The sequence below is a fragment of the Drosophila gunungcola genome, unplaced genomic scaffold, assembly GCF_025200985.1.
Source record: "Drosophila gunungcola strain Sukarami unplaced genomic scaffold, Dgunungcola_SK_2 000024F, whole genome shotgun sequence".
Taxonomy (NCBI): Eukaryota; Metazoa; Arthropoda; class Insecta; order Diptera; family Drosophilidae; genus Drosophila; species Drosophila gunungcola.
In genome coordinates this window covers 49,900-111,194 of record NW_026453203.1, presented here as the reverse complement: position 1 = coordinate 111,194, position 61,295 = coordinate 49,900, and the positions used below count along the sequence as shown (strand labels likewise).

General features: G+C 41.6%; 2 protein-coding genes and 1 long non-coding RNA gene across 3 annotated transcripts; 1 reads left to right on the top strand and 2 right to left on the bottom strand.

Annotated features, from left to right (window-relative positions):
* Positions 1 to 18,426: 18,426 nt before the first annotated feature.
* On the top strand, positions 18,427 to 24,482 carry LOC128263862 (uncharacterized). Its single transcript, XR_008268545.1, has 3 exons — positions 18,427 to 19,432; positions 19,491 to 19,566; positions 24,146 to 24,482. It is a non-coding gene; the product is annotated as an uncharacterized LOC128263862 (long non-coding RNA).
* Positions 23,341 to 23,836, bottom strand: LOC128263861 (ARL14 effector protein-like). The gene is made up of 2 exons (XM_052999132.1): positions 23,623 to 23,836; positions 23,341 to 23,573 (listed from the first exon to the last, which is right to left on the bottom strand). The coding sequence occupies exons 1-2, from the start codon at positions 23,819 to 23,821 to the stop codon at positions 23,410 to 23,412; spliced, it is 363 nt and encodes a 120-aa protein (XP_052855092.1). The 5' UTR covers positions 23,822 to 23,836; the 3' UTR covers positions 23,341 to 23,409.
* A 657-nt stretch (positions 24,483 to 25,139) lies between the features above and the next one.
* Positions 25,140 to 26,974, bottom strand: LOC128263872 (putative nuclease HARBI1). The gene is made up of 4 exons (XM_052999144.1): positions 26,927 to 26,974; positions 26,234 to 26,633; positions 26,073 to 26,175; positions 25,140 to 26,011 (listed from the first exon to the last, which is right to left on the bottom strand). Exons 1-4 carry the CDS (start codon positions 26,972 to 26,974, stop codon positions 25,237 to 25,239), a joined length of 1,326 nt encoding a protein of 441 aa, XP_052855104.1. The 3' UTR covers positions 25,140 to 25,236.
* Positions 26,975 to 61,295: the final 34,321 nt, after the last annotated feature.

Sequence of the window (61,295 nt, the reverse complement as noted above, 5' to 3'; positions counted from 1 at the left end):
TAAAGCAGCAGCAGATCCTGGAGGGAATTGGTTCCGCGGCGGATGAGTTATTGCAGCTGGGCGATAAGGGTGCAATGCTCGACGATCCTTTCCTGAATTCCGCGGCAAGGTCGGCCGTCAACGTGGCTTTGGCACAGGCGGCGGAGACCCATCGGAAGGCCCAAGAAGGCGGGATTAAAAAGGCGTTGAGGGACGAGATCCGAGGGGGCTTCCTGGAAATGATGAAGCTGATGAACGAGGTATTAAGGCCTGCTGCTCAGCGGCCTCAGCTTCCCCTGGAGAGCATGCCGGATGAGCGAAGGCGTCCAGAGTCAAGGATCACCGCAGGAGTCCCTGGCCAAGCCCCGTAAGGTGCGGTACCGAAGCTCACACGGGTCGCCGGCATGGACGGTTCCAGGCCACCTCCGCCGAGGGTGCCACCCAAACCGCCGAGGAGGCCAATAGATTTCCAGGAGTTGGAGAGTAGCAGTCCCGGGTATCCTCCGGACCATAGAAGGTCGCGCCGAGACGATGGCCCGGCCCGAAGCTGGTGCGTTGAGGACCGCAGGGCCTCAGAGTTCCGCGAGGAGCCGCGCCTGTATGCCAATGTTGGGCCGGCAGCCGCCAACCAGCAATGGCGAATTGAGCGGTGGGGCGTTTTTCGACGGGGAGGATGAGCGAAACTCGGTGGAGGATTTCCTCTTTCGGTTGGAGTTCCTGCAGCGGCAGTGCCAATGCCCGTGGCAAGAGGTGCTCCGAAACTTCTCGGGAGTGGTACTGGGTGCACGTGCGTCACTGCAGGGTGGACAGGTGGTCCCAGCTTCGAGCCTCGCTGATGGATAGGTTCCGATGCCATCAGACGGAACACGATCGGATGCACCTACTTTTGCAGAGGGAGCAGCAGCCCGGAGAAGAGTTGGCGATTACATCCACGCGATGCAGCAGTTGGCGGATCGACTGAAAAGGCCACTGTCAGAGCGACAGCTAGTAAAGATTATTAAAAAGGGCTTGAGGGAGAGCATCGCAAGGTTTGTCTACGCGATGAATGTGCTTACGGTGGATGAACTCCGGGAAGAGTGCTACGAGGTGGAACGCAGTTTTGGACGACGTGGACGGGCCACGTATACGCAGCCTATGCGCTATTATCCGGCAGAGAAGGCTATGGCTAGCGAAGCGATTGGCCCAGATCCTGGTGAGGATCCTCCGTGGCACGAGGTGGACTAAGTGCGGGCGAAGCTCAAGAATCCGTTCCGAGCCGGCTGCTGGAATTGCGGAGCCGTGGATCACGGGTTCCGTGACTGCGCAGCAACAGAACGCAGACTGTTCTGCTACCGATGTGGGAAGCCAGACACCGTGTCTCCTAAATGTCCGGATTGTGCGGAAAACGGTCGTCTGGGCGATCCGAGGGCGGAGAGGATGCGTCCAGACAGGAGTCCCGCAGAGAAGAAGAGTTGGTAGTGTTAGATAAATGTTTACCTTCTAGGAATATTAATAAGTTTGCATTACGATACTTACCTTATGCGGAGAGGATGCGGCGGTACCTAGAGACCAGGAACAGGATCTTCTCAGAGCACCAGTTAGGCGGGATGCGTATGGTGACTCGCAAGGTGCAGAAGGCCAGGGATCGATTTCGCAAACGTCGGGCCTGTCGACGCGAAGTGGTGGCCGCCGTGAAGCGGAGTTTATCTCGTGATCCCAGACCATTCGCCGCGGTCCGAGTCCTGACCAAGTAGGTGACGGGGTTGTTGGACACTTGGTAAAGGTTGCAGAGAGCTGGTTGAGGCATTGGATGTGCCCGTCCAGAAGTACTTATCCGCAGTCTGTACGGCGTCTGGAGAGGATCGGTCAATTATAGGACGGATCAAGCTACCGGTGGAATACCGAGGACGGACGGAGCACATCCTCTTCTATTTGTTTGACGACCCGTATACTACAAAAACTCTGTACATTTCCGTGGTCCGCCCTATTTTGGAATACTGCGCTTGTGTATGGAGCTCTCTATATATTGATCAAGAAAAATTAATCGAATCAGTCCAAAAGCAATGTTTGTTATGTGCTCTCCGACAGCTGAATTGGGACCCGGTGAGGCGTTTGCAACCTTACTCATCAAGGTTAAAATTAATTGATTTAAAGTCTTTAAAAATCCGAAGAATGTGCAGCGGAGTCATTTTTTTTGCATAAGGGGAGGTAAACTTTTGCATCCTTCTTAGTTTTATTGACATCGTTGTACCTTCAAGATTTACTCGTCCTTTAGACCTATTCACTTGCCAATTTATAGATCCAACTTTGCCCTCGATGAGCCCTTTCGGGTGCTTTGTTCAAAATAAAAATTATGCTAATTTGACAGGTGGGGGGTTTGACGGGTGATCGTTGAGGAGGATAATAAATTATGCTAACTATGATCGTAAATTGATGTAGTAGTGTGTTGAGCGTGGCGTGAAAAGGATTGTTCGAATTAATTAAAAGTGATTAAAGGTGTAAAACAGGTGGTTGATAAAAAACTATTTCAATTAAGAAATGGGGTGAGCAGATGGCGAAAGCGATAAATCTTAGTTAAGTGGCTGACGATAAGGTTCGCGGGTGGAATAGGAACTTAAATAAATAAAATAGGGGAGTTGATCAAGCACTTATGGTGTGCTGAACTGGTGGTTGATAGCAAGCGCAATCGACCTTTTTAGGGGATCAGGTGTTGTTTCACACGTGGACGTGGTAACTTAATTATCAAAATCGGTTTACGCGTATACGTGTTCAAACAGCTGACAGGTGATCGTAAATTAGATTTAACGAATGTTGCGAGAAGAGAGTGAAAAGGGATGGTTACACTCGTGCACACTGCAGAAAATGTCACGGGTTGTTTCACACAACAAGCCCCGACCTCTTGAGTAGGGACAATTTTCTTGACACTGAAAAGAAACACCCCAACCCCTTAAATAGGGGACCCTTTGCTTGACACTGAATGTTGATCTTAAAACAAAAACCCTTTTGTCACTGAAAAGAAACACCCCACCTCTTGAATAGGGGACCCTTTGCCTGAGCACCACCCAATAACATTTTCACTCAAATTTCAGTTTTAAAATATATTTTTTATTTTTTGACTTAAAAATGTTATATAATTTTTGCTTTTACAATAAAAAATAAATTTGTTAACAAATATTTGTTAAAAAACTTAAGTTTCCTTATTTCGTATTTTGTTTATCATTTTTAAGTTAAGATTATAATATTTTCGGATTATATCCATGGCTTTCAACCTAAGGTTTGGTGCTGGTGGCATTGACACGTATCCGGTCCCTCACTAACATCATCGTCGACCCAGGGGCATAATAGCATATGAGTTTGATTTACGTTCACCAACGTTCTCAATTCAGCTAATGTTATTGTAAAGCACTTCCAAGGCAGACCGAAGTTCCTTGATCATGACCACTCCAAATTCTTTGAGGAATCATTTTATATCTTCACACACCATATTGTTTTTGTTTTTCATTATTGTTTATAAGTTGTAGTTTATATTTGTTTGGTGCTGCTGCTTATATTAACGAACGCAAAGGTATTAACGAACTCAAAGGACTTTGGAATTGAACTGAAGTCCCTTTCTAGATACTACTCACATTTATCCCCCTTTCATAGTGAGGATCATGCTTTCTTCCACCACCACCATCCCTTCCCACGCAATCAACTATTTTTCAACATTTCAGTTAGTGTTTTTAGTTTGTTTAATCCAAGTAGTCAAATATTTGTAGCTAGACACTGACCACTTCCACTTCCTCTTTATATTGAGGAAGTTGCTTTCTCAACCTTCGCTATCCCATGGAAACCTTTCAAATCGAAATTCTTTTCTTAAATTTAGAAGATGTTTTTATTCTCCAAGGAACATCTTTAAGCTTGAGTTTCTAATCTTAAATTTAAGAAGAAGTATTCATCAATAGATCCTATGGCAGCTATACGATTGTTCCTATGGGAGCTATATGCTATAGAAATTTAAACCGTAATTCTCAAATATTTAACCATTACTATATCTCGAAGAACTAATAGAAAAATTTAAAAACAGCAAAGTTATATTTTTTTTTGTATTTTCTTCCGATTGTTCCTATGGGAGCTATATGCTATAGTCGTCTGATTTTGATGAAATTTAAACCGTAATTCTGAAATATTTAACCATTACTATATCTCGAAGAACTAAAAAAAAAATTAAAAAACACCAAAGTTATAATTTTTTTTATTTATTTTTATGATTCTTCCTATGGGAGGGAGCTATATGCTATAGTCATACGATTTTGATGAAATTTAAACCGTAATTCAGAAATATTTAACCATTACTATATCTCGAAGAACTAACAAAAAAATTAAAAAACACCAAAGTTATAATTTTTTAAATTTATTTTTCCGATTGTTCCTATGGGAGCTATATGCTATAGTCGTCCGATCCGGCTCGTTCAGTCTTATATACTACCTGCAATAGAAAGACAACTTTTAGAAAAGTTTCATTCAGATAGCTTTAAAACTGAGAGACTAGTTTGCGTAGAAACGGACGGACAGACGGACAGACGGACATGGCTAGATCAACTCGCCTAGTGATGCTGATCAATAGGGCTTTATAGGGTCCGAGATGTCTCCTTCACTGCGTTGCAAAGTTCTGACTGAAATTATAATACCCTCTGCAAGGGTATAAAAATTAGTATGCAAGCCCAAAAATATTGTTAGTCCTGTCGTCGATTGATTCCGGTAAGAGTACAATGGAATCACCATGCTCGCACTGAGGAACACAATCTGAATTGAAAAGATTTTGGATGGTTTCAAGGGACGAATCTTTCACTATATGTATGTAAATGATGGAGAGGATCTAAGATCTGAAGAATTCCGTTACGTTTGCCTTCTGTACTTCAAAGTTTTATTTCCGGTAAAGTACATTTTCAGCTATTTGCGGAATATACTCTATGCTTGTGAAAGAGGATAATCATAAAACGGACATCAAAGAATTGCAAAGCAAAATGGAAGCTGTAACAAATAACTCGGATTTACAACATATATTTACCAAACACTCAGTCCAAATAACAAAGAAAATGGAAGGGTTTCAGGAAAGGCATAGCGGGTGGACTATGTGGACTAGGCATAGTTCGTTTAGAAATGAACTTCAATCAATATAAACCGCTATCTGCCACTTAATCTATTCCGACACCACCCAAGCTTTCTTTAAAGAGGGTTATAATTTATGTTCATAATAACAATGGCTCTTACTGTTTTAAATGGATATTGATTTCGGCATTAACAAACTTTTCAAATAACCTTAGTAGATGCTCAACATATGTATCGATATTACTGTAAGCATATAATAATTTTGGTTCTGCACACAAGATATGAAAATATTTCATGTATTTTTTGTATAAATACGACTGTATTTATGAACATAAATAAATAAATACAAAAATGTTGTTGAATCAGAAATAAATAAATTCAAAAATGTTGATGAAACATTTTGAAGAGTAAATACGACTGTATGTATGAACATAAATAAATAAATACAAAAATGCTGTTGAATCAAGAATAAATTCAAAAATGTTGATGAATACTGGTAAACATTTTTAAGTGTAATCAACGTATTACTTATACATACATACATCCATCTTTTAACATATACATATATGTACTCCTACATATATATATATTTATAGTCTCGGGCGAAATTATGCGAATTATGTCGACGGAATTAGGTCGTTACATCCTGTAATCTGCTCTTAGGCTTTTCCCATGCCTAACATTCCATTGACCGATGTGTTATATTACGATAAGCTCGGTAACGCTGAAAATACGATCGACAATGTAAGTAAACAAGTTACCCTCGCGCTGAGCTAGCAGGTGAATTGCTGTGATATACTGTCGCTCGCTCCCAATGCGAGAGCAGCATTATCACGTTTGCTAAGTCGGCTGGCCGACTACACTTGGTAGCTTATGCTCATTTCTTTATCTCTCTCTCTCTCTCTCTCTCTCTCTCTCTCTCTTAGCATAGTTTAAGTATACTTATTTTTGTAACCTAGTTTTAGTTGTACTTGGCACGTAAAGCAAGCAGAAATTTGAAATAAACTTCTACACCAGCTATAGCTGATCTTCTTATTTATTGTTGCTAAGCTACAAGGCTAGAGACTGGTACCCAGATACCCAACCTAATCTCCATTTCCTTGCTCCACAACTGGAGCGGCTTCGACAGTGGATACCCCGGCAATTCCCTTGAAGGAGCTGGCAAGTTGGTCCATACCCTGACTGGAGTCGGACAGCAGCCGTGACGAAAAGGTCCCCTGGCAGCACCTTATATGTAGACGCTTTCCTGGCGCCCAACACTTATTACCCACACCTAGAGAAGAAATTGTAAGTGATTTGTTCTGAAACAAAACTTTTAATCGCTCAAATTTTCAATAAAGGTCACATAAAAGCACAAATCGTCGTACGCATGCGTGGATCACATTTTTTTTTGTTTAAAGCAGCAGCGTGGAAACGTACAGTTTAGTGTCTTCGAGGCAGTTCGAAAAGCTCTTGCAATTCGCCGCTCTTTCCCCTTATCTTTAATTTGCTTCGTTCTCTTTTTTTATGTTAAAGAAACAGTGATTTTCATGAGCTGGGTTAATTCGTATAGAAAGGTTAGGAGCGAGTACGAAAGTGACGAAAGTGTTGAGTTGGAAGTTAATTAATATTAGGAAAAAAAAAGCCAACATGAACGCTAACGAGGTGAAAGCGCTTTTGGCCAATGCCTTAGCCGATCAAGAGGCAATCTTTCAGGCGCGTTTAAATGAAATGCAAAGGCAATTGAATGAATTACGTGTGGAGGCGCCACACGTTGAAACGTACCAACGGATTTCAGTAGACCCAGCGGTGAGGTGCGACATCCCGCTTGACATTATCAAATCTATCCCAGACTTTAGTGGCGTGCAAAATGAGTATGTGGCGTGGAGGCAATCAGCCACAGACGCATACGAACTCTTCGCACCTTTTAGTGGTAGCTGTGCACATTATCAGGCAGTCACGATTATTAAGAATAAAATTAAGGGTCCGGCAAGAGCATTGTTGGTGTCACACAACACCGTGCTCAATTTCGATGCTATTATAGCCAGATTGGACTGCACTTATGCAGATAAGACTTCCTTGCGTCTTCTGCGGCAGGGATTAGACATGGTAAGGCAAGGCGATTCGAGCCTAATGCAGTACTATGATGAGGTGGAAAGGAAGTTGACTCTCGTAACCAATAAAATCGTTATGTCCCACGAGCCTCAGGCAGCAGCATTGCTCAACCAAAAGGTCAGAGTCGATGCGCTGCACGCGTTTATATGAGGATTAAAAAAGTCTTTAAAATCGGTAGTATTTCCAGCTCAGCCAAAAGACTTGCCAACCGCTTTGGCATTGGCTAGAGAAGCAGAAGCCAGTATTGAGCGTAGCGTATTTTCGGCTTCGTACGCCAAAGCTTTAGAGGAAAAGGCTCAAGGGATTGAAAAAAGTCGTCCACAGGCTAGGCATGGCAAAAACTTCAGGGACGAACGGGGTCATGGCCATGAAAGAAACCCTAATTTTGTCAAGAAACAGCAGCAAGGCAGCGATGAACAAGAAAAAAATGTTGTGGTTACCAAAGTTCAAAGCCCAGAGCCAATGGACATAGACTTGTCCTCCAAATTTAGGCAGCGCACTGATTTCGGGAAACCTCAGTCCAATACTGTACAAACCTACAAGAGACGAAACTCCTCCGAGCGCATGACTGGTCAAAGGCGTCTGAGATTGAATAATATCAATCAACAAGCCCAAGAGCAGGACACCCAGAAGTACGGGGAGGTGGCTTCAGCGGCAGCTGCAGCTATTGTTGACGACTTTGAGTCGGATAGTGAACGTGACTCACTTAATTTTTTAGTGCACGCTCCCGGTTGCCTTTTGTCGAGAGGCAACTGGCTGGGAGGAAATTAAGAATACTGATTGACACTGGAGCGGCGAAAAACTATATTAAGCCTATAAGTGGCCTTAAAGGTATAGTTCAAGTCAACTCTCCATTTACCGTTAGTTCAATACACGGTTCTAACGCCATCCGGCAAAAGTGTCAGATGCATATTTTTGGAGTTAAAACTCCTTTCTTTTTATTAAATTCGTTAACAGCGTTTGATGGGATAATAGGCCTTGATCTGTTAACACAGGTGGGGGCAACGCTGGATATGAAGCAAGATTTAATAGTATATGGGGATGTAGCAGAAAAGTTACAGTATCAGAGCTGCGACAATGTCAATTTTACCCATGCCGATGACATAGTTGTGCCAGACACCGTGCGTAAGGAGTTCAGAAGCGTTATTCTTAACAGAATCAAAGTTTTTTCGAGCCCCAATGAGGCACAGAAGACAGCCAGCCAATTTATTCAAAATTATACCCTTACCCTATGGGAGTAGCGCACTTCGTGAATAACGAAATTAAGCAATTGCTGAAAGATGGCATCATTAGGCCATCAAGATCCCCATATAACAGCCCTGTATGGGTTGTAGACAAAAAGGAACTGATGCCAGTGGCAACAGGAATAAGCGGCTGGTAATTGATTTTCGCAAATTAAATGAGCGAACCATTGTTGATCGCTACCCAATGCCAAGTATCCCCATGATTGTTGCAAATCTGAGAAAGGCCAAGTTTTTCACCACCCTAGACTTAAGGTCAGGGTACCATCAAATTTACCTTGCGGAACAGGACCGTGAGAAGACATCCTTTTCAGTTAATGGCGGGAAGTATGAGTGTTGTCGTCTACCCTTCGGCTTAAAGAATGCGGGAAGCATCTTTCAGAGAGCAATAGATGACGTTTTAAGGGACCAGATAGGAAAAATCTGCTACGTCTATGTGGATGACGTTATCATTTTCTCTGAGGATGAGCTCGATCACGTTAAGCACATAGACACGGTATTAAAATGCCTGCTTGACGTTAACATGCGAGTATCACGCGAGAAGACAAAATTTTTTAAAGAAAGCGTCGAATTATTGGGCTTTATAGTAACTAGGGCAGGCACAAAGTCAGACCCCGAAAAGGTTAGGTGCATAAAAGAGTTCCCCGAACCAAAAAATCTCTTATAGAAGATTCGTCAAAGATTTCGCATCAATCGCAAGACCATTGACAGACTTGCTTAAAGGCGAAAACGGTACGGTTAGCAAACATGTCTCGAAAAACGTCAAAATTGAATTTAATGAAATACACCGTGACGCATTCGAGCGCTTGAGAAACATTTTAACGTCTGAGGATGTAATTTTTATGTACCCCGACCTTACCTTACCACTGACGCATCTGCAAATGGCATTGGTGCTGTTTTATCCCAAGGAGGTAGGCCGATCACTATGATTTCCCGAACTCTTAAACAAAGCGAGTCACACTACGCTACTAATAAAAGAGAACTTTTGGCAATCGTGTGGGCGTTGGGGAAATTGCAGAATTTTTTGTACGGCACCAAGGATATAAACATTTTCACCGACCATCAACTGCTTACCTTTGCGGTCTCAGATAGAAACAAGAACGCAAAAATTAAGCGATTGATGAGCATAATGCCAAAGTTTTCAATAAGCCAGGAAAGGAAAATTTCGTAGCTGATGCCTTGTCTCGGCAAAACCTGAATGCTTTACAAAATGAGGTTCAATCTGATGCCGCTACTGTACATAGCGAAGTGTCTCAGACCTATACCATCGAGACTACAGATAAGCCGCTCAATTGCTTCAGCAACCAAATAATTCTGGAGGAAGCGTAGTTTCCTTTGAAGCGCACGTTTGTACTCTTTCGCGAAAAGGTGCGACATCACATATATTTCACTCACGATGATGAAGCACTTCAAGAGGCAAAAAAGTTGGTTCAGCCAAACCTCGTAAACGCGATTCGTTGCAATCTGCACATTTTGGCTTATTTACAGCATGAGCTCGTAAAAACCTTTCCGGGAACAAAATTTTGGCACTGTAAGACAATGGTGACCGATATAACTGACAGGACCGAACAAAAAGAGATAGTTATAGCCGAACACAGTCGCGCTCATAGAGCGGCACAAGAAAATGTTAAGCAAATTCTCGGCGATTACTATTTCCCAAAAATGGCTAAGCTGGTCACAGAGGTAATAGTGAACTGTAATGTCTGCAATAGAGCCAAATACGACAGACATCCTAAGAAACAGGAGCTAGGTGTAACCCCAATATCATCTTATGCTGGTGAGATTCTCCACATCGATGTCTTTTCTACTGATAAAAAGCTATTTTAGACATGCATCGATAAGTTTTCTAAATTTGCTATTACTCAGCCAATAGTATCTCGGTCAATAACGGATATTAAGATCCCTATTGTTCAGCTTGTAAACGTCTTTCCCAAAACCAAAGTAATCTACTATGACAATGAAGCAGCGTTTAACTCTGAAACTATTAGGTCGCTCTTAAAAAATCAGTTTGGTATCGACGTTGTCAACGCACCTCCACTGCATAGTTCGTCAAGTGGGCAAGTGGAACGCCTCCACAGCCCTTTACTAGAGATCGCAAGGTGCCTAAAGTTGGAAATGAAGTTTGAAGATACAATTGAGAGTATTATGCAAGCGACTGTAGAATATAATAGGACTATTCGGTTACTGGAATAAAGCCTATAGACGCAATTCACGCTTCGAGTGAAGAGTTTAAAGAAAACATCAAGAACAGGTTAATAAACGCTCAGCAAGATCAACTAGAAAGAAATAACCCTTCCCGACAAAACAGGATATTCGAGATAGGGGAAAAGGTGTTCCTAAAAAACAACAAGAGATTAGGCAACAAGCTAACACCTTTATTTTCTGAAGAGAAAGTTCAGGCAGACCTGGGAACGTCTGTTCTTTTAAAGGGGAGGGTGGTCCACAGAGACAATTTAAGATAATCGCATATCTATTGAAAGTTAGGATAAATTAGTAAACTTGAACACAGAAACACTGAATGAAGCTTATGAAAGAATTTAAGGGAAAAGGAGGAATGGCATACTCGATGCAAATGACTCTTACGTGAAACGCTGTTGGCCAAGAATTGAATGCGGTTTCTAATGCTTACTCTCATAGAATCAAATGCTTATTTTTAGCCAAAGCGATTTAAAGTTATAATTTACAGAACATTTCACAGTAATTTTTTAGTCTGTCCGTTAAAGGGTGCAAATCTGCTGGCACATAAGAGCGCCGTGCTGCAACAAATAGGCGACACTGTAGCTGAATGCGTCAACGGAACTCTGGCCGTAAGAGACTGGCGAACCACTAATTGCATACTTAGCTATATCGCAAAACGTTTCCACTCGTCGACTGTATGCCGGAGTTTGACCGAATCCTACATGTATCCAAATAATATCACATCGATTACAATGGTGAAGAGAGAGCGATCCTGATACAAGAAAAACTGGCAAGACACAAAACCAATGAAGGACCGAGAAGATGTGCGAGCGATCTGCCTTTCACTATCTTTAAACGATCGGCAATAGCTATCAACACTGAGATATTTATGTCTTCGTGAAGTGTCTGCATAAATTTGAGGATCTGTTGTCTCTCCATTAACAATATCATTGCACATGACTCGGCATTACGTCTACGCAGCAAGGATGCCCACGAATGAAATAAAAGGTCCTCCAAGGCGTCGAATATAAATACTGACGAAAGTTGACGAGTCATCTAAGAATCAGTTGTGGCTATTGCAGTGGCTCCTGGTCTTCAAAGGCTCAAACCTCCGATACCCATGAATAAGGAGGCAACGAACTGCAACGGAGATCCAGATGGCCGACAATGGTTGGCATTGCCCTGGACGGTCAAACTTAAGGGTGGAATAAAAAACAAGTTACCCTCGCGCTGAGCTAGCAGGTGAATTGCTGTGATATACTGTCGCTCGCTCCCAATGCGAGAGCAGCATTGTCACGTATGCTAAGTCGGCTGGCCGACTACACTTGGTAGCTTATGCTCATTTCTTTATCTCTCTCTCTCTCTCTCTCTCTCTCTCTCTTAGCATAGTTTAAGTATACTTATTTTTGTAACCTAGTTTTAGTTGTGCTTGGCACGTAAAGCAAGCAGAAGCTTGAAATAAACTTCTACACCAGCTATAGCTGATCTTCTTATTTATTGTTGCTAAGCCACAAGGCTAGAGACTGGTACCCAGATACCCAACCTAATCTCCATTTCCTTGCTCCACAACTGGAGCGGCTTCGACAGTGGATACCCCGGCAATTCCCTTGAAGGAGCTGGCAAGTTGGTCCATACCCTGACTGGAGTCGGACAGCAGCCGTGACGAAAAGGTCCCCTGGCAGCACCTTATATGTAGAAGTTTTACTGGCGCCCAACACTTATTACCCACACCTAGAGAAGAAATTGTAAGTGATTTGTTCTGAAACAAAACTTTTAATCGCTCAAATTTTCAATAAAGGTCACATAAAAGCACAAATCGTCGTACGCATGCGTGGATCACATTTTTTTTTGTTTAAAGCAGCAGCGTGGAAACGTACAGTTTAGTGTCTTCGAGGCAGTTCGAAAAGCTCTTGCAATTCGCCGCTCTTTCCCCTTATCTTTAATTTGCTTCGTTCTCTTTTTTTATGTTAAAGAAACAGTGATTTTCATGAGCTGGGTTAATTCGTATAGAAAGGTTAGGAGCGAGTACGAAAGTGACGAAAGTGTTGAGTTGGAAGTTAATTAATATTAGGAAAAAAAAAGCCAACATGAACGCTAACGAGGTGAAAGCGCTTTTGGCCAATGCCTTAGCCGATCAAGAGGCAATCTTTCAGGCGCGTTTAAATGAAATGCAAAGGCAATTGAATGAATTACGTGTGGAGGCGCCACACGTTGAAACGTACCAACGGATTTCAGTAGACCCAGCGGTGAGGTGCGACATCCCGCTTGACATTATCAAATCTATCCCAGACTTTAGTGGCGTGCAAGATGAGTATGTGGCGTGGAGGCAATCAGCCACAGACGCATACGAACTCTTCGCACCTTTTAGTGGTAGCTGTGCACATTATCAGGCAGTCACGATTATTAGGAATAAAATTAAGGGTCCGGCAAGAGCATTGTTGGTGTCACACAACACCGTGCTCAATTTCGATGCTATTATAGCCAGATTGGACTGCACTTATGCAGATAAGACTTCCTTGCGTCTTCTGCGGCAGGGATTAGACATGGTAAGGCAAGGCGATTCGAGCCTAATGCAGTACTATGATGAGGTGGAAAGGAAGTTGACTCTCGTAACCAATAAAATCGTTATGTCCCACGAGCCTCAGGCAGCAGCATTGCTCAACCAAAAGGTCAGAGTCGATGCGCTGCACGCGTTTATATGAGGATTAAAAAAGTCTTTAAAATCGGTAGTATTTCCAGCTCAGCCAAAAGACTTGCCAACCGCTTTGGCATTGGCTAGAGAAGCAGAAGCCAGTATTGAGCGTAGGGTATTTTCGGCTTCGTACGCCAAAGCTTTAGAGGAAAAGGCTCAAGGGATTGAAAAAAGTCGTCCACAGGCTAGGCATGGCAAAAACTTCAGGGACGAACGGGGTCATGGCCATGAAAGAAACCCTAATTTTGTCAAGAAACAGCAGCAAGGCAGCGATGAACAAGAAAAAAATGTTGTGGTTACCCAAGTTCAAAGCCCAGAGCCAATGGACATAGACTTGTCCTCCAAATTTAGGCTGCGCACTGATTTCGGGAAACCTCAGTCTAATACTGTACAAACCTACAAGAGACGAAACTCCTCCGAGCGCATGACTGGTCAAAGGCGTCTGAGATTGAATAATATCAATCAACAAGCCCAAGAGCAGGACACCCAGAAGTACGGGGAGGTGGCTTCAGCGGCAGCTGCAGCTATTGTTGACGACTTTGAGTCGGATAGTGAACGTGACTCACTTAATTTTTTAGTGCACGCTCCCGGTTGCCTTTTGTCGAGAGGCAACTGGCTGGGAGGAAATTAAGAATACTGATTGACACTGGAGCGGCGAAAAACTATATTAAGCCTATAAGTGGCCTTAAAGGTATAGTTCAAGTCAACTCTCCATTTACCGTTAGTTCAATACACGGTTCTAACGCCATCCGGCAAAAGTGTCAGATGCATATTTTTGGAGTTAAAACTCCTTTCTTTTTATTAAATTCGTTAACAGCGTTTGATGGGATAATAGGCCTTGATCTGTTAACACAGGTGGGGGCAACGCTGGATATGAAGCAAGATTTAATAGTATATGGGGATGTAGCAGAAAAGTTACAGTATCAGAGCTGCGACAATGTCAATTTTACCCATGTCGATGACATAGTTGTGCGAGACACCGTGCGTAAGGAGTTCAGAAGCGTAATTCTTAACAGAATCAAAGTTTTTTCGAGCCCCAATGAGGCACAGAAGACAGCCAGCCAATTTATTCAAAATTATACCCTTACCCTATGGGAGTAGCGCACTTCGTGAATAACGAAATTAAGCAATTGCTGAAAGATGGCATCATTAGGCCATCAAGATCCCCATATAACAGCCCTGTATGGGTTGTAGACAAAAAAGGAACTGATGCCAGAGGCAACAGGAATAAGCGGCTGGTAATTGATTTTCGCAAATTAAATGAGCGAACCATTGTTGATCGCTACCCAATGTTGATCACCACCCTAGACTTAAGGTCAGGGTACCATCAAATTTACCTTGCGGAACAGGACCGTGAGAAGACATCCTTTTCAGTTAACGGCGGGACGTATGAGTGTTGTCGTCTACCCTTCGGCTTAAAGAATGCGGGAAGCATCTTTCAGAGAGCAATAGATGACGTTTTAAGGGACCAGATAGGAAAAATCTGCTACGTCTATGTGGATGACGTTATCATTTTCTCTGAGGATGAGCTCGATCACGTTAAGCACATAGACACGGTATTAAAATGCCTGCATGACGTTAACATGCGAGTATCACGCGAGAAGACAAAATTTTTTAAAGAAAGCGTCGAATATTTGGGCTTTATAGTAACTAGGGCAGGCACAAAGTCAGACCCCGAAAAGGTTAGTGCATAAAAGAGTTCCCCGAACCAAAAAATCTCTTCTTATAGAAGATTCGTCAAAGATTTCGCATCAATCGCAAGACCATTGACAGACTTGCTTAAAGGCGAAAACGGTACGGTTAGCAAACATGTCTCGAAAAACGTCAAAATTGAATTTAATGAAATACACCGTGACGCATTCGAGCGCTTGAGAAACATTTTAACGTCTGAGGATGTAATTCTTATGTACCCCGATTTTAAACGGCCTTTTGACCTTACCACTGACGCATCTGCAAATGGCATTGGTGCTGTTTTATCCCAAGGAGGTAGGCCGATCACTATGATTTCCCGAACTCTTAAACAAAGCGAGTCACACTACGCTACTAATAAAAGAGAACTTTTGGCAATCGTGTGGGCGTTGGGGAAATTGCAGAATTTTTTGTACGGCACCAAGGATATAAACATTTTCACCGACCATCAACTGCTTACCTTTGCGGTCTCAGATAGAAACAAGAACGCAAAAATTAAGCGATTGATGAGCATAATGCCAAAGTTTTCAATAAGCCAGGAAAGGAAAATTTCGTAGCTGATGCCTTGTCTCGGCAAAACCTGAATGCTTTACAAATGAGTTCATCTGATGCCGCTACTGTACATAGCGAAGTGTCTCAGACCTATACCATCGAGACTACAGATAAGCCGCTCAATTGCTTCAGCAACCAAATAATTCTGGAGGAAGCGTAGTTTCCTTTGAAGCGCACGTTTGTACTCTTTCGCGAAAAGGTGCAACATCACATATATTTCACTCACGATGATGAAGCACTTCAAGAGGCAAAAAAGTTGGTTCAGCCAAACCTCGTAAACGCGATTCGTTGCAATCTGCACATTTTGGCTTATTTACAGCATGAGGTCGTAAAAACCTTTCCGGGAACAAAATTTTGGCACTGTAAGACAATGGTGACCGATATAACTGACAGGACCGAACAAAAAGAGATAGTTATAGCCGAACACAGTCGCGCTCATAGAGCGGCACAAGAAAATGTTAAGCAAATTCTCGGCGATTACTATTTCCCAAAAATGGCTAAGCTGGTCACAGAGGTAATAGTGAACTGTAATGTCTGCAATAGAGCCAAATACGACAGACATCCTAAGAAACAGGAGCTAGGTGTAACCCCAATATCATCTTATGCTGGTGAGATTCTCCACATCGATGTCTTTGCTACTGATAAAAAGCTATTTTTGACATGCATCGATAAGTTTTCTAAATTTGCTATTACTCAGCCAATAGTATCTCGGTCAATAACGGATATTAAGATCCCTATTGTTCAGCTTGTAAACGTCTTTCCCAAAACCAAAGTAATCTACTGTGACAATGAAGCAGCGTTTAACTCTGAAACTATTAGGTCGCTCTTAAAAAATCAGTTTGGTATCGACGTTGTCAACGCACCTCCACTGCATAGTTCGTCAAGTGGGCAAGTGGAACGCCTCCACAGCACTTTACTAGAGATCGCAAGGTGCCTAAAGTTGGAAAAGAAGTTTGAAGATACAATTGAGAGTATTATGCAAGCGACTGTAGAATATAATAGGACTATTCGGTTACTGGAATAAAGCCTATAGACGCAATTCACGCTTCGAGTGAAGAGTTTAAAGAAAACATCAAGAACAGGTTAATAAACGCTCAGCAAGCTCAACTAGAAAGAAATAACCCTTCCCGACAAAACAGGATATTCGAGATAGGGGAAAAGGTGTTCCTAAAAAACAACAAGAGATTAGGCAACAAGCTAACACCTTTATTTTCTGAAGAGAAAGTTCAGGCAGACCTGGGAACGTCTGTTCTTATAAAGGGGAGGGTGGTCCACAGAGACAATTTAAGATAATCGCATATCTATTGAAAGTTAGGATAAATTAGTAAACTTGAACACAGAAACACTGAATGAAGCTTATGAAAGAATTTAAGGGAAAAGGAGGAATGGCATACTCGATGCAAATGACTCTTACGTGAAACGCTGTTGGCCAAGAATTGAATGCGGTTTCTAATGCTTACTCTCACAGAATCAAATGCTTATTTTTAGCCAAAGCGATTTAAAGTTATAATTTTCAGAACATTTCACAGTAATTTTTTAGTCTGTCCGTTAAAGGGTGCAAATCTGCTGGCGCATAAGAGCGCCGTGCTGCAACAAATAGGCGACACTGTAGCTGAATGCGTCAACGGAACTCTGGCCGTAAGAGACTGGCGAACCACTAATTGCATACTTAGCTATATCGCAAAACGTTTCCACTCGTCGACTGTATGCCGGAGTTTGACCGAATCCTACATGTATCCAAATAATATCACATCGATTACAATGGTGAAGAGAGAGCGATCCTGATACAAGAAAAACTGGCAAGACACAAAACCAATGAAGGACCGAGAAGATGTGCGAGCGATCTGCCTTTCAATATCTTTAAACGATCGGCAATAGCTATCAACACCGAGATATTTATGTCTTCGTGAAGTGTCTGCATAAATTTGAGGATCTGTTGTCTCTCCATTAACAATATCATTGCACATGACTCGGCATTACGTCTACGCAGCAAGGATGCCCACGAATGAAATAAAAGGTCCTCCAAGGCGTCGAATATAAATACTGACGAAAGTTGACGAGTCATCTAAGAATCAGTTGTGGCTATTGCAGTGGCTCCTGGTCTTCAAAGGCTCAAACCTCCATTACCCATGAATAAGGAGGCAACGAACTGCAACGGAGATCCAGATGGCCGACAATGGTTGGCATTGCCCTGGACGGTCAAACTTAAGGGGGGAATAAAAAACAAGTTACCCTCGCGCTGAGCTAGCAGGTGAATTGCTGTGATATACAGCATTATCACGTATGCTAAGTCGGCTGGCCGACTACACTTGGTAGCTTATGCTCATTTCTTTATCTCTCTCTCTCTCTCTGTCTCTCTCTCTCTCTCTCTCTCTCTCTCTCTTAGCATAGTTTAAGTATACTTATTTTTGTAACCTAGTTTTAGTTGTACTTGGCACGTAAAGCAAGCAGAAGCTTTAAATAAACTTCTACACCAGCTATAGCTGATCTTCTTATTTATTGTTGCTAAGCCACAAGGCTAGTAACTGGTACCCAGATACCCAACCTAATCTCCATTTCCTTGCTCCACAACTGGAGCGGCTTCGACAGTGGATACCCCGGCAATTCCCTTGCAGGAGCTGGCAAGTTGGTCCATACCCTGACTGGAGTCGGACAGCAGCCGTGACGAAAAGGTCCCCTGGCAGCACCTTATATGTAGAAGCTTTACTTGTACACTTGCGATTTCAATTCCACGAAATAAAAAAAACACTGGAAACTATAATAAAGTTTTTCGCGTTGGTTTTAGAAACTTTATTTTTTTATTTATATTTTGACCGACGGAAAACTTTAAGGTGTCGAAATATTTTCGGTGTAGGATGTAGAAATTAAGTTGTATGTATGAATGGATATATGTGCATTTGTATATATAATATTTTAACTGAGGGAGAAACACAGTGCAACAAAAAAAATAATTTGAAGAAGTTATGGGCCAACTTTGGCGGAACACTTGAAAATAATATCGGGATTAATTTTCACTATATTTTGGAACATATTTTGCACATATTAAACTTTTCGATGAATTCCTCTCACTGCGTAGAACTTATTTTGCGATGTATTGAATGCAACTTTGACGTACGGCCAAATGTACTTATGTATTTCTTGTAACTTGATATGCACAAAGGGAAATTGGACTTAGATGGCCGCACGATCAAAGAGAAATGGAAAAGACGATGATTTTTTTTTAATTGCCTTTGTCGGATTAAGTCGAATTTGAATTTGAAATGACCAGTCTATATGTTGTATGGTTAGTGCTGAAACCCAATAAGAATAAATATAGCTGTACGTTCGCGTTAATATCATCTGAAAACACTAGGAAAAAAAAAGAAAAGTCAAACAACAACCACATTCACCAATTAATCTAACATAATTCTTTTTGATCAGCTGTCGCCGTCGGAGAAAGATCTTTCGCCGTTGGATTGACGACCATGTAAATGAAATATAATAATAAATTTAAATTAAATGGAGATGCTCCCATGACTATTTGGTTAAAAGTGTTTAGTGAATTCGACTATGCCCTTTAGGCATATCGGCAAAGAGTGAACGGATACAGAACAACGCTAAAGCCTCTCTCTCGCTCTCGCTTCCATTTCTTCTGATGAGCAGTTTTGTTTTTTTTTTTATTTTGGCCTACGCATTATTCTACTAGTGTTACTCTCTCTTTCTAACGCATGCAGTCACGCATCGAGAGGCGATAAGAGCTTTGCGATCTTTGTGTTTACCTTTTTGTATTCTTTGCCCTACTTATTACGCTGCCTGCTGAGCTTTGACCTAGTTAAATTTTTGTAATGTGCTGGTGTCTCATTATAAAAAGTATGGCTAAACTTTATTTAGTTCTATCACTATGAAAGCGATTTAAACTTAATGGTATTTCAAACTATTGAAACATATTACATTTATGGTATGTATTTAATATTTTTTAAACATTCTATGCAAAAAATGTAACCATCTTATTCCAGCCAACTTATCTCACTGGAAGGGTGGGGATACTGCCGCTTACAGACATCTGAGCTGGACCAACAGGTTGTGTGGAAGGTTATACTTTTCGATTTCCATTTTAATCTCTTTTTCTTTCCCTGTTCTGTCCTGTCGAAACTAACTAATAGGTAAACGTAGCACGTGATTCTATTCCATCAGCACGTATGTTGCACGAATGTTTCGATTGATATTGTGAGAATCGGTGGCCAGACGGTAGACAATTAAAGCAAAGCGACATTCCTTTTCGCCACTGTTCAGTGTTCAAACTGTGAAATTGCGAGCATATCTATAAGTGTGCAATAAGTGTGCGCTTTGATTTGGCAGGCTTGTCCGTGGTACTGCCAGGCTCGAATTTGGCTTTGTTCAAAATCCTCGCAGCATCCAGAAATTTAAACAAGCCTTAAACGGTTGGTAATGCTTAGCCTCTGGTGTCCTCTATCCACTTCCTTTTCGGGTCGGCGTCGATTTGGCTAAAACAAGATGAATTACTCCAATCCCATCTAACCCACGAATAATTTCACTGGCGCCATTATTTGGTTTGCGTAGATTAGACTCCTCGCCGTTGGGGACAGCAGCCAGTCCCATGAAAGTTTTCAGCAGGAGTTCACGGTTTGCCTTGGGCGGTCTTATCGTATTTTCGGCAATGAGTTTTCCGGTAAAGAAACTGCAGCAGGCGGCGTGGAGAAGGAAAATGTTCCGTTTTTAGAATGGCGCTGAAAGAACTTACTTTGTTGTTGCAGCAATATGGCCATGTAGCTATCCACTTTAGGTCTAGCGCTTGGCTGAAGGTCGCTCTTTAACGACGCGAATACGGTTCTTTTCAAACCCTCAATGTTTTTATACAAGTACATTTCGTCTATATAATCTAGCCTCCATGGGAACAATCGGAATAATATAAAAGAAAACACAAAAATTGTAACTTCTCTAATCAAAAAAAATTTTTTTTTATTCTTTTGGACATAGTAACTCAGAATTTTTAATTTAATTATATATTTATATAAATTTGCTTCCTTTCTTGTTTCAACTAAGATAAACAGAATAAAAAAAGCTTTTAATATATAATATTTTCAGAATAAAAAAAAATAGAAACAAGAAAGGTATTTAGACTTCGGCAAGCCAAAGTTCAAATACCCTTGCAGCTATTGCAAGAATGAAATATTCTTGATAACATTAAAATTATAATTTACTTGCGTATATGTTTAAAAACATTAAAGCTATGATGATTTGCAGCTCAATTATTCGATAGTTCCGATTTTAATAAAATTAAAAGCGTAATTCTGAACTTTCAAATTATTAATAAGTAAAAAAGATTTTAAAAAAATTTTAAAATAGAAAAGTTACATTTATAAACATTTTTTTAAATATTTTTGTTCCTATTGAAGCTTTATGTTATAGTAGTCTGATTTTGATGAAATTTAAACCGTAACTCTAATATAATTAACCATTACTATTTGTCGGATAACTAAAAAAAAAATTAAACAGGAAAGGAAGCAAACTTCGGCAAGCCGAAGTTTATATACCCTTGCAGCTATTGCAAAAATGAAATATTCTTGAAAACATTAAAATTATAATATGCGTATATGTTTAAAAACATTTGCAGCTCAATTATTCGATAGTTCCTAAGGCAGCTATATGATATCGTTATCCGATTTAAAAAATTAAAATTAAAAGCGTTGTTCTGAACTGTCAAATTATTAATTAGTCAAAAAGAAATTCTACAAAAAAAATTACAAACTAGAGAAGTACAATTTTTTTAATTTTTTTCGTAATATTTTTATTGTTTCCATGGGAGCTTTATGTTATAGTCATCAGATTTTGATGAAACTTAAACCGTAATTCTGAAATATTTAACCATTACTATACGTCGAAGAACTTTAAAAAAAAAATTAAAAAACAGCAAACTTATACTTTTTTTCATATGCTATAGTCGTCCGATCCGTCTCGTTCCGACTTATATTTAGCTTTAAAACTGAGAGACTAGTTTGCGTAGAAACGGACTGACGGACATGGCTAGATCGACTCTCCTTGTGATGCTGATCAAGAATATACATACTTTAAGGGTCGGAAACGCTGAAATTATATACCTTACACCTACAGTGACGACCTTAATTATTGGCACAGTTTAACATTGCTTTTCTCCACTAAAAACTAAGATATAAATTTAAAACAAAATTTATTCATGTGTATCGATAAATTTACAACAAAGCAAACTTTACTTCATTCTGGTATCACATTTCTAGTAATTATAAAAATTAAAATTATAAAGAAACACCTGATTTTTTTTTTGATCAAAATTATTGGCACACTTAGGTAATAGTGAACTATTTTGTCGAAATTTCATAGATATGGCTAAATTTTTCATCAAAAGCCCCGTTAACTTTATTTTTGGAATTGCGTGACTATACAATTTCAAGCTAAAAACCACGAAGTGCCTTATTCTTTAACAAAATTGATCAAATTTTATCAAAATGAGCGGCAAACAAAAGGAAGCCACTGAATCTAAACGGAAAAATAATTTTATATTTGCATAATCAAGGCAAAGGAGCCTCATCGTTGGAGAGTGCTAAGCACTCTGGTCGACCCAAAGCTTTGACTGACCGGGAACGGGCCAGGAAGGTGAAGGTGAACCCAAAAATCTCTTCAACAAAGATTGCAGCTGAAGTTTAAAATGAATTTGGAAAAGATATTCACCATATTACGGTTCGGAGGACACTGCACGAAGCTAACTACAAAAGCCTCGTTGCAAGAAGAAAACCACTTATTTCCAAAGTCAACCAGCAGAAGCGTTTAGCCTTTGCAAAATTACATTTGAGTAAGCCAACAGACTTTTGGAACAATGTAATCTTCTCCGATGAAAGTAATTCAAATTTTGTTTAATTTGATGGCCGCCAAACTGTTTGAAGAAAGCCCAATACGGAACTCCGTAAAGAGAACCTTGCTATGACTTTGAAACATGGTGGTGGAGTCGTCATGGTATGGCGCTGCATATCCGCCGCTGGTGTCGGCGAACTTGAATTTTTTGAAGGAATCATGAACAAAAAGTATTATTTAGATATCCTTAACAGAAATCTAAAAAAAAGTGCCGAAAAGTTGAACTTACCAGCCACATTCACTTTTCAACACGACAATGACCCAAAGCATACGGCTTATGATATCCGTATGTGGCTCGCACATCATGTAAAACATACTTTGCCGCATCCGCCTCAATCTCCAGATCTAAACCCTATCGAACATTTGTGGAAAGAATTTGATCGACGGGTAAAATAACGAGCTATATCCACAAACGCCCAGCTGAAGGTGGCACTGGCGGAGAAACTACCCAAAACTTAGTTTCTTCGGTTCCCAGGCGCTTGGAGGCAGTCATTAAGCATAAGGGCTTAGACACAAAATATTAATTTTTATTTTTAAACGATTCTTTATGTTTATTTTTACCATTTCTGGTAAGGTGTGCCAATAATTTTGTTCAAAGAAAATCATGTGTTTTTTTATAAATTTAATTTTTATAATTACTAGAAAAGTGATAGAAGAATGAACTAAAGTTGGTTTTGTTGTTAATTAATTAATATATGAATAAAATTTGTTTCGATTAATTATCTTAGTTACATGTCAACTGTGCCAATAATTAAGTTCGTCACTGTATATAGTCAACCAATGTACATTTTCTCGACCTCGATTTGTTGCAATGTAGTTAAAGTAAAAAATTGAAGAAAAAGTATTAGTCTGTATGCGTTCAAAATTATTTAAATTCAAATATACATAAAAAATTAATCACGTCTACAAGTACAAATATATCGACAATTTTAAAAATGAATATAATGAGTACATCTAAGCTTAGTATAAAGTAATGTTCGTTCGTTTTTATTTTGTTATATTGTTAGGCTAAGACAATTTATGTCAATTTCATTTGGGAATATATCTATTATGTATAGATAAGTCTTTTCCATCGTATGCAATTCCTTCATAGAAAAACTTTCGATTTGAGCGACATTGAGGACCACACCTAGTAGAGCCACAACTTCGGCATTCATACCAGCAACCATCACAATCTTTATTCATACAATCACCTGAAAAAAATTGTTATATTTTAAATTTTAAACACTGCCTGGCACTTACAAATGTCCAGTCCGTTGAACCGAATATTTCCGATTTCGTCATATGCACCATTTTTTCCCATATATTGACCTTTTTTCTTTCCTTTTCTTTTATTTTTTTCTGAATCTAATTTCGCCTCGTCGTTGGAGATACATTTTTTCCTTTGTCTCTGCCGCAAATTGCGTCCTATGGAATAATCAGGATCTATATATGAACTCATTACTACGGACAACAAAACTATCGTTTAGGACATCGATACTTTACAAATAAGCCATTATGACCGCGACCTAAAAATGTTAATATACCATACAGTTCACTAATAGTGCGAACACACTAAGCCTAATTCCATTGCCGCATTAGTGGACTTTTTAAATATGCCTGATTCCATTGGCGCATTAGCATTTAGTTAATGCTACTCCGACATGTGAGTCGCACGAGCAGCTGATCTGGATTTGTTTACTTTTGAATTTTCGCAAATAAAAAACTAAATGAATTTAAAATCATGAATATGAGCGAGTTTACGGATATTTTTAATGCCCAACAGGACATCCATAATGCGACCAGGGCATTTGCCCACTTGGACGTCAAGGAAAGGGAGCTGAAGGTGTTGTTTGACGGATTTGCAAAGATGAACACTACGATTCAAAAATAGAAGCAAGAATCTTCGTATATGTGGTAGTTATTTCCTGCCAGAGATCCAGCAGTAATGTATTGTGGTGCTGCTTTTAGTCGGTTTTATGCAAAGAAGATTTTACATTCGAAAGAAATCAAAAATTGCGCCATTCTTGCATATAGAAACCAGCTGTTGAAGGGGTGGCACTTATAGCCTGCTTCCATTGCCGCATTAAAACGCATTTAGCCAAATGCGCATTTATTTACACAGGGAATCCCATAAGGCTAAATGCCTCATTTAAAATAAATGCGATTTTTAAATGCGATTAAAATCCATTTGCCACGAACGTTTTTAGAAAAAATACAACAACAGCTGATTTTAAATTTGTTGGGCGAGGTAAGTATTGTTTGTTTTTTTATAAAATTTCTAAAAATATTAACTTTGTTATCTTGTAGATGAGTCAAAACAAAAGGAAAAGGAACCCTTGCTGGTCTCAGCACCACAATGCGATTCTTTTAGACCTGTGGCAGGAAAACATACCTGGCTTGCGCTCAGCTCATAAGAATACGCATATTTTCAGCCGGATTGCTAGAAAGTTAAATGAGGCCGGCCTTTTGGAAGTTGGATGGAAAGAAGTTAAGGCTAAAATTGATAGCTTCACCATGAAATACAAGCAAGTACATATAATTTTCTTTACAGAATTTTTTTAAAGTAAACATAACCATTTTTAGAGACGACATAAAAGCGAAGGGAACGACAGGAGGCACCATCCGATTGGGCACGATTTGACCAAGCACACCGCATTTTGGGGGGTTTTAAGTCCATCAACGTACTCCAAGTTATGAAACAAAGCATTGGTGTGTTAAAACCTTTAATACGTGGAAAAAGGATTGATTTTAATATTCATTCTTTCCTCAGATGAGAATCCCATTTATGAATGCGAAAGCTCGTTCATAACCGATGAATCCCTAGAAGGGGATGCCTTTCTCTCCCAGGGCTTGGAGAACGAGTCTTTGGATGGCTCAAGTGTATTTAGCCAGGCGGCTCGTCGTCCTCGAAACGTCGACGTCCGAACAAGCCGGAGATGACCCCATTTGAAGCTGCCATGGTGGAAGCCACCAATCGGCGCACCGACGAGCTGGTGAACATGTCCCAGAATTTGATCGAGCTCGGGGATCGGCGTCTCCAAGTAATGGAGCGGATCGAAAAGACGCTGGAGAGGATCGAAAAGCGGAACGCAGATCAAAATATATAATAGTTGTATTAAATTTTCCAAATAAAATAATAGCTTTTCTAATGCACTCTGGTTCGTTGTCGCAGTAGTTGGCAGCATTTGATTCTTCAGGCTGTGGCCTCTCTTCGATTATATTCGCCCAGGTTTCCAAAATCGCACTGTTCTTCTCGTTTAAAAAGTTGTGTAGAACACAACATGCCAAAATAATGTTCGATGTTTTATCGCATCGGTTGTCAAGGCCCTTTCCAATCCTGCGGAAGCGGGATTTCAACTGTCCAAAGGCGTTCTCTACAACCCTCCTTGCTTTGGAAAGCGCATAATTAAATGCCTTTTCGTCCTCAGTGGCAGCGACGCTGAAAGGATACGGCTTCATCAAGGTTGTTGAAAACCTAAATGCCGAGTCGCCCAGCAAAACAACAGGCACATCTGTTTCGTTTATGCGTTTGGAGTTGGCTCGAAATAGATCAGTATTGTCCACAATACTTTTCAACGCTGGACACTCATAAACTTGGGAATCGTGGCAGCGGCCCGAGCAGCCCACGTTGACATACAGAAATCTGTATCTATGAGGCAAAAAAGTATATCAATAACAAATTCAGTAAATAAGGATTAAAATCTTCTTACCTGTAATCAACCAATGCAAAAAGGAAAGTCGAATACCACCTTTTATAATTGTAATAGTCGATGTCCTCGGCGGCGGCTGGGCGAATCTCAATATAACTACCATCTTCGAGGATAGTTATAAGATTTATATCAATTAACTCTGCGTCCATAACTTTACTTACCAATTGCTCCAAAGCATTGCCGGAATCCATGAGCTTCGAATCCCCTGACGCACTCTTCCACTTTCTCCTGTGTGAGGAACTCACGGGGCAAATATTTTGGAGCAAACACCCGGTACAGCTCGAAGCAGAACTCATGCAAAATTTTGCCAACCATGGAAGACGACACTCCAAAAAGTTTTCCCCCAGTGCGGTACTCCGCTGACGACCCCAACGTGTACAAGGCGATAGCTATTCGCTTGTCTAAGGGTATGGCGTCCCTGAAGTTGGTGTCCTTTTTCTTAAGGCCTTGCAGCTGTTCCACCAAGGTGTTAAAGTGTTCCCTCTCCACGCGAAAACTTTCCTTAAATAAGGCATCTGAGTTTTCAGTCACGTCCCGTTCCCAAAAGGTACCATAACGATTCTTTAATTTTAAATAGATTCATTATAATTAATTATTAATTATTATTCAATTTTGTTGCTTACAGACGCCAATACGCATGGAGACTTTCGCTTTTTTTTTTAACAACTGCGGTGGCAGTACGATTTCCTCAACAAATCCCTGGAACACCTTCGCCAGCTCATCTTCCTCCTCCTCCAAATTTGCGAGTCCCACGATAGCATGACATATATTCGCTGATCCCTTAAATTTTCACTGCACTCACTCATTTTAAATTTTCTTTGTTTTCACTCGTGACAAATTAAATGTAAACAAACCCAAATCAGCTGTTCGTGCCAATCACATTTCGGAGTAGCATTTAACATAATATCGTGAAATATCAGTATTTTCCAGTATTTTTTCTAAAAACGTTCGGGGCGAATGATTTTTAATCTCATTTATTTATGGCATAATAAGAGAAGCTGATTGCGTTGTTATGACGAGATTGCAATGGAGACCACCACAGTTTCTAAAAAGGGCAAGGATCCCCGTATATGTGGGAGTTATTTTATGCCAGAGATCCAGCAGTAATGCATTGTGGTACTGCGAGCAGAATTTGCAGCATGCGCTCTAGTTTCCAGTCATTTTTATACAAATTAGATTTTACATTCAAAAGACAACAAAAATTGCGCCAACCTTGCATATAGAAAACAGCTGTTGTAGTGGTGGCACGAACAAAATATCGTTAAATATCGGTATTTTTTCTAAAAACGTTCGTGGCGAATGGTTTTTTAACCGGATTTAATAATCGCATTTATTTTAAATGCGGCATTTAGCCTTATGGGATTCCCTGTGTAAATAAATGCGCATTGGGCTAAATGCGTTTTAATGCACCAATGGAATCAGGCTATTAAATAAATTCGCATTCGGCTAAATGCGTTTTAATGGGCCAGTGGAATCCGGCTATTACTCAACAAAAGCTAAACATATTTTGTTTTTAAAAAAATGGCCAAGCGAAATGGTTTTGATTTTTTTATATGAATCCATCCAAAAAACTTTAAACTTTATGAATGATATGGGATAACGATTACAATTTTATCTGAACGTTTTACAATGGCGTATAGTCTGCTTAGACATGGCCGCATCATTGACTTGCTACGGAAAGTAGAAAAAGTCAAAATATTTTCCCATATGAAATTTGTTGGTAGAAGAAGATTCGAGTTTTATAAATTCTGATTGTGTAAGTTATAAGATAACTCATAAGTTTAATAAACTCTCGCAACTGCGGAGCTAAACACTTTGTAAGATATAAGATAATTCATAAGTTTAATAAACTCTCGCAATTGCGGAGCTAAACACTTTGTATCAGCGCGCTATAGCTGCAATGGTCAGCGGCAGCAACCGGAGACTTTTGTTATGTCGCAAGAGTTTCTTGTTGATGTTACGCTTATGCTGAGTCGGCTTGCCGACCATGACATTGTAGCGTGATGCGAGTTTAGGTTTAGCTTTAGCAGAATATTTGTAATCAGTTTTGAATGCAGCGCTCAACCAATAAGTCGCTTAATAAATATCACTACTCCGGCACTTGCCGTTAATTGTTATATCTTTTATTTATTGACTGAGCCCAAGGCCAGCAATAGAAGGTACAGTTACTTTCCACCATAATCTTCCTACTGGCAACTGCAGCGGATATAAAAGCCGTCGCTGGACACATCAAGGAAGAGGAAACTTAAGTCATCCTACTAGCCATACCGGCGGACACGGGAGTCTTCGCTGGACACAACGCAGAGGACAAAACATAATTGGCGCTCAACTTAATTAAGAACTCACGCACACATGGAATGTAACATGTAAGTTCTATAAAAAAACATCAAATCCAAAAATTTAAATAAAAAATTAAAGTGTTTGATTTGACCTATAAAAACTGTGCCGAAATAATACAAACATAATTTGCATAACCGATTTAAAAATAATCGGAATACCAAACAAATAAGTGAGAAGGTTTAATGATTGATTGATGAGTTGGTCAAATGACTATAGAGAGGTTAAAACAGAGTACGACAGTGAAGATAGTTGGAATTCTAACCAAGGTTTTAATATTTCCGACCACGACAGTGATAGCCAACAGTGCCTTTTAGAAACAGACATGGACGCACAACAGGTTCAAGCTTTAGTAACAGCTGCCGTTAACGCAGCGTTAGCACGTCAGGAAATAAATTTTCAAGCGCGCATTCAAGCGGTCGAGAATCAGCTTAGCAATTTGCGTGTCGACACCCCTCAGATCAACGTATATGAAAGGATTTCTGTAAACCCAGAAATCAGATGCGACGTTCCCTTGGACATTATAAAATCAATACCAGATTTTAATGGAACCCAAGACGAGTACATGGCATGGCGACAGTCTGCCAATGACGCATATGAGCTTTTCAGGCCGTATAACGGCAGCAATTCACATTATCAAGCCGTCACTATTATTAGAAACAAACTCAAAGGGCCCGCACGGGCACTGCTAGTCTCACACAACACAGTGCTGAATTTCGATGCAATTATAGCAAGACTAGATTGCACATACGCAGATCGCACATCATTGCGCACTCTGCGGCAAGCGCTTGAGATGGTTAGGCAAGGCGACTCAAGTCTAATGGACTATTATGACGAAGTCGAAAAGAAATTAACGCTGGTAACTAATAAAATCATTATGTCACACGACCAAGAAGGCGCTGACCTAATGAACAAAGAAATCAGGGCAGATGCGCTGCACGCATTTATCTCGGGCCTAAAAAAATCATTAAAGGCAATTGTTTTCCCAGCTCAGCCAAAAGACCTGCCGTCTGCGCTAGCCCTAGCGAAAGAGGCAGAGTCTAGCATCGAAAGAAGCATGTTCTCGAGTTCGTATGCCAAGGCTCTAGAAGAGAAATCCCATGCAATGGGGGCCATCAGGTCCCGCGGTCACCCCAAACATGAAAAAAACAATAGGGACGACCGTAGCTTCGACAAAAACCCCCATTTTACCAAGCGGCAAAATAACAACACTTATTTTGAACAGAGAAAAAGAGACCAGGGCCAGGCTCCTGAACCAATGGAGATAGATTCGTCCTCGAGATTCAGGCAGCTCACCAATTTTGAGAGACAGCAAACAAACAATGGTCCACCAGCTAGGAAGCGGCAAAATTCGTCAGAGCGAGTTACAGGTCAGAGACGGCAGCGAGTCAACAATGTAGTCCAAGGTGCCCAGGCCGACCTAGATGAGGACTATAAAGATGCAGCCGAAAGCGCAGTCGAGAACATAAATGACGACAGCGACTCAACATATGACAACGATTCATTAAATTTTTTAGTTGGAGGTCCCGGCTACCCGTCATTGAACGGCAGCTGGCTGGGAGAAAATTAAAAATCCTAATAGACACTGGGGCGGCGAAGAATTACGTAAAGCCCGTAAAGGAGCTAAAAAACGTAATTCCAGTCGACAGGCCTTTCACTGTGAGCTCAATACACGGCTCCAGTGAAATCAAAAACAAATGTTTAATGTCAATTTTTCAAAAAATTTCACCATTTTTCTTACTAGACACGCTTAGTACGTTTGATGCCATCATAGGCTTCGACCTCTTAACAGAGGCAGGAGTGACATTGAACTTAAACAATAGCACTCTAGAATACCAGAATAAATCGGAAAAGCTTCAGTACTACAACTGTGACAGCGTGAACTTCACAGATGTAAATGACATAGTGGTGCCAAATTCCATCAAAAAGGAATTTAAAAAGATGATATTAGGAAAACTAAAGGTATTTTCGACCTCTAACGAGGCACTACCCTTTAACACTTCTGTCGTCGCCACTATTCGTACGGAAGACAACGAACCGGTGTATTCAAGGTTGTACCCACACCCTATGGGTGTGGCAGATTTTGTAAACAACGAAATAAAACAGTTGTTAAAGGATGGCATAATTAGACCATCAAGGTCCCCATACAACAGCCCAACTTGGGTAGTTGACAAAAAGGGAACCGACGCAAACGGCAACAAGAACAAACGTTTGGTAATCGATTTTAGGAAATTGAACGAAAAAACTATTCCAGATCGCTACCCAATGCCTTGTATTCCCATGATTCTAGCGAACCTAGGGAAGGCAAAATTTTTCACTACCCTTGATCTAAAATCAGGGTACCACCAGATTTTCCTAGCGGAACAAGACCGAGAGAAAACCTCGTTTTCAGTAAACGGCGGGAAATATGAGTTCTGTCGCCTACCCTTCGGCCTTAAAAATGCCGGAAGCATTTTTCAGAGAACCATAGATGACGTTCTTAGAGAACAAATTGGGAAAATTTGTTACGTCTATGTTGATGACGTAATAATTTTCTCTGAGAACGAAGCTGACCATGTTCGGCACATCGAGACAGTACTAAAGTGCTTAAGCGATGCGAACATGAGGGTGTCCCAGGAAAAAACCAAATTCTTTAGGGAAAGCGTCGAATTCCTAGGTTTTATAGTTACCAAAGGTAAAAACCATACAGGAATACCCCGAACCGAAAAATTTGTACAGTCTCAGATCATTTCTAGGGTTAGCAAGCTACTACAGAAGATTCGTAAAGGATTTTGCCGCAATCGCTAGGCCCTTGACAGACATCCTGAAAGGGGAAAACGGAACGGTTAGTAAACACAGGTCCCGTAAGGTGGCAATCGAATTTAGCGATTCACAACGCGATGCATTTGAACGATTAAGGAAGATTTTAGCATCAGAAGATGTCATCCTCATGTATCCCGATTTTAAGCAGCCGTTCGACCTTACTACCGATGCCTCCGCAAATGGCATAGGAGCTGTTTTGTCCCAAGGGGGTCGACCCATTACAATGATCTCGCGAACTTTAAAACAGTGCGAGTTGAATTACGCCACAAACGAACGTGAGTTACTGGCAATTGTGTGGGCACTTGGCAAGCTACAAAACTTCTTGTACGGCACCAAGGAGATAAAAATATTTACCGACCACCAGCCTTTAACCTTTGCGGTATCTGAAAAAAATACAAACGCAAAGATTAAAAGATGGAAGGCTTACATTGACGAACATGATGCAAAAATGTTCTATAAGCCAGGTAAAGAAAATTTCGTGGCTGATGCCCTATCACGACAAAACGTAAACGCATTGCAAGATGAGCCCCACTCAGATGCAGCCACCATTCACAGCGAAATTTCCCTGACCTACACAATTGAAACGACGGAAAAACCTTTAAATTGTTTCAGGAACCAAATAGTCCTAGAAGAAGCACGTTTCCCATTAAAGCGCAACTTTATACTTTTCGGCAGCAAAACTCGCCACTTAATAAATTTCACTGATAAAAGTAACCTTTTTGAGACGCTTAAGGAGGTAATTAACCCAAATGTCGTAAATGCAATTCACTGCGACTTACCGACACTGGCCAGTTTTCAACACAAAGTCGTGTTAAATTTCCCCACAGCAAAATTTTGGCATTGTAAGAATTTAGTAGCCGACATCTCTGACAAAAACGAACAAAGAGAGATTATCACAGCTGAACACAATCGTGCGCACAGAGCTGCTCAAGAAAATACTAAGCAAGTCCTTCGCGATTACTATTTTCCCAAAATGAACAAGCTAGCCAATGAAATCGTCGCTAATTGCAAGGTATGCATACAAGCAAAGTACGATAGGCACCCCAAAAAGCAAGAACTTGGAATAACACCAATTCCATCCCACTCCGGGGAAATGCTCCATATCGACGTATTTAACACAGATAAAAAACAGTTTCTAACTTGCATCGACAAGTTCTCAAAATTCGCCGTAGTTCAGCCAATAATATCCCGAACAATAGTCGACGTAAAAGCCCCTATATTACAGCTGATAAACTTATTCCCAAACATTAGAACCATTTATTGCGACAACGAGCCGGCTTTCAAGTCTGAAACAATAACATCGCTTCTAAAAAACAACTACAATATAGATGTCGTAAATGCACCCCCACTCCACAGCAGTTCAAATGGTCAAGTGGAGCGTTTTCACAGCACCTTAACCGAAATCGCGAGATGTCTGAAATTAGACAAAAAAGCCGACGACACAACTGAATTAATAATGAGGGCAACGGTGGAATATAATAGAACACTCCACTCAATCACCGGTAGAAAACCTATAGAGGTCTTACATTCGGAATCTGACGATATCAGGCGAATCGTTAAAGAAAAAATAACGAAAGCCCAGGAAGACAATATCGAAAGATGTAGTCCTAACAGACAGAATAGGGTATTCGAGGTAGGTGAGAAAATATACATAAAAAACAACAAAAGGCTTGGAAACAAGTTGTCCCCCTTATGCTCAGAAGAAAAGATACAAGCAGACCTAGGAACGTCTGTTCTTGTAAAGGGGCGGGTGGTCCATAAGGACAACATTGTCACGCACAAAGATTAGATTAGTAATAGAGTAAGTTGCACAATATTTTTTCTCATTTTGTTTTCCTTGTCTTACAGGATGATTAGCACAATCCTGCTCATGATAATATCAGTGAACGCTCGGATTACCGATTACTCGCACTCTAACTACATTCCCATAATAGACGGGGACGCGTTAGTATGGGAGCAGAGGGATTACTTAAAACACACAAGCAACTTGTCCGATTTTGTAGCAATTACAGAGAGCACCGAAAAATTGTCCGAACATTTCCCACAATCACATATGAGAAAGCTGTTAGAGGTCGATACAGACCACATTAAGAGTCTTCTGTCCGTTTTAAAAATACACCATAGGATAGCTAGAAGCCTAGATTTTCTGGGGACAGCTCTCAAAGTGATCGCAGGCACCCCTGACGCCTCAGACCTCGAACGAATAAAAGTAACAGAATCCCAACTAGTCGACTCAAATAACAGACAAATTCTAATAAACTCTGAAACCCAGAAACAAATTAACAACCTAACTGATACCATCAATCAAATTATTAAAAGCAAACAACAGAATTTAGTTGACACTCCTCACTTATACGAGGCCCTTCTGGCCAGAAACAGAATGCTAATAACAGAAATTCATAATTTAATGTTAACAGTTACTTTGGCCAAATCAAACATAGTGAATCCAACTATTTTCGACAACAATGATTTGAGGTTTTTGGTAGAACATACAATAGACACACCAATAGTTAGTCTGGTGGAAGCATCGACTATTAAGGTCCTCCAGTCCGAAAATATCATCCATATCCTAATAGCATACCCTAGAGTTAAGTCCATCTGCAAAAAAATCACCGTCTTCCCCGTGTCACACCATCACACAATATTAAAGCTTCACGATGACATAGTAGCCGAATGCGATGGAGATATCCTAGCAGTAACCGAGTGCACTGCAACGACCTATTCCACCTTTTGCAAAAGGGCGACACACGACACCTGTGCGCGGGCACTTCACGCCGGAGACACAGCTATGTGCCATACGCAGCCCAGCCATTTAGAACCGATCACCCAGGTGGACGATGGCGTAATAATTATCAACGAAAGTGCAGCAAAGGTTAGCACAGACGGCGGACCAGAGATTTCAACAAACGGCACGCATCTCATCACGTTTGAGCATCAGGCAACCGTCAACGGGACCAAATATGTTAACATACGTGAGGTCCTAAACAAGGCGCCAGGCATCGCGGGGTCTCCACTACTGAACATTGTAGGCCACGACCCGGTTTTGAGCATGCCACTCCTTCATAGGTTGAATATTCAAAACCTAATGACCATACAAAGATTCAAAGATGAGATAACATCGTCATGGCCACCCAAATATTGGTTCGGAGTTGGAATAGGATTCAGCGTTATCCTCACTGGTTCACTTTTCCTTTTCCAAGTGTTAAGGAGAAGGCGAGACTCCCGAGAAGCACAAGAAGCTATCAGCAGGTTTAACGTGACCGAGGACGGTAACGGACTTGAGGGGGGAGTAGTTATAAGATAACTCATAAGTTTAATAAACTCTCGCAACTGCGGAGCTAAACACTTTGTAAGATATAAGATAATTCATAAGTTTAATAAACTCTCGCAATTGCGGAGCTAAACACTTTGTATCAGCGCGCTATAGCTGCAATGGTCAGCGGCAGCAACCGGAGACTTTTGTTATGTCGCAAGAGTTTCTTGTTATTGTTACGCTTATGCTGAGTCGGCTTGCCGACCATGACATTGTAGCGTGATGCGAGTTTAGGTTTAGCTTTAGCAGAATATTTGTAATCAGTTTTGAATGCAGCGCTCAACCAATAAGTCGCTTAATAAATATCACTACTCCGGCACTTGCCGTTAATTGTTATATCTTTTATTTATTGACTGAGCCCAAGGCCAGCAATAGAAGGTACAGTTACTTTCCACCATAATCTTCCTACTGGCAACTGCAGCGGATATAAAAGCCGTCGCTGGACACATCAAGGAAGAGGAAACTTAAGTCATCCTACTAGCCATACCGGCGGACACGGGAGTCTTCGCTGGACACAACGCAGAGGACAAAACATAATTTGTAACCATATATTTTTTTTGTTTAATTTAGTCATTTAAGGGACCTTTCTCAAGGAAAACTAGATTTTATCGTTATATTTATAAAAGGCGATACTCTACGCATGAAGTGCAAAGGAAACTCTCTGTTTGATATATACATATATAATCATATAAGTCTTGGTTATAGATTTTGTTAACATATCAATTTCTTTAATTACTTTTAGCTCAGCATAAGTAATTTTCTAAAGAATGCACTACTACCAATTTCTAGAATTGGACAACTCATTATATATATTTTATTTATATATCCTAACAGCTACGCCTCGGTCAACAAATGTTTTTTAACACGTGGCTGTACAACAATTGGTTGCATAAATCAATTCTGCCCAGAAGTTTGTGCCCGCGGTAGCAAGCCCCCACTCCTCTTGCGACTACGCCTCTGGTTCACAGAAACATATGGTCAAGCAACGTGCGGCTAAAGCTTAGTAACATTACTGGAGCAGGTGAAGTTGCTTACAATTTGTTGATATATTTTTTTGCAATAAGAAAATACTACAATTACTAGTTATTATAGCTCATAACAAAATAATTTAATCTTTAAATTGTATTTTTTCTATAACTATATAACGACATGCCAAAAAATAGTTAATAAATAAAATTTTGTATATTCTGTGATAACATTTTAACCATAATAACTGCCACATTCAATGAATTCTTTATTTTTTCACTTCATTCTACTCTACTTCATGCTACTCTTTGTTTTGAGCACTCGGAAGAAAATTTAATAAAAGTAGGCTAATAATGGCCTAGTTTCGTAGACTCTTTCAGAGATGGTCGGTAAGGTTTTGGCGCTTCAAAAATTAGTGACTAGCGCAAGTGAATAAGTTCCAAGCTTTTAGCGTTAGGATGAAATTTAATTATTAAATACAAATTCTTTGACTGTGGAAAGAACAAAAAAAAAAAAAGGAAATTATCTTTTTATATTTTCTTTTGCTACAGCAGCGGCAGAAATATGCACATTTTATTCTGAGAACATAAAACAAACAAAAAAATATTTACATATGCCCTCTTTCCACAAGAGCACATCCACCTTCTATCTGACGATTTCAGCTGATCTGAACAGCTATTGCTCGTCGTAAACAAAGTCAACAGGTCAACCATCTTTGTTTACGTTTTGACGAGCAACAGCTGTTCAGATAAGCTGAAATCGAAAGGTGGATGTTCTCTGTGGTAAACCGAAGTTTCACTTTTTTCAGGGATGAACTGCTTGGAAAAAGGGTTGCACCGCAAAAACATCGGCTAACTATTGCATTAATAAGTCCGTCAAATTTTAACGGCGGACTAACTGGGAAGTTTTTGGAACGGCAAATGGACCTAGGGACCATCCCTTCAACGGATGGAGGAAGGTGGATGGATCTCTGTGGAAATACCCTATTAAGTTAATGTTAGGCAATTGTTTTATATATTCGTAAAATCTATATAATTTTATAAATTTATAAAATAGACACAAAAAAAAATAATTTAAAAAGTATATTATATATTAATATATATTTAAAAAAAATTTTTTTTAATAAAAATTTTGTTTTGAAAAATATTTCAGATAATGAAAGAAAAAATAGATATGTACATTAAATAATTTACATTCAAAGCGTGTTTTTGCTCTGAATTTTTTTTTCTGAATTCCCAATGCTATTTTTTGCCCGCCACTGTGACTTCAAGCAGTAATCAAACAAAAGGTACTCCTGAAAAACAAATGAAAGGATCAATAAGGAACATGCAAAGATGCGCGGGGTATTTTTCGTTTCTTTTGCATTTCTTGTCACTTGCATTTTGATTTTCAATTACCCAAGCTGTTTTTGTGAACTTCTTAATTTCGTTGTTGTTAAAATTCAAGTGTAGGGTTGTTCTAAACAAATATGGGTTGTTTTTAACAAACAAGGATTGTTTTAAACAAATAAGTGAGAAAAATGTAAATGTAAATGTAAAAAAAAGCAACAAAATGTGAAGTATACATGTGCTAAATCTTAAAATAATTTATAATCATATACATATAAAGACTTCAAAAGGATTGCCTATACTAGATTCAATGCTGATTGCAATCTCTGTGATTGGGATAATATATTATACCTGACAACAGTAGATACTCAACTGGGACAACTTAACTCTAATATTGACTATTAATATAACAAAGTAAATTCATAAAAACTATATTTTAATAAAAATAATAACTAGAGGCAAAGCATACTCTTAATCAGGGGTGCTCACGCCTATGCACAAATGAAAGTTGTTTTATCTTCCTTGGCTCTACACTTGTTTCTTTACTTGTGTTCGTTATCTTTTTTAAATGCATTGGTATACGCCCTGCCAAAATGAAAGAACAACGGTGAACAGGCTTATCAACACCGCTAAGCGTGAAGAAAAAAGGGAATTGGCAATACAAAATCTGTGATAAAAGATGATGTAGATTTTGACGACCGTAAAGGAAATTCTTGAATATAAATGTACCAACAAAGACAATAGATAGTGAAAATAATTGCTTTAATTTTGTTTATGAAACTCAGTGTGACGTTATTACAAATTAAATCTAAAGCTACAGGGACTTGACGATATAAATCCAAACTTTGTAAAAATACTACTACCAAACATAATTAAACACCTGACCCACTTGTTTTATACTGCAATAACAATGTCTACCTTCCCGGAGTCGTGGAAAATTACAAAAATTATGGCGATATTAAAGACCAATAACGAATTTAATCCAATTTGATAGTATTGATGGTATATGTTAAAAATTTTTGAAAAACTACTTAATAGATTTTTGATGACAAAAAATTTGATAAATAATTTTCAATCAGGTTTCCGTAAGCACTGTACTACCGCCATTATCAATATCGCAGACTATATACGTGTAGCAATGGATAATTGTAAAATAACTTTTTTAACCCTACTAGATTTAAGCAAAGCGTTTGGTTCAGTTTATTACAGAATTCTTAAAATGAAACTGCAGCGAATATATTGAAATTTTCAAACAATTTTTAAACAATTGTGACGCTCAGGAGCGCACAGAATAAACATAATATATAAGAATAAACAAATAATAAACATAAGCAGTAGTTACAGATTAAGATAGTAGTAAAATGCAAGAAGCAAGAAGTTAAGTAGGCAAGAAGCCGAAATAAATATAAGTTAAAACGGAAATATTCAAATTTAAATATCCGGGCGGGCGCGCCAAGCGAAAGAAACGGTTACACTGACCAACGGCCACCACAAGCCACACGCGTTATGGCACTGGCTATAGGATTAGGAAACTACAGTCACACTAATTGTGACTGGCAAGGGCCGGAAGGGATATAAAAAGGGCGCCGGTGGCCCATACAGATTCACTCTGCGGCCGACGGTGAGCGGAGAAGGTAAGGCTTACGCATTGGTGTGAGCAAACTTCTCTGGGAGTTAACTGCGGAGACTTTTTCGGGATGGGGTCTAGTACTCCGTCCGCCCAATACATTGTAGTTAGCTTTTTCCCCCCTTCCCCTTCTTCCCACCCCCCGAAAGACCGGCCGTCATCAGTGATATCCGACCTTTGGGATCCCACACCCCAAGACCGACCGTCATTAGTGACACCCGATCTTCTGGGGACTCCACCACTCGGTTCTCCGAGGCGCTCCTCGGCCGTCTGCCGAACCGATCCCACCTGGTTCTCACCCGGGTTGAGTCGGTCCGCAACGCGACCTGACCACCACTCGGTTCTCCGAGGCCCAACGCCGGCCCAGCGCGCCCGGAACTAAGACCGATCAGATCGGCAAGGCCGACCCCTCGTGGTTGCGACACGTCTCATACCCTGGTATACCCAAGCGGCCTCCACCCTCTTCTCGGAACTGGTAGACCCAAGCGGCCTCCACCCTCTGCTCGAAACTGGTAGACCCAAGCGGCCTCCAAACTGTCTCATCCTCATAGACATAAGCATAGCCAAGAGGGACGACGTGGCCTTTTCTTTCTCACCCAAAGGACGCCCGCCGCCACCGCCGCCGGCCGCGACGACGACGCCAAACGACGACGCAGAAGTCCCAGGCGTCCTACGGGCGGATGAGCCCCTGCAGCACGAACTCTATCTATCGTATGTACACGAGAATTCTTAATTAACGCATACCGATTCGATTTCACTGAACCCCGCTTACGTGTCATACTCTGGGAACCGGGTCGAACTCTTCCAGCAACCACTCCTGACATAAATAAATGTTGGAACGAACACCTGGACACCGTTGAGCTACCTCAGCAAAGCAGGATCGTTACATGGCGCCCGAACAGGTTAAAGTGGTTGCAAAGAGAAAGACACCGGTACAGGGTTATGTCGAGTACGCAAGGGAGTTCGGATTAGACGCAACAGGAAAAGTGGAGGAGCTAAGACAGATACTATCAGCATTCGCAAGGAACCCAAACCACACGGAGACGATCAGGCGAAGACTGGGAGAGCTAGCAGAGAAGCACAAGAAGGAAAAAGGAGCAACGGATCAGAGCAACACACCAGCGGAGGAACTCAACACAATAGCTAACCAGATCGACCTACTGGTGAAACAAATCAATTAATTCCTGAGGTTGGCAGAAGAGGTGGAAGAAATAGAGCAATGGAAGGAACCAACAGACCAATAACAACAGGAAACCAGAACTTGACGTCGGAAATCTGCATGAGATGCGGAGGAACAGGGCACGCCGCAAGAACCTGCACAAACCCCCCAAGACTGTTTGCTGGGTATGCGGCCGAAATGGAACAAGAACAACGGACTGTTGAAGAGCTGGAGCGGGAAACGCCAGAGGCCTGAGCAGATAACGCTGGCGGCTCAGGACCAAAAACAAATACCAGGTACATGGGAACAATTAAGTTGTGACGGATTTCAAATATTGGCCACAGTAAAAATCGGACCAGTAAAAGCAAAAGGAACAGTGGACACAGGAGCTTCACGGAGTGTGATCAGCAAGAGAAGATACAACAAATTGAGAAAATATGGAAAATGGAGGAAGGGAAGGACAGAAATAACATTGGCGAACGGATCAAAGCAAAGATCGGATGGAGATTTTACAACCAACATACAGTTCGCAGGAGAAGAATTCGAGTTGGACTTTCTCATCTTAAATCAGGTGACAGGAGGAATATTATTAGGAATGGACTTTCTGGCCAAAACTCGCACAAGAATCCAATGCGGCAACCTGGAGTTAGATATCACCGAGGCGGAGACAACACAAGAAGAAAAAGAACCCGGGCAGAGCACAGACGATACGGAACCGACGGAGGAGGAGATCAGCAAATTTCTGGAACAACAAAGGCAAGTATTCGAGGGAATGAAGGGAAACAGTAATATCACGACACATAAAATTTACATGAAGGACGACAGACCGGTAAAACAACGATACTACCCACGAAACCCGAAACAACAGGCGATAATAAATGAGCAAGTGGATGAATTGCTGACACTAGGATTGATTGAACCTTCACTTGTATAGGCTACAGCGCGCCAGTAGTATTGGTAAAAAAGAAGAACAACGAGTGGAAAATGTGTGTGGACTATCGACTGTTGAACGAAATATCAGAAAAAGACGCCTACCCGGTACCGAGAATGGACTTTATCTTAAATCTGCTAAGAGAAGCAAAGTTCATAAGCACGCTAGACCTGAAATCGGGGTATTGGCAGATACCAATGGAAGGTCTCAGTCGGCAATACACAGCGTTCACGGTACCGGGACGAGGAAGGTCATGCCGTTCGGACTCACAACCGCACCTGCCACATTCCAGAGAGCTTTAGATACGGTCATAGGCCCAGAGATGGAGCCATTCGCGTTCGCATACCTGGACGACATCGTGGTAATCGGAAGGAACAAAAAAGAACACTTGGAGAAATTAAGAGAGGTTTTCAGAAGGCTACAAGCGGCAAACCTAAAAATAAATGCGGAAAAGTGTCATTTCTTCCAAACCGAACTAAAATACTTGGGACACATTGTAACCGACAGAGGCATCAGAACGGATCCGGAGAAATTGGCAGCCATTCGAGAATTACCAACCCCAAAAGGCACTAAGGAAGTACACAGCTTTTTAGGGATGGCATCATGGTACAGGAAATTCATCCCTGGGTTCACTGAGAAAGCAAGTGCCTTACAAGACCTGGTAAAGAAAGGAAAAAAATTCGAATGGCTGACCCAACATCAAGAGGCTTTCGAGAAGATTAAAGAAAGTTTAACAATGGCACCAGTACTAGCATGCCCAGACTTCACAAAACAATTCAAGCTACAGACAGACGCAAGCGATCTGGGGATAACAGCAGTACTAACCCAGGAAGACGCCGAGGGGGAACATGTCATCTCGTACACAAGCCGGAAGCTGAGCAAGGAAGAGAGGAACTATAGTGCCACAGAAAAAGAGTGCCTGGCAATCTACTGGAGCATCAACAAATACAAAATGTATCTGGAAGGATACCGATTTGTAGTGGTGACGGATCACCTAGCGTTGAAATGGCTAAACTCTATAGAAAGCCCTTCAGGGAGGGTAGCCAGATGGGCACTCGGACTACAACCGTTCCAATTCGAGATTAGATACCGAAAAGGAAAGTTGAACGCAGTAGCAGACGCATTGTCCAGGGCTCCACCAGTAGAAATAAAAACCGCGAACTGTCAGGGCGATTGGTTGAAGGAAGCATACGAGGAGGCGCAGAAAGACCCAAGCAACGAGGAATTCAGAGTAGAAGGAGAAAGGCTCTACAAAAGATGCGGGAGAGAAAGGGATAGACAACCATGGAAGCTGTGCATTTCAGAAAGCGAGATTCAAACGGTGCACATGGGGATATTAAAAACGCAGAGGAAGGTTATGCAACGATATTTTTGGCCCAGAATGCGGAAGGACATTGTAAAACTCATAAAGGCTTGCGAGAGCTGCCAAAGATACAAATTGTCTCAACAAAAAACCGCGGGGAAAATGCTGACAAGAATAACCGAACCACCATGGGAAACCTTATGTGTCGACTTCGTCGGACCTCTACCACGCACGAAGCATGGAAACACCACACTAATAGTGATAGTGGATAGGTTTTCAAAATGGATCGAACTCGCGGGAATAAGAAGCGCAACAGCAGAGGCATTCCTGAAAATATTTCGTGAACGGATAATCGCCAGAGTTGGTGCGCCAAAAACACTGATATCAGACAATGGGGTCCAGTTTACGGGAGGAAAAACAAAGACCGCCATGGAACAGTGGGGCATACAGCAACAATTCACGGCACCATATACGCCGCAGCAGAACCCAATTGAAAAAACAAACCGAACCATAAAAACCATGATATCACAAATGGCAGGGGAGGAACAAACTAGGTGGGACGAGAATCTGCCGGAGCTAATGCTAGCATATAACAGCAGCACATCCGAATCAACGGGATTCAGTCCAGCACAAATACTGTACGGAAGAGAACTCCGACTGCCGGGAGCACTATTCGATAGGGTCACCAAAGGGTCAGGATTAGCGACAGAAACAGTGGCAGCGAGGTGGAAGAGACTACGAGGCATCAGAAGCGAAGCGATCGAGAACATGGCAGAGACACAAAAATACCATTACGACCTACGTAAAAGAGAATGGAAGCGAAGTGTAGGATAGCTAGTCTGGTGCAAAACACACTACCTATCCAACGCAGCGGAAAAATTCAACGCTAAATTAGCACCGAAATATGACGGGCCGTGGGTAGTAGACAATCGAAGAAAGCAAAACGCGCATACATTGGAGATTTAAAAATATATATTGACACTAACCATGAACTAACCAACTAACCAAATAATAAAGAAACAGAAGGAGAAAGGGAAAGCAGCAGAGCATATTGGTAAAAGACGAGCGAAAGACGTGGAAGGTTATTTTCGGAAGGGGAACCCGAATTACTATAAGACACTTCGTGCCTTCTCAAGAGGGGGGGAGGTGTGACGCTCAGGAGCGCACAGAATAAACATAATATATAAGAATAAACAAATAATAAACATGAGCAGTAGTTACAGATTAAGATAGTAGTAAAATGCAAGAAGCAAGAAGTTAAGTAGGCAAGAAGCCGAAATAAATATAAGTTAAAACGGAAATATTCAAATTTAAATATCCGGGCGGGCGCGCCAAACAAAAGAAACGGTCACACTGACCAACGGCCACCACAAGCCACACGCGTTATGGCACTGGCTATAGGATTAGGAAACTACAGTCACACTAATTGTGACTGGCAAGGGCCGGGAGGGATATAAAAAGGGCGCCGGTGGCCCATACAGATTCACTCTGCGGCCGACGGCGAGCGGAGAAGGTAAGGCTTACGCATTGGTGTGAGCAAACTTATCTGGGAGTTAACTGCGGAGTCTTTTTCGGGATAGGGTCTAGTACCCCGTCCGCCCAATACATTGTAGTTAGCTTTCAGTGATATCCGACCTTTGGGATCGCACACCCCAAGACCGACCGTCATTAGTGACACCCGATCTTCTGGGGACTCCACCACTCGGTTCTCCGAGGCGCTCCTCTGCTCGAAACTGGTAGACCCAAGCGGCCTCCAAACTGTCTCATCCTCATAGACATAAGCATAGCCAAGAGGGACGACGTGGCCTTTTCTTTCTCACCCACAGGACGCCCGCCGCCACCGCCGCCGGCCGCGACGACGACGCCGAACGCCGACGCAGAAGTCCCCGGCATCCTACGGGCGGACGAGCCCCTGCAGCAAGAACTCTATCTATCGTATGTACACGAGAATTCTTAATAAACGCATACCGATTCGATTTCACTGAACCCCGCTTACGTGTCATACTCTGGGAACCGGGTCGAACTCTTCCAGCAACCACTCCTGACATTAATAAATGTTGGAACGAACACCTGGACACCGTTGAGCTACCTCAGCAAAGCAGGATCGTTACACAATAATTAAAATATGAATAAACAATTAAATAAATTTAATTACCAAATAAATTAAAATCATAATGTAACTTACTTGAAGCGCTAGGATAGTATTAATCCAATAAATTAAAATAAATAATGGCTTAAATCTAATTTGTATTCAAATTGCTGCCTGGGGGAGCGTTAACCTCCCAAGCCCCCCTTCTTTTTTAAGTTGCACAGAAAAAACATCGGCGAAATATCGGCTAGAAATGTGTGGTTGCGAACTTAAATTCCACCGTCAAGGAATAACCGGCAAATTTTTGACACGGCGCATCCTAACGGACCATCTTTAAAAAGGACGGTGGATGGTTCTCTGTGGGACTAGGCCATTAATAGTCTATTCCTATTACATTTTCTTCCGAGAGCTCAAAACAAAAAGTAATGAATGAAGTGAAAAAATTAAGATCTCATGGAATGTGGCATTTACTATGGTTAATATGTTATCACATGTATGTAGCCAATGGTTATTCGGTGCAGACCAAAAAATCTTGGCGCGAATCATTTTGGATTTACTTGTCGGAGGCGTAGTCGAATCAGAAGTGGGGGCTTGCTCCCAAAGGCAGCAATTTTTACGCAGAATTGATTTAAATGTATTTTTACAATGCATCCTGTTGAATATGCGAAAAATTCTGCAATCGTGTTTCCCACCAACGCAACTTCCAAAAGCCGATAATGGTACGTACCTTGGCGTCCACCTTAACAGGCGACTTACTGGGCGAAGAAACTACGAAGCTACACTTCCCAGCTGTGAACAAACTCGATCACCAGCAACATCGACACTATTCAGCGATCTCAATCCAAAATCCAAAAAACTATCACTTGGGCACCATGGTATGCTCGGAACAAAATCTTTGAGAATGGCTTGGTATTCTACCTGTAAAATATTAAATATCCAAATAAAAAGCGATTTATAACACGAAGACAACTTTTCATTCAAACCAGCTCGCCAGGCTGGTTTCCAATCGAACTCGTTTACAGCACAATAGCCTTCCAGCTCAGCAACATTAGAGGCCCCCAATAATTTAAGATTTAATACACTTCAGGAAAATTTTTAATAATAAATGTATTAATGTATAAAAGGTTAAACCAAAAATTGTGATAAAACTGTGATATAGGTATTAGGGACATATTTTTTTTGTTAACGAATTTTAAAGAATGTTTTGTTTTTGGGGTTACAGTGTAGTTGTTTGTTTTGTGCAGATCCTTGGGTTTTCTTGCAATTTGCGTTTTCATATCATATCGGTTTCAAACTTAAATGTGTGGTCGTGACCCGTGACGTCGTCCCGCGCTGCTCGGCCACCGCGACTTGAATGAAAAACGTAAATTCCAAAAGGAAATCCAATGCGATGCTGCAAACAGCCGAAGTCCTTAACTGGCGACTTTCAGCACAGCTGAAAGTTAGTCCAGTTGACGAGCGGCTTGTTAAGTGAGATTCGGACGAAATTGTAGACGCAAGGCGACTGGCGCGGAGTTTACCGGCTGGTGATCGGCTCCATCTCCCCTTATTGAGGCTGGAAAAAAATAGAGAGAGATATTTAATCTTGAGGGACTTATTTTTGGTTAGGAGTTAATTATTGGTGTGAGTTTGTTTAGCCTTAGGTATTTGTTGGGTATTAATAGAATTTCTTATTTATTTCTTATTTATTTATTGTTTATTGTTACCATTTATTTATTATTATTATTTAATGGCCTTGTAATATAAGTATTCGTATTATCTATGTGCATATTATTTGGTGGTATTTATTTATTATTTATTATTATTTACTAGCATTCAGCATAATTTATTTATCTATACATAATTTGGGTTTTTGGTTGTAACATTGAATTCGGGGTTTTAGAAGTCGTGTTAGGGGTTACCAACATTCAGGATGGAAAAGCGACAAGGCAGCAAGCATGATCACCTGCTTCGGTCGAAGGGTTTTCCAGGCGAGGACGACGAAAAGATGTGGTCCACGGATGTGGAGGGCGCTACCGAGGCTGGCTTGCCGCGCATATCGGAAGGGTTGCCCAGGACTCCGCAAGCCCGTTTGCGCGAGGGATTACAGCGAGAGCAACAAGGACCACCGGACCCCGAGCTGCAGCAACACCTAAAGCAGCAGCAGATCCTGGAGGGAATTGGTTCCGCGGCGGATGAGTTATTGCAGCTGGGCGATAAGGGTGCAATGCTCGACGATCCTTTCCTGGATTCCGCGGCAAGGTCGGCCGTCAACGTGGCTTTGGCACAGGCGGCGGAGACCCATCGGAAGGCCCATGAAGGCGGGATTAAAAAGGCGTTGAGGGACGAGATCCGAGGGGGCTTCCTGGAAATGATGAAGCTGATGAACGAGGTATTAAGGCCTGCTGCTCAGCGGCCTCAGCTTCCCCTGGAGAGCATGCCGGATGAGCGAAGGCGTCCAGAGTCAAGGATCACCGCAGGAGTCCCTGGCCAAGCCCCGCAAGGTGCGGTACCGAAGCTTACACGGGTCGCCGGCATGGACGGTTCCAGGCCACCTCCGCCGAGGGTGCTACCCAAACCGCCGAGGAGGCCAATAGATTTCCAGGAGTTGGAGAGTAGCAGTCCCGGGTATCCTCCGGACCATAGAAGGTCGCGGCGAGACGATGGCCCGGCCCGAAGCTGGAGCGTTGAGGACCGCAGGGCCTCAGAGTTCCGCGAGGAGCCGCGCCTGTATGCCAATGTTGGGCCGGCAGCCGCCAACCAGCAATGGCGAATTGAGCGGTGGGGCGTTTTTCGACGGGGAGGATGAGCGAAACTCGGTGGAGGATTTCCTCTTTCGGTTGGAGTTCCTGCAGCGGCAGTGCCAATGCCCGTGGCAAGAGGTGCTCCGAAACTTCTCGGGAGTGGTACTGGGTGCACGTGCGTCACTGCAGGGTGGACAGGTGGTCCCAGCTTCGAGCCTCGCTGATGGATAGGTTCCGATGCCATCAGACGGAACACGATCGGATGCACCTACTTTTGCAGATGGAGCAGCAGCCCGGAGAAGAGTTGGCGATTACATCCACGCGATGCAGCAGTTGGCGGATCGACTGAAAAGGCCACTGTCAGAGCGACAGCTGGTAAAGATTATTAAAAAGGGCTTGAGGGAGAGCATCGCAAGGTTTGTCTACGCGATGAATGTGCTTACGGTGGATGAACTCCGGCAAGAGTGCTGCGAGGTGGAACGCAGTTTTGGACGACGTGGACGGGCCACGTATACGCAGCCTATGCGCTATTATCCGGCAGAGAAGGCTATGGCTAGCGAAGCGATTGGCCCAGATCCTGGTGAGGATCCTCCGTGGCACGAAGTGGACGAAGTGCGGGCGAAGCTCAAGAATCCGTTCCGAGCCGGCTGCTGGAATTGCGGAGCCGTGGATCACGGGTTCCGTGACTGCGCAGCAACAGAACGCAGACTGTTCTGCTACCGATGTGGGAAGCCAGACACCGTGTCTCCTAAATGTCCGGATTGTGCGGAAAACGGTCGTCTGGGCGATCCGAGGGCGGAGAGGATGCGTCCAGACAGGAGTCCCGCAGAGAAGAAGAGTTGGTAGTGTTAGATAAATGTTTACCTTCTAGGAATATTAATAAGTTTGCATTACGATACTTACCTTATGCGGAGAGGATGCGGCGGTACCTAGAGACCAGGAACAGGATCTTCTCAGAGCACCAGTTAGGCGGGATGCGTATGGTGACTCGCAAGGTGCAGAAGGCCAGGGATCGATTTCGCAAACGTCGGGCCTGTCGACGCGAAGCGGTGGCCGCCGTGAAGCGGAGTTTATCTCGTGATCCCAGACCATTCGCCGCGGTCCGAGTCTTGACCAAGTAGGTGACGGGGTTGTTGGACACTGGAGCGAGTGTTAGTCTGCTTGGTAAAGGTTGCAGAGAGCTGGTTGAGGCATTGGATGTGCCCGTCCAGAAGTACTTATCCGCAGTCCGTACGGCGTCTGGAGAGGATCGGTCAATTATAGGACGGGTCAAGCTACCGGTGGAATACCGAGGACGGACGGAGCACATCCTCTTCTATTTATGTCTTTACCTGGAGCAGCCAGCTTATTTTGGAGTGGACTTTTGGCAAGCATTCGGACTGACCCTAGCAATTATAGGCCACATCGATCCCGAAGGCGTGAAGAAGGCCGAAGAATTACACGCCAGGGAGATGGAGCAATACGCTGAGGTCGAGGATGGCGATGAGGAGAAAACCGATCCCGAGTCCTGGACGCTTTCCAAAGCCGAGGAACAAGAGCTGGAGGAGATCAAGCAGCAGTTCTTGACTTTCGAGAGGGATGGCTTAGGTAGGACCAGTCTGGAGAAGCACACTATTGAGCTGATGGACGGAGCCAAATAGCTGCGTGTAGCAGCTATTAGGCGGATGCCTGAGCCAAGGACCATGAAGGAAGTGAGAGCCTTTCTTGGAACCGCTGGTTGGTACCGTCGGTTTATAAAAAACTTCGCGACGTTGGCAGCTCCGCTCACGGAATCCTTGAAGAAGACGGGAAATAAGAATTTTTCCTTGAGTCCAGAAGCACAGCTGGCAGTAGAGTCCTTGAAAATGGCCTTGACTACTGCGCCAGTTTTGGTACATGCGGACTTCAAGCGGCACTTTTTCATCCAGTGCGACGCATCCCAGATCGGAGTCGGTGCAGTGTTGTTCCAGCGGGATGAAGACGGCCAGGAGCAACCCATAGCGTTTTTCTCGGCCAAGATGAATTGTCACCAAGTGCACTACACCGTCACCGAAAAAGAATGCTTCGCAGCCCTGCTGGCCATTCGAAAGTTCCGGCCGTATGTGGAAGGAATGCCGTTCACGTGCATCACGGATCATGCCAGCTTGAAGTGGCTCATGTCCATGAAAGACCTTTCGGGTCGGCTGGCTCGGTGGTCATTGCAACTCCAGGAACACAGGAAAGGAAGCAAGAACGTCGTGGCAGATACCCTTTCGCGTTGTGTTGAAGAGCTAACGGTGGACCCGTCAGAGTTGCTCGGCTTCGAGACCACTGAGTTTGCTGGAGAAGAGTACACGGAGTTTTTACAAGAAGTGGAAAAAAAACTTGGCCAACCTACCTGACTTGAGGATAGAGGACGGTCTCATCTTCAAGAGAGTCTCTTCGGCAAATTTGGATGACGAGGTGGAAGGCTTCGAATGGAAGTTGTGGATTCCCCAGAGTCTGACCCACAGCATAATTGAGCGTGCACATTCGGATCCAACGGCAGCTCATGGCGGAATGGGAAAAACTCTGGAAAACCTACGGCTGCAGTTTTACTGGCCTGGCATGGCACTGCAAGTCCGGGAATCCATACGCAGGAGTGAAGTGTGCAAGGAGACGAAATCCCCGAATTTCCGGATGCAAGTTGGTATCCGGGAGAGAGTCCAAACTGAGCAGCCATTTAAGAAGCTGTACATCGATTTCCTGGGGAAGTATCCGAGGTCGAAGAAGGGACAGGCCTATATCTTCATTGTGGTGGATCACTTCTCCAAATATACATTTCTGAAACCCATGCAAGAGGCATCGGCCTCAAATGTAGTGGAGTTCCTCATTCACGAGGTTTTCTACAAGTTTGGGGTTCCAGAAATTGTGCATTCGGACAACGGCCGCCAGTATACGTCCAAGATCTTCGAGGAGGCGATGGAAAGCTTTGGCATTACGCACATCAAGACGCCAGTCCACTCTCCGCAAAGCAACGCAGCGGAAAGGGTAAATCAAATCGTGTTGGCGGCGATCCGAAGCTACTTAGAAGAAGACCATCGAGAATGGAACGCGTATCTTCCGGAGATTGAGGTGGCCAACCGCAACGCGGTCCATTCAGCAACTGGAGAAGCTCCGTTCTTCACCGTATTCGGACGACACATGTTCCTGAACGGAGCCAGCTACAAGTTGGCAAGGAAGTTGAAGTCGCTGTGTGATCACGAAATGTCTGGGATGAGAACAGCTGATAAACTCCAAGTGATCCATGACAAGGTGCAGAAGAACCTCGAACATGCATACGATCGGAGTCGCCTGCGGTACGACAAAAGGGCTTGTACTTTCCTTGCGAAGCCAGGTCAGGAAGTGTATCGCCGGAACTTTGCCCCCCAGCGATTTCAAAAAGGCCTTCAATGCAAAGTTTGCTCGGAAGTTCCTGAAAGCTCGGGTGGTCAAGACAGTCGGCAATAATGCGTACGAGCTTGAAGATCTTCAAGGACGACCGATCGGAGGGTACCATGCCAAGGACATTAGGTTGTGATCTGGAAAGAGGAATAACAAAGTACACGAGCTCAGAATCGGCATGTGTCTACTTCCCGTAAAGCGTGGGCCCCGCGTTGGACACCGTTGGAACTGCATCTTGGTATCGAGGCCGGCTGAATCCGAATAGTCCAAATCCAAATGCTCCCAAGTATTCCTGCGCTTGTCTAAAACTCTGTGTTAGCGTCTCTCGGAATCCAGGGTGGTGTTGCATTTTCAGTTGAAGCCGTCTGGAAAATACTAAAACAAACCGATACGTCAGCAGGTCCCGTTATCGTTTAGATTCGGTGGTGACACCGACTATTGATAGCGGGAGAGGATCTAGCTATTTAAATTTAGCCCGGTTCGCTCGTTAACTGGGTTAAATAGCCTTGAATACGTTCGCTGACCCATCTTGAGAGAGTGGGACCACGTCGTCCACCAGCAGCAGCAGTGTTACAGGTTCAGCAGCAGTGATCCCGGTTCAGCAGCAGCATTAACCGCAGCAGCAGCATTAGCCTCAGCAGCAACAGCTTCCGCAGCAGCATTAGCCACATCAGCAGCAGCGATCAGCAGCATCAGCCGCAGCAGCAGCAGCGATCAGCAGCAGCAGCAGCAGCCTCCAGCCTCTTCTGGCTGCAGCTTCAACCACATCCGACGTTGAACTCTGCAATAAATAAGTTTTAGTTATTATTTTTGTGATATCATACAGTCAAGATTGTCAAGTACTCACTGTGAAATCTAATCTAAAATTAGAGGCTTAATTCCGAACCCTAGCCGCGCGTACTACTACGTCTAAATTGGGTCGCGAAATTTAATGACTTGTGGGATTTATTTAGCGTACTTACCTTTTCAGCACGTCCCTTCTTTTTCCTTGAAGCTCCTCAGGGTTAGGCGACCCGGTTGGCAAACGCCTCCAATTTAGTGCCGTGCGGCGATTTTGCCAAACACTTGTAATCATAAGCGTCTAAAAATGTCCCTTCTGTTGTTGCCGTTTTGACCGCTTCTCATCTGGCCGACGCTCTGAGTTCGGCCTTAAGTGTTTCTAACGAAAAGGGTAGATTATTAGTAGGAATCAATAATGAATGTATTTTATTATTAGTCTTGCCCAAAATTAAATGTGAACAAAATACCGAGATGTTTGTGTAAGTTACCTTGGGCGGGGAGATGAGCCGATCCTAATCCACCAGGAATAGACTCCGGTCTGCCGGAGATGGGGTGTGCCTCCTACATCATTCTTGGGGCACCCAAGGTTGGGTGGATGCGTTGTGGCAAGGACATCGAAGCCACCAATTCCGTCCAATTGTCTTAGTTTTTTGATGTAAATATAACTTTGTTTTGTTTTGATTTGTGATAGAGATGGTAAATCGTCAAGTTAGTGACGTGAGACGTACGATGAGTCGGAATCGATTGTTCGGACTGCAGGGCATAGGGGGGTACTCCGCCCTGGAACTCCGTGGCTAGCCGGCGCTGCCCTCCGGGAAAGATGCAGCTCCGCAACATATAATACTCCTTTATGCTTAAAAGGGTAGACATATTCATATTTTGGCATTTGCAATTTAGTCGATGCGGACGAGGATCTGACGGGATTGCTGAGAAGATTATCACAATTGAATAAAAAAACCGAAAAAACCGGCATCAGGATGTGTATACGGGAGTTTTTTCCGGCCTGAGGTCCTAACAACAAAATCATAGCTAAAAGCTACATTATAAAAATCTTTAAGAACTAAGCTTAACATGAAAAACACCGCTATTATTATGGCTGTGGCGCCGCAACAAAAGTTGAAGCTGAAGCAATTAAATCAGTTCCGACCGTCAGTGACGAACAGGAGTTGTTTGAGTGGCTCTTTGCATTTAAGACACAAATGCGATGAAGGGTATGGAAGGTGGTGGGTGCTTCCAAATTCTAAAAAAAATATATTTTTTAAATATTTTACGCATATGTTAAATGGAAGCGAAAAGATCCTCTAAAGGGGAGAAGAATGTGTTCTTTAAGAAAAGCATTCGGTAATTTTCTACCGGAAGAAAACCTGGCCTCTCTTGGATTGCAATTGGCTCCTGTTGCTGCCAACACTGCTGCTTCACCTGCTTCTACATCTGGTGCTGTTTCCTTCTTCAACGATTTGCCTGGCCCAATCCTTTCGGCTCCTGGGAGCACTAATATCGCTTTTAGTGGTGTTCCGAGAAATATTCGTCAAAGGAATAGTGATGCGACTTCTGAGGTCTCGGGGATTCCTCTGAGAGGGGTAATTCAAAAAAATATATTCGTGACAAGACTTAATACCGAAGCCACTGCCGAGGATGTGTGGATCTTCCACCGGACAACGCTGTTTCTGTACATAAGTTCATTTTTAAGCAAAAGCTTAATATTTCTTCATTTAAAATTCTTATCACTGACTATTTCTCTAAGGCATTTGATTCTACATTGTTACTGTGTAAATAGAGTAAGGTGTATGTTAATAGTCTTTGTTTAACTGAAACATGGCTAAACATGGATTTCTTGATATGTTTGTTACCTATAGAACTGACCTCATCTCCTTGGGTTGTGGCGATTAATTGCAGTTCACAACTGACTTTCATCGGAGCTTTTTCCTCTTGAAAACCCTCATTCCATTGAAATCGTTGCAGCTAAAATGAATATCAATAGCATTAATATTTATATAACTTGCTCTTGCATTCCACCTAGTGGATACTGATACTGATACTGATACTGATACTGATACTTCTAACTATTTGATACACCTGACTGCCATTCAATTAGTATCCTCTACTATTGCCGATGGGGAATACTTTATTATAATGGGCGATTTCAACTAACCTAACGTGTCTTGGGTTTCATCAATGGACTCAAATTTCCTTTTTGCCGAAAGTCAGCACGATTTTATCGATGGCCTGACGGACATGCCTCTGGGTCAGACAAACTTTGTTAAGAACCATATCTTTGTCAATATCGACACTCTCGCAAATGTTCTCAGAAGCCCTCCCTTATCTCTGCCTGAAGACCCCTACCATCCAACCTTGTTGTTGAATGTTGAGATGGTTGCAGAAATTCACACCAATTTTGTTGGTTTACACCAGCATTTGAGTGCTATTGATTGGTCCTCATTAAAATCATGTAATGATATAGAGGCTGCAGTATCATCCCTTAATTGGTCATTATCTGAAGTATCGGTAAGTGATACATCCAAATCCCATGGTTCAATAGGTACTTTTCTTACTTCAAAATAAAACAAATCGAGGTTGTATAAAAAATATTTAAAAACCTACTCTGAGGAGGACTTTTCAAAGTATGTCACGAATCGTGTGCTTTTTAATAATACTTCTCAACTTTGTTATGATTGCCACATCGCTTTATTTAGAGAATACATTCGTAATGGTCAGAAACATTTTTACTCCTTTGTATATTCTAAAAGAAAATCGAATGCGTATCCCTCAACCATATATTTGCACAATCGAACTGAATCATCATCTTGAAACATTTCTGAACTTTTTTCAGTCAACCTACTCTCTAAAATCCTATGACTTCTTCACTCCTTATCCTTATGATCTGCCTTGCATGAATAATATTTGTATTCCTCAATTTGAAGTCGCTGGAAACGTCCTATTCTGATAACATTCCTAGCTGTGTCTTAGACAATCACTTTTCTATTTAACTTATATTTATTATCTTCTGAGTTTCCAAGAATTTGCAATGAATCTTTTATTATTCCAATTCATAAAAAGGTCTCAAGGTCCGATGTCGAAAATTATCGTGGTTAAGCCAAGCTTTCTGATATACCAAAGCTTTTCAAACAGACAAGTGACCGTCAACTCCTACATTTGTGTGCTTCCATCATTTCTCCCGCACTTCATGGCTTTGTTAAGCAACGTCGACTTCTACAAATCTTCTTGAATTTTCTTCTCTCATTCACCGTAATTTCCTAAATAAATGCCTGACAATATTTTTACAGATTCGTTCGATTCAGTAAGCCATAGCCTTCTCTTTATAAATTATCTCTTCTTGGTTTTCCACCAAATTTATATGACTGGATTTCGGCGTATCTTTCAAAAAGAAGTCAATGCGTTCTTTTCAATAATCAATTTTTTTCTGTTGTAAATGTTTTTTCTGGAGTATCCCAAGTAAGTCATCTGGGTCCACTAATTTTCGTTCTTTTTATTAATGATCTTCCAAAAGTAGTGTCATTTGCCTCTCCTTCAAAGCATGCGGACGACATAAAAATTTGCCTCTCTTATTCTCCAATTACAGACCTCCGCCATCAATCTGACATAGATCAATTACAATTATGGTGTTTTAACAAATTGTTGCTTCTTAACCACGCTAAATGCAATTATATATCCTTTTTTCGGACTTCAGCTTCAAGTAACTGATCTAGGTGTCCTGTTTGATAGCAAGTTATGTTTCAAAAGCCATATTTATGTCACCATTGTTAAGGGTAATGGTTTTTTAGCCTTTATAAAACGTTGGGCCAAGGAGTTTGACGACCCGTATACTACAAAAACTCTGTACATTTTCGTGGTCCGCCCTTTTTTTGGAATACTGCGCTTGTGTATGGAGCTCTCTATATATTGATCAAGAAAAATTAATCGAATCAGTCCAAAAGCAATGTTTGTTATGTGCTCTCCGACAGCTGAATTGGGACCCGGTGAGGCGTTTGCAACCTTACTCATCAAGGTTAAAATTAATTGATTTAAAGTCTTTAAAAGTCCGAAGAATGTGCAGCGGAGTCATTTTTTTTGCATAAGGGGAGGTAAACTTTTGCATCCTTCTTAGTTTTATTGACATCGTTGTACCTTCAAGATTTACTCGTCCTTTAGACCTATTCACTTGCCAATTTATAGATCCAACTTTGCCCTCGATGAGCCCTTTCGGGTGCTTTGTTCAAAATATAATGCAGTATATCCTGTTATATCTTTGGGGAACACTATTGATCGCTTATCATCACACATTATTGTTTTTTTCGAATCATGTAATATTTAGTCATTTAGTGTCTTGTATAATTTAATTTAAATTACACTTATTCTAGTATAAAGCCATGTAGATGTAAGTTAGCAGTTTATTGCTAACTATAAGTCAATAAATAAATAGTTCCATCATGGTTGTGAAGCCGTAACTTAGATTAACAACTAAGCAATTTCAAATAAATACTTAAATCTTACAACGTGGACGACTCAGCTATGAATAGGGGCCTAGCGCGCTGCGAGCAAAAAAAACAACCCCCAACGGGTCCATGTAAGTCTAAGTATTATTTAATTTGCTATTGATTTGAATTTAAATTTTACCGCCAAAACTGTCGTTATTGTCATCACTCGCTCCAGTCGCTCGATATAGGCGTCGGCAAAGGAGAAGCGAAAGTGGCGAAAGAGTCAGTAATAAATGAAACTTCTGGTAACGAGGTTGAGTGCGTTCCTTTCTTGCGCCCCCCGGGTGGAAATAGAAGGAAGTACTATTTACTGGATATAGACGATCATCATTAATTAACGGATCATCCCCATTTCAAAGCATCACGTTGAATCGCAGTAGTAAATTGGTTAAAGCTTGTTAAAAACAATTAAGTGCGCTCAGATGCATTACTCTTGCAATTTGGTTGCAGTTTTGTACACGTAACCACATACATTCCTCATTTTTTGGTTGCTTGTGCCGTTCTTCCGAACCAATAAATACATTCGAACGTGCACGTACACTTGTACAAGTTAACACGCCCAGTTCCCATGAGCAGAATTTGTCGAGTTGCAGGTCATATCCTGTAGCCAACACGCGCAGCAAGGAAACTGCCGAATCCACGATTCGGTTGCCATCGCCCCATCGCCTGATACCAAGTGCTGACCCGGCGCTATAGCGACAGCGCAGGGAACATGCGCTCAGCGAATGATCGCTGGATACCAAGTGCTGACCTTGAATTTTGGTGACAGCGCTGCTAGCAGGCAAAGGCCTCAAGCTGTGGCGGGTCAGAACCTTAAGTTAGTCTAAGTTTGGTACTCCGCAGCCATAGCTATGTTAAGATAACCCTTTATAACTTTATCTAACCATTTGCCTTAACAGGCTTGGGAGTAATAAATAAAAATAAATAAAATTACAAAACGAACAAACAGTAATTGGCGCCCTAACGTGAAAATAAAGGAACTCGCTAAAAAAGAAAATAATAAAGAAGTTAATAAAATAAAAAAAGAGAAGAGAAAACGGAAGTTTAATCGATAAAATCGCGCGAAGTTGTATTATACCAATACCCGGGAAATCGGACCCCTACCAAGAGTAGGCAGATAATAAAAAAGTGTAAAAAAATTTAAGCCAAAGATTAAGCCAACAAATTTTCAAAAAATTATCCCTCGTCCGCACGAGAAATCAGCAGTCGTCGCTATCAGCAGTCGCAGCCGCAGTCGCCGTCAGCAGTCGCAGTCACAGTTGCCGTCAGCAGTCGTTGCCAGCGCACCTTTTCACCCCTCGCCCCGCACGGGGGATTGCGATCGTGAGCAGCGATCACCGCGAGCAACCAGCCCCCTCGCCCCGCTCGAGGGTTAGCAATCGTCAGCAGCAGCCGCCGCCAGCAACCAGCCCCCTCGCCCCGCTCGAGGGATCGGAATAAAAAAGGTGCACTAAAAAAATGTAAGTAGGCTGTTTCTGTCATTCGCAAAATTTTCAGTAGAAAACTGAAATAAATATAAAATATGAATAAATGTCTGTAAGTACAATTCTGCAGGTAGAAACAAAAATTAAAATTCAAAGAAAAAATCTTTAGAATTTTTTGCTGTCTGTCTACACTGAGAGAAATTATTTTCTCTCTAATTAAAAGTATTTATTTAAAAATGCAGTAAAATAAATAAATCATTTGTAAAAGCTACACTGGGAATATTTTTCCTCCTAAAAATTCTTGAAATAAATATTATTCAAGATTCCTTCCTTCCGGAGGATGAAATAATAGAAGAATTTAAGCGGTTATTAACAAGCAAAGTAAATAAGGAAAAAAACAAGAATGAAATCAAACTTCGGAACGCCGAAGTTCATATACCCTTGCAGCTATTGCAAGAAATAAATACTTTTGAAAACATTAAAATTATGATTTACTTGCGTATATGCTTAAAATCATTGAAGCTATGATGCTTTGCAGCTCAATTATTAGATAGTTATTTTATATATTTTTACTATTTCTATGGGAGCTATATGATATAATCCTCCGATTTTGATGGAATTTAAACCGTAACTCTAAAATATTTAACTATTAATATATGTCGAAGAACTAAAAAAAATTAAAAAACAGCAAAGTTATAATTTTCTTTTATTTATTTTTTCGATTGTTCCTATGAGAGCTATATGCTATAGTCGTCCGATCCGGCTCGTTCCGACTTATATACTACCTGCATAGAAAGACAACTTTTGGGAAAGTTTAATGCAGATAGTTCTAAAACTGAGAGACTTGTTTGCGTAGAAACGGACGGACAGACGGACATGGCTATATCGACTAGCCTAGTGATGCCGATCAAGAATATATATACTTTATAGGGTCGGAAATGTCTCCTTCCCTGCGTTGCAAACTTCTGACTGAAATTATAATACCCTCTGCAAGGGTATAAAAAACCAAGAAGAGGCCTGCACCCCATCGACCAGTAGAAGTCAAATTATATTAAAAAAAAGTGTTCTTGAAAGTCCTGAACGGATAGAGACCCATTCGCAAGAAATGCAGGCCGAACAAATCGCGAACATGGATAGGCTAAAAGTAAGAGCCGCTAAAGTCGAGACATTTAAGGAAATCGTTATCACACCAGGGGTAGAGTGTAATGAGCCCCTAGACATTATTAAGTCGGTTCCCGAGTTTGATGGGAAACAAGAGTCGTACATATCCTGGAGACAGGCAACCATTGCGGCCTATAAGGTATTTGAGCCATATAATGGCAGCAGTCGGCATTATCAGGCAGTGGCCATTCTAAAAAATAAAGTTAGAGGTCCGGCAGCAGCTGAATTAGCTTCGTTTAATACAGTGCTAAACTTTCACGCCATCTTGGCACGCCTCGATTTCACATACGCGGACAAAACTCCAACGCATGTGATTCAGCAAGAACTGAGCCTGTCAAGATGAACAATACTACGATGAACTGGGGAAAAAATTAACACTCCTAACAAATAAAATAGTAATGACACATGATGCATCCTCAGCGTCAGTATTAAATGAGAAATTTAGGGAAGATGCGCTTCATGCGTTCATTTCTGGCTTGAAAAAATCATTAAAAGTAGCTGTTTTTCCAGCGCAACCGCGGGATTTACCAACAGCTTAGCTCTAGCCCAAGAGGCAGAATCAAGTAACGATAGATGCATATTTGTGGCCAGTTTCGCCCGACATGCTAAAGAAAAAACAAATAATTATCGACCACCTTCGTGGAAAAATTCCTCACACCAGACTAATTCCTCTAATCATGAACAAAATCAAAATACTGGGGCAATAAAAAAACCCTCACTTCACAAAAAATTAAAACTGGAGTAATAATAAAACTCCCTCTTTTAAGCAAAAGCCAAGCCCTTTTTTAGGAAATAGTCAGGCCAGGCCCCCACCGGAGCCGATGGAGGTTGATACTCTCTCGCAATTTAAACAATCCACAAATTGGCGAAAAGGGCAGTCAACAAGGAGCCATCAGAAAATTAACTACCTTCCAGAGGAAAAACTCACGGGGGAAGAATACGAATCCGTCGCCCAAGCATATGCTACGGAGATTGAAGATGACTTAGATACAGATGATACTTGCATTTTTTTAGAATAAAATCCCTGCTCCCGTACATTGCACGAAGGTTAGCAGGGCGGAAAGTTAAACTGTTAATTGATACCGGAACTTCAAAAAATTATATTGCACCCCTCCCATGTTGAAAGGCGTCGTGAATGTAGAAACCCCGTTTAGTGTTAAGTCAATTCACGGCCACACACAAATTACAAAAAAGTGCCTAATTTCAATTTTTCAAGTTAAGTATCATTTCTTTCTCTTAAATGCTCTTAAAGGATTCGACGGGATAATCGGGCTCGATTTACTTAAACAGGTAAATGCGAAACTCGATATCACAAAAAATATATTGCAAGCTGGCAATACAACAGAAAAGCTTCAATTCACCAAATCAGAAAAAGTTGATTTCAATATCATTGATGATGAAAGTGTCCCACATGCAATAAAACCCGTTTTTGACAATATGATTAAAAAAAATGCTAAAGCCTTCGCTGACTCAGAAAAAGGTCTACCTTTTAACATAAACGATATTGCCAAAATAAAAACAGATGGGGAACCGGTGTGCTCCAAGTCGTTCCCGCACCCCATGGGCGTGACAGAATTTGTGAACGAAGAGGTTAAACAACTTCTAGCGGACGGCATCGTAAGGCCATCTAGATCACCCTACAACAATCCAACTTGGGTCGTGGACAAAAAGGGCACCGACCAAAATGGGTTGAAAATGAAGCGATTAGTTATTGATTTCAGAAAATCCAAAAAACAGTTGACGATAGGTATCCTATTCCCGCGATTTCTACCATATTGTCAAATATGGGCAAATCTAAATTTTTTACAACACTTGATCTTAAATCAGGCTTCCACCAGATAGGACTGGCGGAAAGGGATAGGGAAAAACGGATTTTTCAATAAATAATTGCCATAGTCTGCTCCCTAAAAAACCTCCGCAACTACTTATACGGAGTGAAAGACTTACGCATTTATACTGATCACCAGCCGTTAACATTCGCTGTGTCGGATAAAAACCCCAATGCGAAACTAAAACGCTGGAAAGGAATTCTCGACGATCACGGAGCTAAGGTAAACCAGGCAAGGAAAACCTTGTAGAGGACGCATTGTCTCGCCAAAATATAAACGTCTTACAAGACACACCAGAATCGGATGCGGCTACGATACATAACGAGCAATCGCTTTCTTACACTATTGACACGACCGACAACCCGGTCAACTGCTTCCGAAATCAAATTACAGACAGTTCGTCCGTAGACAACTTTATTTTATTCAAAAACAAAATGAGACACATAATAAAGTTCTCGGACCGCAATAGCCTGATTAAAACAATAATAAATCCAGAGGTAGTAAATGCGATACATTGCTCTCTCCCCGTCCTAGCTTTTATTCAGCATAGGATAATCGATTTATTCCCAGGCACAACATTTAAATACTCAAAAAGCTTTGTGCAGGACATAACAGATAAAACCAAACAAAAGGATAACATAATTACTGAGCATAATAGAGCCCACCGTGCTGCTCAGGAAAATGTAAAACAAATTTTACGGGACTATTTTTTCCAAAAATGCTAAGGCTATCATCGGAGGTTACATTAAATTGTAGAATCTGTTCCATGGCCAAGTACAGCCGCCACCCCACCAAACAGACGGTCGGCCAAACACCAATATCCTCTTGCGCAGGGGAAATTCTTCATATCGACATATTTTCAACGGAAGGAAACCTTTTTTTCAGATGAATCGACAAATTTTCCAAATTCGCTATAGTACAAAAAATAGCCTCAAGGGCCATCGTTGATGTAAAAGCTCCAATATTAAACGTAGTAAATTTTTTTCCGAACACAAAACTATTTACTGTGACAACGAGAGGTCTCTTAACTCCGAAACGATAAAATCAATTCTACTTAGTAATTTTAATATTTGCATCTCAAATGCACCCCCCTGCACAGCACTTCAAATGGTCAGGTAGAAAGATTCCATAGCACACTCGCAGAAATAGCTAAGTGCCTGAAACTGGAAAATAAATTAAACAACACTACTAAAATCATTTTACTGGCAACCAACAGATACAATAAAACTATTCACACAGTAACAAACAGGAAACCAATAGAATTAATACATTCGACACCCACAGAATTTGAGAAAGAAATCCAAGAAAAAATTCAACAGGCACAGGATAAGTCTCTTGACTATGTTAACAAGGACAGAACCCATAAGAACTATCAGGTGGGAGACAAGGTGTTCCTAAAGGCAAATAAACGCTTGGGAAATAAACTCTCATCTTTGTGCTCAGAAGAAACCATTGAAGCAGACCTGGGGACCACGGTTCTCATTAAAGGAGGGTGGTCCGTAAGGACAATTTACGATAATGATTATCATTAAATTCTAAAATTACCCTTTTGTTTAGGTTTAAGAAATACTTTTTACTACTTACACTAACAGTTG

Coding starts and splice junctions, on each gene's coding strand:
- LOC128263872 (XM_052999144.1), bottom strand. CDS start 26,974: ATGTTAAATGCTACTCCGAAATGTGATTGGCACGAACAGCTGATTTGG. Junction 26,634..26,926: donor GGCACGAACAGCTGATTTGG/GTTTGTTTACAT, acceptor TTAAAATTAAAG/AATCGTTATGGTACCTTTTG. Junction 26,176..26,233: donor GCAATGCTTTGGAGCAATTG/GTAAGTAAAGTT, acceptor CTATCCTCGAAG/ATGGTAGTTATATTGAGATT.
- LOC128263861 (XM_052999132.1), bottom strand. CDS start 23,821: ATGAGTTCATATATAGATCCTGATTATTCCATAGGACGCAATTTGCGG. Junction 23,574..23,622: donor GTTCAACGGACTGGACATTT/GTAAGTGCCAGG, acceptor AATTTTTTTCAG/GTGATTGTATGAATAAAGAT.